The sequence below is a fragment of the Centroberyx affinis genome, unplaced genomic scaffold, assembly GCF_046629955.1.
Source record: "Centroberyx affinis isolate AG114_WGS23_722 - 3 ecotype Tasmania unplaced genomic scaffold, CSIRO-AGI_Caff_v1 ptg001200l_1, whole genome shotgun sequence".
Taxonomy (NCBI): domain Eukaryota; kingdom Metazoa; phylum Chordata; class Actinopteri; order Beryciformes; family Berycidae; genus Centroberyx; species Centroberyx affinis.
The window spans coordinates 112,743-170,157 of NW_027279722.1; the positions used below are offsets into that span (position 1 = coordinate 112,743).

Consider the following 57,415-nt stretch of genomic DNA (forward strand, 5'->3'; position numbering starts at 1 on the left):
TTGTCTCAGGTGAGCTGGTTATAGATGTGGAGCTTGGACTTTCATTTATGTGCTTGGATAAAGAATGGCGCAGTGAGGATTTCACCTGGTGAGTAGACTTAATCGAAAATAAATGCGAACAAATAAACAAAGAAATGTAAATACTTGTAGAAAAGACTACATCTTCAAATTGTTAATTGAAAATTGATAATTGATGGAAAATTGATAATTGATAATCCTCGGGTATTTGTCAACTATTCAGGCCCTGGTGTTCAGATCAACCAGAATCACAGCTTGTAATTATTAGAGCAACTTCGCAAACTAAGCTGATAAGAATACACTGTACATTCACACATTATACTAATATAATAATAATAATAATATAATACACTATGACAGACTTTCAATCCAAGAAAACAGCAACAGGAACAGCGACCTCAGAGAAGTGCGGTATGTTCAGCTAATTGAAGAGGAAATAAATGACAACTATCAAACATCTGATGAATTCTATTTTGATCTTAATTATGAGAATCAAGTCCAAAGATTTGTTCAGTTTACCATTTGATAAATCTTTCTAAAATAAGGTTGTTTCTAATCTTTATTGACATAGAGAATGTTCCTTTATTGGTCTAGATCAGCAGATAAAGCTCTGATCCAGAGTCTAAAGTCATTATAAACATCACAGCAATTACTACTACTACTAGTACTACTATTACTATTTTACTTCTACTACTACTAATGCTGCTGCTAATAATAATAGATGTTATAGTAACTTTTTTCTTCAGGGAAGTTTTGTTAAGAATGTATGCTCTTTTCAGCAGCACCCAGCTTCACACCCACGGTTATACACGTACACACACACACACACACACACACACACATGTGGTGGGCAGCAGTAGCCAGAGGTTAAATAAGCAGCATGTTAAACCCCCCCCCCCCTCCCTCCACAGCTGCTGTCAAGCTGCCCTTGAGCAAGGCACTGAACCTCCTGTTGCTCCAGCAGAGCTGCTCAGTGGCCACCAGTATCAGACTGTAGTTATACTGGGCAGAAACAAACATAGATGTTTGTTTCTGGCTGGTCCTGGCCGATCCGTTCTGCACATGCACATTGGACAGCTAGTTACGGCAACACCACTTGGACAAACTTGATAGTGCATGTATTTTTGTACTGAATTTACACACTGCCCGATCCGTTCCACGCATGCGGGGTCAAATAAGCTAGTCATACAAGATGAGCTATGTCTGATACTGTTCTGGCTCACCAGCTGCTGTGGCTAAGTTATCAAGTTGATTAGTTGGTTAGTTGATTTCTAAAGTTATTCGTTAGTTTACACCAGCCAAAGTCTTTCAACCCAAAGTGTAACCGCAAACCGTGACCGGTTACGTGAACTCGCTGGTGGCCGTCAAGTGTTTTAACCACCGTAAAATGTTCACACATGCGTGGTACAAATCAGGCAGGAATAAGCACGCGCAGAACGGATCGGGCAGCCGGCACGTCCTGTTAAATACAAAACCCCATAAAACATGCAGTATCAAGTTTGTCCAAGTGGAATTGCTGTATCTAGCTGTCCAAGATGGCGGACCCGCTCATGCACGCGCGCGCATGTGCAAAATGGATCGGGCAGCCGGTACGGATCGGGTACTGACACCTCTTTTGGTTGCGCAATGGATGACGCACTTCCTTTGTGCCGTAAATCGAGCCTTCGTTCTCCCGGGAGATCGTGCCCAGTGGCAGACAGAATTGCATAGTGAAAGCGAGGCTTATAGGGAACCAATCTAAACGCCGATGGTGCGATAATTCTATAGCCATCAACATTTACTTCATAATGATAAGTTAAAGCAAAAAAGTTGTCTATAGGGTTTTTAAAAATTACATTTTTGTCTGAAATCTACATCTGAACAGTAACTTACATCATACATCATACGAAGGTATGATTCATCAATAATTTTCTAATACTATAGAACAGTTGACACAAAGTGTGTGTGTGTGTGTGTGTGTGTATGTGTGTGTGTGTGTGTGTGTGTGTGTGTGTGTATGTGTGTGTGTGTGAGTCAGAGATTGAGGGAGAGATGTAATTTATGTTTTACTTATTTTGCCTTCTTGTGTTTCAAGGTTCTTAAAAACCAACAGATGTTCTCCTCCAGTTGAATTTCTGACATCTGAGTGACATCATGGCAGAGTCAGAGACTGCAGCATCTGGTGAGTCCAGTCAGACTTTATATCAGAAATTTGCACTAACTGTAAAGTGTTTAGATTTGTTTAGAATTATTGGCTTTGAAATACTGACAAAGTATAATAATCTCTTAATCAATGCACAGATCAATATACTCTGTAAATAATTAACTTTTGTTCACGTACTTACAGCTCTATGCTTTACTGCTGCAGTGACTCAGTTTCTCTTCTGGGATCAATAAAGTTAATCTCATTTTAATTTTTCCACCATTCCAGTTTGTCTTGTCATTCCAGTGTGTAAAGCCTTTAAAATTCCACTTGGAGGAGACAAAACATTACATTTCACTGGATGAACAACACAAGGTGCTGTGTTGTGGGAATTTGCTGCCATGTAACTTTCCACCACATTTAGCTGACTGTTTTGTCTTCTGTTTTGTCCTGATCTGCTCAGAAGCATCATGTACTATTACTTCTTGTATCTGCTACAATATGATCTGGATACAAAATGGTGGAAATGTTCTGAAGACCAAAGGAAACCTTGCTAGATAATAGTGGTGGATGAAGCAAATGGGGGACAACAGTAAACATTTTAAATGACATAATTGTTATTTTCATAAGCAGGTTGATTATAGATTATATGAGAAAGTTGTCAGTCTAAAGGAATTTATTTTAAATACTATGTTGCCCTTGGTTTGATTGTTTTTCTTTTTTTTTTTTTTAGAGGGAGAGGATGTGAGACCTCTGAAGCGCCGCAGCAGCTGTGAATTACTGCCACCTCTCAGTGAGTTAAACTGAACTGAATCTGAACTGTTTTGGTATTTCATAAGATCTAAATTTCCAACATTTCATAAAAGGTAGGAACAAACTGTATAAGATTTAATGAAGTAGTTTAGGAATTCCACAAATAACTTCATCACAAGTTCACATTTTCTTTCATTTAAAGATTAACAAGATCAAAGGTGAGTTTACAAGATCTAAATTAGGCTTTCTCCAAGTCCGCCTCTAAACAAAAAACTGGCTTTGGAATCCCTCATTGGTCATCAGCCCAAATACAGTTAGATTAGTTAAAATCTTGAAGAAATGGAAAAAAGCAGATCCAAGGCACTCTTCTCATACAAAAAAGTTAAAAAGCCTTTATTATAATGGCTGATGCATGACATAAACATTAAAAACCTAGACCATGTTTTTTTGGCAACAGGTTGAGAGGAGTGCCTTGGATCTGCTTTTTTTCCATTTCTTAATCCTGACCCCCCATTTCCAAAGAACCCTCTCCAAACTAGATTGAAGCCAAGGCAGAGTTCCTCCTCTGGGATTCTTAGATTAAAATCTAAAAATAAAGTCTCCTCTTGGTTGCCTTTTATAATTCAGTGTTTTTATTTTTGTTTTCATTTCAGTGTCTGAGCTGAGGATTGTGCTGCTGGGGAATAGCTGGTCTGAGAGGAGTGCAGTGGGGAACTTCATACTGGGAAAGACTGCGTTCAACAGTCAGGAAGCATCTGACCACTGTCTGAGAGAGAGTGGACGGTTGAAGGAGACAAAAATAGTGCTCATCAACACTCCAGATCTGCTGCTTCCCAACATCTCCCAAAACAAACTGGCAGTGGATGTAGAAACCTGTGTGAGACTTTCTGCCCCTGGACCTCATGTATTCCTGCTGGTTCTACAGCCTGAAGACTTCAATGAGAAACAGAGACTGGGTTTACACATAGTCCTTGAAACCTTCAGTAAGCGTTCATTTGATCATTCACTGGTATTGATATCAACACCCAGAGAGGAAAGTTCCCGTTTCATGGAAAACTATATGCACCGTCCAGCCTTACAAGACATGATCAGAAAATGTCGATACAGCTCCTTGAGGCAGAAGGACCTTGAACTCCCAGAGCTGTTAACACACCTGGACCGAATTGTGAAGAAGAACAAGGGAGAGCATGTGAACTGTGATGTACCTGAGGATGCAACTAGTGATCATCTGAAACAAAGAGAAGCAGCCCATGTCAACTTGGATTGCGTTAGAACTGTTGGTAAGTGCAGGAAAACATTTTGACAATGATGTGATGAGAAGTTTGTTAATTAACACAAAGTACTGTACAGTGATAGACTATTATTAAAATTCAGATTATTTTATTTTCCGCGAGGAACTTCATTTGTTCAGTGTACAGACAAGACAAATAGGACAATCACAAAAAAAACAAAAAAAACAATTGCCTCTATGCACTCTATGCATTGCCTCTTAGCACTGCCTCATAGCACCTATGTCCTGTTGGACCAGAACTTAGCTCTATAGCACTTACTCTCGTTGTTCTCTCCTAACTAGAACCTTGAACCTAGAAAATCTCATGTGTAAGTCGCTTTGGATAAAAGCGTCTGCCAAATGTGAAATTGTAAATTGTAAAACAATCATGACACAGTCATCAACATAATAGATAATCCTTGTCTGCAATCGTAATTAAAATACAAAAAAATCAAACAAAAAAACTTGAATAAAATACACAATACTACTACAATCCTAGTGGCAGTAATAGTGCGATCGTGCTAGAGCCTGGGTGGGCATGTGTGAAGATGCATATTGGTCAATCAGTTTCCCTGGGGAGGGCAGATGGGTAGTGGGGAGGGTCAGAATCACAGAACCTGAATGGATAGAACGGTCTTTCCACTGTTTTCTATGGTATTTTGGCTGGTACACCAAAAAAATGGCGTCTATGGTTGGTTTCTATGGTGACAACGGAAAGTGGTCATTAAGGCCATAAAGTGTGTCACACCGGCTGCCACACAGCGTGAGTGGGTTAGCTTTGTAATGTTACAAGACAAACGTTTAATGAATAAAATGCGACATACCAACAGTAGCGCGATTAAACCCAACCGGTCCAAAAAAAAACCCTGAGTAGCCCCCCCGCTGAGAGCAAAGAGACGGAGATAGCACAACGCCACTTTTCCACTGCTTGGTCCTTGTTGTGACTTGCTGTAAGTCGGTTTATACGGAAGCTAGTCCAACTGTACCAAGGAAGTTTTATGTAGGAACGGTACACATACAAATTCTGTGGTCAGAATTCAATATACGGATAGAAGTATGCACGAAACTAGATGTACCGCTTTTATGTTTCACGCTATTGACGGTATTATGGAATATTTAATGGAAAATAACACTCTTTACCAATGTAAGTTAATCACAAGCATTTAGGGAATTATCCAGCTAGATACCTGTAATATGATGTCAAGATACTGTAGGTTGAATGTTTCCTGCTTTAACTGAATTTCAATTCAATTTAATTCTCCTCAGTCACTTATATTGCAGTGAAATATCAGTTCATGTATCCAGTGCCAGATGTCATTCCATGTTGATATCTGTAGTATGGCTCTAGATCCTTGCTAGAAACTGCAAATGTGGCACTAAAACAAATGTGAACGCTCTTTTTTGAACAACCATGACTTTGATAATAATCAGATGACTGTAAAGGATTCATCATTAGTGATCAAACGATTGGTTTAACATTTGGCTGCTGGTCAGACTAAATGAGCAATTTTAAGAATCACTTTATGCTCTGGTAATTTGTGATGGGCATTTGTCATTTTTTTTGGACATTTTATAGACTAAATGATTAATCCAAAAAATTATCTATAGAATTATCTGTAATGAAAATAATCGTGTGTAGCCAATTTAGTGGTGAGATTATTTAAAAGAGTACCACAGAGAATCAGCATTCATATGTACTGTGCCCATTAATTTTGACGAAGGAATGAAGAAGGAATGTCTCATCCATGTCCCCAACAATATTTACCAAATTAATGTATGAATGAATGTGATAAATGGATAGAGAGTAATGATAATGTGCTCATTGTAACTGTGGAAATACATTTTTTTATGTTTTAATTTTTGTTGTTGTTTTATAGCTTCTGGACTCAGGATTGTGCTATTGGGAAAAAGTGAGGACAAAAAGACCACAGTTGGTAACTTCATCATGAGGAAAAAAACTTTTCATTTTCAGAGATTCTCCCCAACCAAGGAATGTGTGGCTGCCTGTGGGGAGTGGAAGGGAAAGTCTTTAACAGTAGTGAAAACCCCAGACATCTTCAGTCTACCTGTAGAAACAGTGAGAAAAGAGATGAGGAGCTGCATGGCTCTCTGCTGGCCTGGACCAAATGTACTGTTGCTGTTAGTGAAGCCTTCTGAATTCACAAAGGAGAACAGACTCAGACTGAAGTCCACCCTGAGTTTGTTTGGTCAAGAGGCCTTTAAATACTCAATGGTCATCAAAACACATGAGGGAAATGAAACAGTTTTCTCTCTAAATCAGCTTCTTAAAGAATGTGGAGGAAGGCACTACAGCATGTTAAAAGATGACCCTAAATTGTTAATGGAGAAGATTGAGAACATTGTGAGAGAAAACAATGAAACCTGTCTCACCTACACTGAAAGGACCACTACCATAACACTAAAGTCTGTGTCTGAACATGCCAAACCACCTTTAAACCTGGTTCTATGTGGGAGGAGAGCAGCAGGGAAGACCTCAGCAGCCAAGGCCATTTTGAACCAGAGGCTTGATCCAGTCTCCAAGTCTGCAGAGTGTGTGAAATATCAGGGAGAGGTGTGCAGACGTTGGGTTTCCCTGGTGGAGCTTCCTGCCTTGTCTGGAAAACCTCCGGAGGCAGTGATGAAGGAATCACTCTGCTGTCTGTCCCTCTGTGATCCTGAGGGCGTCCATGCCTTCGTCCTGGTCATACCTGTGGGTCCCCTCACTGATGAAGACAAGGGAGAGTTAGAGACCATCCAGAACACCTTCAGCTCTCGAGTCAATGACTCTACCGTGATTCTGTTCACTGTGGAGTCAGATCCTACCGCTGCAGCTGTCGTTAACTTTCTAAAAGAAAACGTGGATATCCAGCAGTTCTGTCAGAGCTGTGGAGGCCGATATGTTGTCCTCAACATCAAGGACAAGCAGCAGGTCCCTGAGGTGTTGGATGTTGTGGAAAAGATGAGAGCTGCAGGATCCAGATGTTTCACAATGGAGATGTTTACCAAGGCACAGATGGATAAGGTTGTAGAGCAGGAGAGCACTAATACAAGACTTACAGCTGAACTGCAGGATCTGAAAAAGAAGAGTGAGAAGACAGGTGATGATGGAAATCAGAGCACAGAATGTCTCAGGATGGTGCTGATAGGGAAGACTGGTAGTGGGAAGAGTGCCACTGGTAATACCATCTTGGGCAAAAAGCATTTTAATTCCAAATCCAGCCAGAGGTCTGTGACCAAGTTTTGCCAGAAAGCATCTGGACAGGTTGATGGCAGGCCAGTCGCTGTGGTCGACACCCCCGGCTTGTTCGACACAACTCTCTCCAACGATGAGGTTGAACAGGAGCTTCTGAAATGCATCAGCATGTTGGCTCCTGGACCTCATGTGTTCTTACTGGTGCTGCAGATTGGTCGCTTTACACAGGAGGAAAAAGACACTGTGAAACTGATCAAGAAATATTTTGGCAAGACTTCAGGAGGTTTCATCATTGTTACATTCACTAGAGGAGATGAAGTGGAAAATCAATCATTTGAGAGTTACATTGAAGAAGACTGTGATGACTTTGTCAAAACACTGATAGATGACTGTGGAGGGAGATACCATGTCTTCAATAACAAGGATCAGACAAACCGCACACAAGTCAGTGAGTTGTTGACCAAGGTTGAGGCAATTGTGAAGAAAAATGGTGGCGGCTGCTACACCACTGAGGTGTTCCAAGAGGCAGAGGCAGCCATAGAAAAAGAAGTGGAGAAGATTTTGAAGGAGAAGGAAGAAGAGATGCAGAGAGAGAAGGAGGAGCTTGAAAGAAAACATGAAGAAGTAATGCAAGCGATGAGAAGAAAAATGGAAGAACAGAGATCAGAAACTGAACAGGAGAGAGAACTGAGAGCAAAAGAACTCAAGGAAAAGGAGGAACACATTAACAAGGAGCGTGAGGAGAGAAAGAAAGAACAGGAAATCAGAAAAGAAGAAGACAGGAAGAGGAAAGAACAGGAGAAAATTCAACAACAAGAATGGGAACAAAAACTTGAAGCCTTAGAGATAAAAATTAAATCAAAGGAAAATGTTGACAGAAAGCTGGAGCAGAGTAGAGAAGACATGAGAAAAGAACGAGAGGCTTGGGAGAAGGAACGAACAGAATGGTGGGAAAAAAGATGTCAGGAAGATGAACAGAGAAGAGAGGAGGAGCAAACAAGATGTAAAAAGCTCCAAGAAGAGTACGAGCAGGAAAGAGGAAAAGATGAAAACAAAAGAAATGAAGAGGATCGAATCAGAAGACAACAGGAGGAAAAGGAGAGAAAGGAATTAGAGGAAAACTATAAGCAAAAAATGGAGAAAATGAAGAAGAAATATGAAGAGGAGGCCAGAAAGCAAGCTGAAGAATTAAATGATTTCAGAGAGAGATACACCAAGGACTTTGCAGCTCTGATGGAAAAGTATAATGAGGAAATGACGGATCTGAGGAGACTGTATGAGAAACAAATGCAAAAACAAGAGGAGCACAACAGAGAGTATGAACTCTTACACAATCTCTCAACCCACAAAGAAAAACATCTTAAAGAAGAAATGAAGGACTTCAAGAAAAAATATGACCAAGAAATGAAACACATGAAGCAGAAAGACAAATGCATCATCGCCTGATCATGCTGTCCAGGGCCTGACTCTTCAGTATTGCAGTCCAGTATGATGATAACATCGTTTACCATCATCTAAGTCCAGGCCTTGATTAGTATAACTGACATTTTTTTTTAAGTAAATATACTTTCACATCAGAAAAATACAAAAAGAATGAAGAAAGACATACATAATTTAAGGATACCTTGTTTGTTTCTTCCATTTCATTATGAGTCATGACATTTTTTTTTCATTTCATCTACAAAAAATTTTCTCTTTTTTGTATAGTTATTTACTTTTTACTTTTTTTTATAGTATTTTGGCAGTTTTTATCACATTGCATCAATGATTTATCACTGCAACTAAACTGCTTAAATGTGATGCATAAATTAACAAGTGTTCATTTTAATGATGTGAATCTAGTGATTCAGGCCAGCAGCTAAACCACTTGCTGACTGTGCTGATATTTTCAAAAATGGTTAAATTGTCATGTATGTCATTGTCATGTCATGTAATCACTGTTTAAACTTTAACGTTCGGCCTCTTCTTTGCCTCAATATGTTGCCTGTAAAGTTCTATCAGTCTATCAGTGTGAACAGACAGCAGGTTAGTGAAGCCTGGGAGATCTGCTTGTTGCATTTAAAATGATCTTTCTTTCCTTTTGCATACAAGGAGGAACATGAAGTTGAAATCTTACAGGATGTAGAGAAAACATCTAATTCACAAATGTTACAGTATATATTAAATATAAGCAAAAATATGTTAGAACTGTTAACATCAGAGAAATACAAAAGGTTGAGTAATGACATGAATGATGTAACAATGCATTGATTTTTTTTTTATTCTCACAAATTAAATGTCCTGTATTTGTTCATCGGTTCAAATTTTGTCATTGAGTTTGTTTGTTTTAGGGTTTTTTTTTGCCTTTATAATGCTTTTATAAATCCTTTGAGGTTTATTTTTTCTCATCTGTACAATCTGGAAATGTATTCTCTTGTTTCTTCTGTATTCATTGCTCTGTATGTTCAAATCAACTTCACTAAACTAAACCTGAAGTAATATATAATTATTCTGTGAATAAACCCATGAATAAATCCCTTATAAACCCATGATATTAACCTTACTTTTTATTTTTAATGGATAATTAATGTTAATGTAATGGAGAAATTAAGGACATTTCAGGGATAAAAAAAAAAGAAAGGGTTTTGTTTCGTAGTGCATTGAATTTGCTGAAGCTTGCATGTTTCCCCTTTCGTTGTGTGTGTGTGTGTGTGTGTGTGTGTGTGTGAGAGAGAGAGAGAGAGAGAGAGAGAGAGAGAGGTGTGTCTAGTTATGGATGACACTCATTTGTGCTGCTACTCAACATATGAAGAATTTCATTCTAAAACGCTAAATATCAAATTTGAATTTTCAATTTGCTGCCTGAAATTCATCAGTCAATATTTGGAAAACACAAATGATTCTGTCCTCAAAATGAAAATGAAGTATTATATATTTGTTGTATGTGACATTGTGTGTTTGTAAATGTTGTCATCATAATAATAGGAGCAAAATCCCATTAATGATGTGTCTTTTACTAGAATGTGAACTACTGCCACCATGAGGCCAAATGATAGAATTAAAATAGAGAGATGCATTTTCTTTGACAACCTTCTAATCTTTCCAGATGGAACAAAATCCTGACCACATGACCTGCTCTTCTCCCAGGGTTCAACAGTTTTTCAAAGAAACTTGAAAGTAAATCCAAAACACTGAACTGAATTCACTGCACACAGATTAGAGGAATTGAAGAGGGATGTTTTAATGTTTTTATCTGTTTCCATGTAATTAATCTTTCAACAGAAGAAAAAATATATTTTATCAACAAAATGCCCAAGATTTACAATGCACTTGTCAACCACACAATGCCTGGTCTCTACACACTGTATTCTCTAAACATACATGTGTAGATTAATATAGTGTAACACCGTACCAAGTCGGTACTGAAGAGATTTAAAGCCAGGAGCGCCACCCAGTGACGTCATCTGGTACTGCAACTAAACAATGTTCCAAAAGCACAGCAGGTTTATTTCTGACTGTTAGTTACACCTCACAGGAAGTAGCTGTTACTTTCCTCCTCCTGATGTACAGCACCATGTCCAACAATATAGTCAATATTTATTTTCTCAACACTTTTGGATGCACATTCTTCACAGTGATTCTACTGAGTTCTCACGTCACTACAGGTCTGTTACTGCGCAGATACTGCAGGATGTTTCCCTGTCTGCCGCCCAATGCATGCTGGGATATAGGCTCCAGCCTCTCCGCGGCCCTGAATAGGAATAAGTAGGTATGGAAAATAAATGAATAATAAAGTAAAATATAATATACAATGACATACAATAAAATGCGTTTTATTGACCCCTGATGGAGAGACTGGGTCATTACAGCAGCAAAGAATACAGGTGTAGATTGGAGACTAATAAACTACTGAGGGTATTTATTGATTTTTTTTTTTTAAAAACTTTACTACTACTAGCCTACTAGTTTTGTACTTTTTTTCTAAGGGTAGTGCGAGGGTACTAAGGGACATAAATAAAAATAAAATTAAAGATAGAGCGTCTCTACGATGCAGATATAATAATAACATAAATTAATAGGGGAATTTCACCATTTGCTAACAATTCTATTGAGCTAATAATGCACAATTACTGGAATTATCCTTCCTGGTATACTGAATTAGAGGGGACAGAGTTAACTGCAGAGGCCAGTGGCATCAGAGCCAAGATATCTCTAAAACTATATTTATAACAGAGTGTTAAAACCTTTAAACCTGGGACTGTAGCTGTCGCAGAAAAAAAATGTTTATGCTTTTGCATTTAGTCCTTTCAAATGCTGTCATCACTTCGAGGCTTTCAGATTTTATCCGGAGTCTGTAATGACATATAGGCCTACTATGCTGCTGACAGCTTCAACACGTAGAAGTGGGAAGAAGTAGAAGAGAAGATAAATTCCTAACATTAGAGTTCTTCTTTTTTAGTTAATTAATTAATATAAGCAATCCAAAATTTCTAACAGTGAAAAGTAACGCTGCTGCCAAGGCTAGAGAGAATTACTAGAGGAAAACTGCAGATAGTATGAATGTGTTGCGGCTTCCAAAAACAAACCTTTTTAGCCGCTGAGAGTATGAGGTTGGGTCCTGGGGTTCGCAGATTTGTGACGCGCAAGGAGGTTATGGTGACAGATACGCTGAGATCCAGATATGCTTTTGGTGTATTTATTGTAAAAAAAACCAGCACAGAGCTATCACAGCGCAGCAAGAATGAATGAGTAGCGGTCAACAAAAATTACGGCTACTCCCCAAGCCTGACTCTCTCTCATCTGTGTGACAGGTGAGTGAGCACCTTTACGCACACACTTCCGTACATGCACACGCCTACTCCCACGTGAACCACCACCTCTGCAACACACACACTCAAGCGCACCGGGAACCTCATCTCCACCCTGTATGTCTCCTACAGAATGTTTAAGTAAATAATCTCATCAATGCCCGTCATTAGCACATAGCCTATACGCACACGTTAGATTGATACAATATTGTGTCATGGCGTTCACTCGATTAAAAGATTTTCCATTCACAAAGTCGCCTCTTAATTTTTATTTTATTTTTCCTTTATTATTCCCGCGCTGCAGTGATGAAATATGGGTCCAGAATCCTATACGAAAGAATTTCAGTGTATTTAACACGCAACAGTAAATGACATTCATGATAACTACAGTCAACTAATAAGCTGCCTGTTATTTGATAGAAGCTCTCTTTCATAGCCAGATAAATAGCAGCCTACGGAAGCCTATACTGTATTCACCTGGGAAAAGAAATCAGCGATCTCATTAATTCGGAAAAACCGAGCTTATTTTTTTTCAGCTGATGCAATAGGCTTGCATAGAGTCCTGCCCTCTAACGAAAACAAGTTTTCCCGGTGAGTTCTTGTTACAGGTGTGGCGCTGAACTGCGCTACAGTTTCACTTTGGACGACGAATGGCGCAGTAAGAATTTCACCTGGTGAGTAGACATGTTTAGTGTACTTATATACATGTGAACAAATAGACAAAGACATGTACTGTAGGCTATATGTAATCGTAGGAAAGGTTCCATCCTCAAATTGATAATTGAAAAGTGATAATTGATCATCTTCAGGTGTGTGTTGTCTATTTGGGCCTGGTGATCAGATCAACCAGAATCACAGCTTGTAATAATCGGAGCAATTTAAGTTAAATGAATATACTGTAGATTCACACACAATATTCATACAACATTATGACACACTTTACATCCAGCAGCAGCGACATCAGAGAAGTGCAGCATGTTCAGCTAATTCAAGAGGAAATAAATGACAACTGTCAAACAGACTGACAGAAATCTGATTATTCTATTTTGATCTGAATTATGGGAATCAAGCCCAAATATTTGTTCAGTTTACCATTTGAGAACATTTTAGACAGATTTAACCAAGTTATTCATGTTTTATAAAACTCTGACTGTTCCAGTCTGAAGTGCAGACTAAAGTTGAACAGGGAAGAAAAACCAAATAAAAGATTAGGCTACAACAACAATAATAAGATTACCATTATTAATATTACTACTGCTAATACTTATAATAATAATAAGACTATTATTTATACTACTACTACTACTACTACTAATATTAATAATAATAAGATGACTATTAATAATACTGCTACTAATAACACTGCTATTAATACCCTTCCTCCACAGCTGCTGTCAAGCTGCCCTTGAGCAAGGCACTGAGCCTCCTGTTGCTCCAGTAGAGCTGCTCAGTGGCCACCAGTATCAGACTGTGGTTATACTGGGCAGAAACCAGTGGGAATGTGTGTAACTGTGTGAATGTGAAGCAGAGTGGAGCTGGAAAAGAGCATGCACACTCTCATAAATAAGTTAAAAAAAAAAAAAGATGTACAAATTGCAAAAGTTTGTGCCCCTTTGACTTTTTGCATATTTTGTTGAATTTAAAAATACAATTGTTACACTATTTTTGTCTGAGATCTATTCATAGTATTCCCATGATGTCACGTGTTTCATTGGCTGTGGCTGTCACCTGTTGACCGTGTGCTGATGCAACAGAATATAAGTAGCCTACAACCTAACTTTATTCAAATTTTACATCATGCCTTCACATAAATGTCTAAAACATTCTCTAAAAAAATAAGTCAAGTTTATTCGTATAGCCTTATCATACACCGACTATTCACTGATAGTCTCAAAGGAGTTCACAATGTCCACAATATGAAACAGACCAAATTTTGAAATTTCCTGATCTGGTGTGAAGCATCAGCAGCAGCTCCATCTGAACAGTTGATGACACAAAGCTCCGTGGCCTCTGCACACAGTAAACCTCCTCAGAGGTCAGAGGTCACAGAGCAGCAGCAAGTGAGGACTCACTGCACAAGAGACTTTTGGCAGTGTTTGGGTGTATTGCAAACTCACAAAATCATGATACACTCCATTGACATTGATATGGATGAACACTGTGTGTGTGTGTGTGTGTGTGTGTGTGTGTGTGTGTGTGTGTGTGTGAGTGTGAGAGAGAGAGAGAGAGAGAGAGAGAGAGAGACATTTATATTTTCATTTTTTCCCCGCTTCTTGTGTTTCAAAGTTCTTAAAAACCAACAGATGTTCTCCTCCAGTTGAATTTCTCTCTGGTTTCCAGTAGAGTGACATCATGGCAGAGTCAGAGCCTGCAGCATCTGGTGAGTCCAGTCAGACTTTAAATCAGAAATATGCACTAACTGTAAATTTGTTCAGAATTATTTTGTTCTATTTCCTCCATACAACTTGATAGAATGCTCATTTCTGTTAAGCTAATTATTTGTTTTTATTAAATATTCCTAGCTTTGAAATCATACCAACAAAGTATAATAAAAAAAATAATACACTGATCATTATCTTGCACATATACTCTGTAAATCTAACTTTTGTTCACTAACTTACAGCTCTATACTTTATTGCTGCGGTGACCCAGTTTTTCAATAAAGTTTCTCTTATCTTAATTTTTCCACCATTCCAGCTTGTCTTGTCATTCCAGTGTGTAAAGCCTTTATAATTCCACTTGGTGGAGACAAAACATTAAATTTCACTGTATGTACAACACAAGGTGGAGTGTTTTTGCTGCCATGTAATTTTCCATCACCTTTAGCTGACTGTTTTGTCTTCTGTTTTGTCCTGATCAGAAGCATCATGTACTATTCCTTGTTGTGACTGATACAATATGATCTGGATACAAAATGGTGGAAATATTCTGAAGACCAAAGGATAGATTGCTAGATAATAGTGGGAGGTGCAGCAAATGGGGGACATCAACAAGCATTTAAATTACATAATTATTTTCATAAGCAGGATAATTACACATTATATGAGAAACTTGTCAGTCTAAAGGAATTTTGTCTGAAATTGTATTTTTCTGCATTTTTACAGAACGAGAGGATGTGAATCCTCTGAAGCACAGCAGCAGCTATGAATTACTGCCGCCTCACAGTGAGTTAAACTGAACTGAATCTGAACTGTTTGGTGTTTCATGAAGTTTCCAAAATTTAGGTTTGCACAAACTATAATATTTAATAAAGTAATTAAGCTCCTAACTTATGTGGTAGGAACTCTACAAATAACTTTGTCATCACAAGTTCACATTTTCTTTCATTTAAAGATCAAGATCAAAGGTGAGTTACTAAGATGTAAATGGCTGACAGATTTTCTCCAAGTCCGCCTCTAAAGAAAAACTGGAAAAAACTGGCTTTGGATTCCCTTCCTGGTCAACCCAGTCGCCAGAATAAAATGTTGGCATTTTATGTTTCTGCAAACCACGGATACATAGAATCTCAATGTTTCTGAACCAAAAATAAGTTTCATATCAACATTTTTAGATACGTGTATATCAGCGTTATAGTGTTTTAACCGCTCGTGGTGCTTTTGAGGCACTTTTGGCGTTTTGAGGAAATAGAATGAGGGTAGGTTATAATAACCATTTTCTGGTTATGAAATAATATAAATTATATATTTTATTACACACCATGTATTTCGAGCATGTGGAACAATGAGATAAATTTCTCGTATATGCGCTTCACGGCCTATGTGTTAGGGGGGTTTTCGTGGACCCAAATGCAGACACGGACAGTTGGTGAACGGAAAAAGGAAAAAGGTTTATTGATGGTTTGGGTGGAGTGATGTAGTCGGACCAGGCTGGGCTGGCTGATGGACGGACGAGCAGAACGGGCAGGCAGGCTTGCAGACGAGCCGACAGGCTGGCTGGTAGAGACAGAAGAGTTGGCAGGCAAGCAGGTGAGCCGGCAGGCTAGCTGGAGTGGCATGGGCGGGTGGAGAGACACAGGGGAATCCTGGACACAGGAAAAAACAAGATCAGGCAAAAGGGTTTGAAGAGCACAAGAATAAACTTTGAATAAACAGGATACGGTGCGACCAAGAGAGTGACTACCACTGGTATGGTGGAACAAACTGGTGATGAGTGGATGTCAAGCCGGGGTTGAAATACAGGTGGTGACGAGTGATGGGATTCAGGTGTGCAGGAGCCCAGCAGCATGGAGAGAGGGAGCCATGCCCACGCCACACACCAACAGACAGACTTACACAGAGAGACAGACTGGGAGGCGGAGACACAAGGGAGGCAGGGAACATAGAGAAACACAAGGAAGACTAGAGTCACGGCAGGAGCCATGACACTATGGCCATAATTTATTTTTCTGTGACATGCACGCATATTTCCTTTACGAAATATGAACACAATATTCTTAACCCCCGATATGATTGGTTCTTGGTTCCTGTGATAGGAACGGGAAGCTGTGATGAGGTAAATTAATGTTGCACATTCTCTGCATAATGTTGCACAATTTACGTTGTTTACGAGTTTATGAGTTTATGTAAAGTGTCATTTACAAAAACCCAGGTGAAGATTCGTCACCTTAATAATGCACTTCAGTAATTTACAAATTTAAAGATAAATTAAAAGTAAATGGTGGTTAAATGTAATTTCTGGGAAATTACAACAGTGGAATTTAACGGTATTGCCAGTACTGTGTGAATGGTAGAATTAGTACGTTAAAAAGCAGAAAGGCATGTCTTGTGTGAACAACAGAAATTGCTACCTTTACGTAAAAATTAAAATGGCAATTTTATGGGTTTCATGTGTGGAAGAGGCTTTGGAGTCACTAGTTTCCATATTTAATTTGAAGATTCACAAGAAGGTGTGTTTGCAAATTCTAGATAGCTAACAGGTTTTCTCCAAGTCCACCTCTAAAAATCATGGCATGGGATTTCCTCCCTGGTCATCAGCCCAATTACAGCTGTATTAGGTTAAAATCTTGTTGGTTTTTCTTTTATAATTCATTGTTTTCATTTCAGTGTCTGAGCTGAGGGTTGTGCTGCTGGGGAACAGCTGGTCTGAGAGGAGTGCAGTGGGGAACTTCTTACTGGGAAAGACTGTGTTCAACACTCAGGAAGCATCTGACAGCTGTCTGAGAATCAGTGGACCATTGAAAGAGAGAAAAATATTGGTCATCAACACTCCAGATCTGCTGCTCCCCAACATCTCCCAAGACAAACTGACAAAGCATGTAAAAAGCTGTGTGAGAAACTCTGCTCCTGGACCTCATGTATTCCTGCTGGTTCTTCAGCCTGAAGACTTCACTGAGAAACAGAGACTGAGTTTACACAAAGTCCTTGAAAACTTCAGTGAGCGTTCATTTGATCATTCACTGGTATTGATATCAACACCCAGAGAGGAGAGTTCAGGTGTCATGGAAAACTATATGCAACATCCAGCCCTACAAGACATGATCAGAAAATGTAGATACAGGTACTTGAAGCAGAAACACCTTGAACGTCCAGAGCTGTTAACACGCCTGGGACAAATTGCAAAGGAGAACAACGGAGAGCATCTGAGCTGTGATGTATTTGAAGATGCAAATACTGGTTCAACTGATGATCATCTGAAACAAAGAGAAGCAGCACCTGTTAACTGGGATCCCGCTAGAACTGTTGGTAAGTGCAGGAAACATTTTGATGATGACGTGATGAAAACTTTATGAATTATTATTGTTCATTATTTTTGATGAATTTAGAATATCAAGATGAGTTATTTCAGTTGATGGTATCTTTTTACAGGTCTGGAATCCAAACACCAGCATGCAAACACCAGGTCTGCAGAAAAAAGCACTTTCCACCACTGTAAGTAAATTTATCACAAATGTTTTTCATATACTTAGAGATCTGTAAGATGAAGTTGATGTACTGTAACACTTCACAACTCTTCACAGTGATGAAACCGAACACAACACACAATCCATCACCAGTGGCAAGCACTGTGAAACAGTGTAAATACATTAATTACAGGAATTTATCATCCAGCTAGAAATTTGCAACATGTTGTTAAGATCATATATGAGAAATTGTGCCTCCTTTCAAGTAATTTCAAGCTTAAAGTAAACATCAGGATTTGCAGTGTCACAGTAATCAGACATTCACAATAACTTATATTTGATGAAATATCAGTTAGATGTTTATCAAATAACCATGTGAAACAAAGTCTTATTGAGACCTCACAAACTATAACAGTAGCGAGCCAGAACCCACAAATTTATTTCCAAAGGTAAAATGCTTAATTTTGGAGATTATTTTGAATGTTTTTATTTTTGTCATTGCTGTTTTACAGCATCTGGACTCAGGATTGTGCTGTTGGGGAAAAGCGAAGACAAAAAGAGAGCAGTTGGTAACTTCATCATACAGAGTGGAGCTTTTCATAAAAGTTCTGACCCCAAACAATGTGTGGTCGCATGTGGAGAGTGGAGGAGAAAGTCTTTAACAGTAGTGAAAACCCCAGACATCTTCAGTCTACCTGTGGAAACAGTGAGAAAAGAGATGAGGAACTGCACGGCTCTTTGCAACCCTGGACCAAATGTACTGTTGCTGTTAGTGAAGCCTTCTGCATTCACAGAGAAGAACAGACTCAGACTGAGGTCCATCCTGAGTTTGTTTGGTCAAGATGCCTTTAAATACTCAATGGTCATCACCACACATGAGGGAAATGAAAAAAGGTTCTCTGTAAATCAGCTCCTTGAAGAATGTGGAGGAAGGCACTGTAGCATAAAAGATGACCGTACATTGTTAATGGAGAAGATTGAGAACATTGTGATTGAAAACAATAAAACCTGCCTCACCTACACTGAAGGGACAGGGATCATGACCCCAAAGTCTGTGTCTGAACATGTCAAACCACCTTTAAACCTGGTTCTATGTGGGAGGAGAGGAGCAGGGAAGACTTCAGCAGCTGAGGCCATTTTGAACCAGACAATGCTTGATCCAGCCTCCAAGTCTGCAGAGTGTGTGAAATATCAGGGAGAGGTGTGCGGACGTTGGGTTTCCCTGGTGGAGCTTCCTGCCTTGAATGGAAACCCTCTGGAGGCAGTGATGAAGGAATCACTCAGCTGTCTCTCCCTCTGTGATCCTGAGGGCGTCCATGCCTTCGTCCTGGTCATACCTGTGGGTCCCCTCACTGATGAAGACAAGGGAGAGTTAGTGACCATCCAGAACACTTTCAGCTCTCGAGTCAATGACTTTACCATGATTCTGTTCACTGTGGAGTCAGATCCTACCACTCCAGCTGTAGTTAACTTTGTAAGTAGGGACGGAGACATCCAGCGGCTCCGTCAGAGCTGTGGAGGCCGATATGTTGTCTTCAATATTAAGGACAAGCAGCAGGTCCCTGAGGTGTTGGATGCTGTGGAACAAATGAGACTTTCCAAGCGTGAATCATGCTGCTACACAACAGAAATGTTTGCCCATGCCCAAATAGATAAAGTCATACAACAAGAGAAACGCATCACCACACAACAGGTTGAACTTGAGGAGTTGAAAAAAAAGAACATGGTCACTCGTAAGTACTTCATTAACATAATTAATTTTTATTGGCTTTTCTTTGTCATAAATCAGGTTAGTATTTGCCATGGAGGGTCAAGAGTATGCAGTTTTTCATTCCAACCAAAACTACACTGGGCCTGTGTTTGGAAGCAGATACTAACCTACTACATATACTGCATACTGTACACTCAAGTGACAATTCAGTATACTAAGACCAGCGGACTGTTGAGATTGCAGTATACTCAAACAATACATCACATGACCAGGTCATGCTATAAAACAGCACAGATTAAAATCAAAATTAGCATACTTTTATCCAATAATATACTATATAATTTCGAATTTTCTAAATCATTTAATCATTTTCAATTCTATGAGCCTTATTTATTTTGGCTGTATTAGCCTACCTTGTCAGCACCGAATACATTGGGGATCATTACTGTCAGTTTCTGGTTAAATATTTGTCTTGTTTTGCATAGTGCTGTTACACATTCCCCCAACCCGCCCCCCTTTATTAATTTAGCATCAAAACAAATCATCTGGCTAACCCATTCATCAGCTACTAACTCACTACAGTTACAGATAAATCCCCCTTAATTTATAACTGTGGCGCTTATCACTTAACACGCTGTGGTCACTGTAACTGTAGCGGCTAAGCCTAAACTTAAAGCCACTGAGGGGCTGCATAGACGGGCTAATAATTGACGCGCACGCCTTAACACCGCTTAGTAGTGTCTAGGAAAATAACAGAGTCCAACTTCTGTTGCTTGCTTTGATGGGATTTTTTATTGCTCACCGTTGTGGTCTTCAACATGTTAAAGGCAAGAATCCATAACCGACGTGTGCATAAATCTCCATGATAAAGCCAACATTTCACCAATACAACAAACAAAGCGTTCATATGCCGTGGCTTGGCGGTCAAAAAACTGTATGTGCTCCTCCGTCCAGCAACACCTGTTACCTGAACAAAGGTTCCTACCTATATAGTGACCCATAGCACAATGGTGACCCCTACTGGACCAATTTGGTGTCTTTCATATAAAGAAACACTGGAAATGGCTCCTACACACCGGCCCCTAATTGTAATGACTAACAGACATAACAATTCTAACAAGTACAAATTAAGGAGCCATAATCAAAATAATGCAAAGATGAGTACAATTTTACCACACTCTAGTCTCGCATATTCCACATACACAGAATATTTGGGATGACCTGCTAACCTGCAGCCTCATGTAGCAGGCAAAGTTTAGTCACAGGCCGTTCAACGACATTAGACCTTGTCTGCAGACGCACTGAACGCACAAGTCCTTTCTTATCATGGAAAGCCTCCAAGACTCTTCCAAGTGGCCAGGAGCCTCGTGGGGCAGTCGGATCCATTATGACCACAATATCTCCAGGCTGTAGATTTCTCCGTTTTTGGTTCCATTTTTGCCTCTCCTGCAGCAAAGGTAGGTATTCCCGTACCCATCGTTTCCAAAAAAGGTCAGAAATATACTGAACTTGTTTCCATCTTCGTTTTACGTACAGGTCATGTGGCTCAAACAATCCAGGTGGTAAGGATGGTCTTCCTTTCATAAGCAGGATATGGTTGGGAGTAAGTGGCTCCAGATCATTTGGATCTTCAGAGAGTTTGGTGATAGGCCGATCATTTAAAATGGCTTCAGCTTCGCACATAACTGTATGAAGTCCATCGTCATCCAGTGTCTGTTGTTGAAGAACTGAACTTAGAATCCTTCTCACCATGCGGATTACACGCTCCCAAACACCACCATGATGTGACCCTGCTGGAGGATTGAAACTCCACTTGACTCCATTTTGCTGCAAAACTCCTTGAATCCGTGTATGGTTCCATGATGCGAGTGCCTCCTTTAGTTCTCTCTCTGCTCCTTTGAAGTTGGTCCCATTGTCAGATTGAATGTGAACAACTTGACCTCTCCTACAGATGAAACGGCGCAAAGCATTGATGCATGCATCTGTATCCAAAGAGTTAGCCACTTCCAGATGGACTGCTCTGCTTGCCAGACAGGTGAATATCACTCCATAGCGCTTGACTGTGCCTCGTCCTTTCCTCACTACAATCGGTCCAAAATAGTCGACTCCCACATTGGTAAATGGTGGATAATCAGGAAGAATCCTTTCCTTTGGCAAATCTGCCATCTTTTGCTCCATCATTCTTCCATTATACCTCCTACAAAAGCAACATTCTGTTATCATTCTCCTCACAGCTGAGTTGGCACTTGTGACCCAGTACTTCCGCCTCAGCGTGGACAGCGTGTGGTTGCGACCACTATGGCCAAGCTGTTTGTGAATGTGCTTGAGGATGAGAGTGGCTACATGTTGATCTTTGGAGAGGATGAGTGGATGTTTAGTTTCCTCTGGCAAGGAGCCTTTAGTCAACCGCCCTCCAACTCTCAGGAGCCCATTATCCAAATATGGATCCAACCTGTAGATAATACTCTGTCTGCTCACTGTAGCTTTCCCAGATGACAACGTAGCAATCTCTTCTGCAAATCTTTGCTGCTGACAGTACCGAATGATAGCAAGCTCGGCCTCCAAAAGATCATTTGTAGACAAAGCCTGTCCTCCTGGCCTGTCTTTAACCCCTTGCTTGTCTTGCCGCATGACACTATTGTCTAGTCTCTGCCTGCTGGCATCAGACGCCTCCGACTCCCTCCTCCTGTGACTCCTTTCCAAAAGAGTATTTTTCAGCTTAAGGAACCAGGCAACTGCAACCTTGAGCTTCATCCAATTTGAGAAGTAGGCCATTAGCCGACTAGTGGCATCAGGTGAGCCCTCCACATTAACAACATTCACCATGGCTTCCTTCTTGACCTCCAAGTCATCTGCTTCCATCGCAGTCTCTACCACATTTGCTGGCCAGTCCCCTTCTGGTTTACACAAAAACTTTGGACCCTCAATCCACCTGTTGTCATGAACAAAGTCTCCAACCCTCACTCCTCTGGATGCATCATCCGCTGGGTTTTGCTTGGAGCTGACATACCGCCATTGTGAAGTTGTGGTGGCTCCTCTAATAGCCGCGACCCTGTTTGCCACAAAGGTATGGAAACGCTTGTCCTCGTTCCTTATGTACTTCAGCACAGAAGTGCTATCTGTCCAAAAGACTGACTCTTGTAACTGGAGCTTCAGCTCTGCCTTCAGCATCAGGTCGATGCGAACAGCAAGGACAGCAGCAGTCAGCTCTAAGCGAGGAATAGTAACAGTCTTTAAAGGTGTAACTCTGGCCTTGCCCATCAGGAATGCAACATGGATGTCATTTCCGTCATTCTGCATCCTGAGATAAGTGACGGCTCCATATCCTGCTTCACTAGCATCCGAAAAGTGATGAAGCTGAACATGTCTGGGATGTCCAAAGCCCTTAGGTTTAATGCACCTTTCAACCTTAAACTCCGACAGCATATCCAGCTCTTCCATCCACCTTGTCCACTGATGCAAGATGTCCTGGGGTATGGTCTCATCCCATCCAAAGTTTCTTCTGCAAAGCTCTTGCAGCATGATCTTGGCAGGCAGCACAACTGGTGCAAGAAAACCCAGAGGGTAATACACAGAACTAGACACAGACAGCATTCCACGTCTGGTGCAAGACTTTTGATGGACCTCCATTTTGAACTTAAATGCATCAGTCTCAACACACCACTGCAAACCAAGAGCTCTCTCTACAGGAAGTTTGTCTCTATCCAGATTCAGTGCATTCAAATCTTTAGCTCTGCGTTCCTCAGGAAGAGTTTGCAACATGGTGCGATTGTTGCTGATCCACTTTGTCAGAGTGAAACCTCCCTTCTGACAGAGAGCAATTAGATTTTTGACCATGAGGGCAGCTTCCCCATCCGAGACCATGCTCTTCAAACAATCGTCAACGTAAAAGTTCTCCTTGACTGTTTGAATCACTTCAGCTGGAAAGTCGGATTGATTGTCACCTGCCGTTTTCCTCAGAGCGAAGCTAGCACAACTCGGAGAGGACACAGCACCGAACAGATGGACAGTCATACGAAACTCTGCCACTTCCTTGGTCAGATCTCCCTCTGGCCACCACAAAAAGCGCAGAAAGTCTCTGTCCTCCTCTGCAACCTTGACCTGATGGAACATTGCTTGTATGTCGCCCATGACTGCCACAGGTTCCTGTCTGAATCTAAGGAGGACTCCAAGCAATGTACTTGTAAGGTTGGGACCTTGCAAGAGCTGATGGTTTAATGATGTACCCTTGAATGCCGCACCACAGTCAAATACCACCCGCAGAGTCCTCTTCCTTGGATGATATACACCATGGTGAGGAATATACCACACCTTTCCACTGCCACGATCCAGCTGCTGTGTAGGTACTTGCTCTGCATAGCCCTTACTAATCACCTCGTTGAGACACGTTTTGTACTCCTCATACAACTGTTCACTGTTCAGGAACTTCCTCTTCAGGCCAAGTAACCTTTGCTTCACCACAGAGAAGTTGTTGGGCAGAGATACATTGTCCTTCTTAAAGGGCAATTTCAGGCTGTAATGACCCTCTTCAAGTGTTGCAGAATTTTCCACAAGCTCCATGAACTTGATGTCCTCTCTTGATAGCCCTTTCTCCTCCGTAGCTCTCTCGTTGAAATCATGGTTGTACTGCATATTCAGCATTTCTTCCAACCTACACACAGAAATCCTGTTGACAACTGCTGCAGGGAACTCAGCTTCCAAGCTGCTGTCATTTCCTTGCAAAGGACCATTAATGACCCATCCCAATGCTGTTCTTATAGCATATGGGCCCTCCCCACGGCTGTTAATGACCTCCCAAGGTTCCAACATCTTGGGAGCGTTGCTTCCAATCAACAGGTCAACGTTAGCCTTTATGCTGGGAATTTGTACCTTTGACAGGTATGAGCATTTTGCCAAATCTCCTTCAGTCACAATGTTGTCTGTACTTACAGGCATTTTCTTCTGGGTGAGGACTTCTGGGAGCTTATAGAAGAGGTTGGTCTCCAAACCAGACACTTCCAAGCCTGACAACGAATATGCTGGCACAACCTTTTCCTGTCCCATGGTTTGTAGGAGAAAGCGGGTTTGTCTACCAGCAAGATTGAGCCTTTGCATGAGATGCTCCGAACAGAAAGTGGCTGAACTGCCAGGATCCAAAAATGCATAGGTGTGTATTATCTGGTCTCCTTTGATGGACTTGACTTGGACTGGTAGGATAGAGAGAAGACAGCGATCCTTCCCGGCCCCTGTATGACCACAGGTTTTATGAGATGCTGTGATATTACAGGCTACCAGCTCCTTGGAATGTTCTGTGTCTGTGTTGGCTCTGTCCCTGTTGTCAATATGAAGCACACTGGGATGGTTTTGACCACAAATCCTGCAGGTCAAACGCTTATCGCAGTCTCGACTCCTGTGCCCAGCACATAAGCAGCCGAAGCAAAGCTCTTTCTCCTTTAGAAAGCCTATTTTATCTCTGTGCTTCTTCCTTTTAAAATGTTGACATTCTTCCAATGAGTGACCTTGAGCACAGCAAACACAAGTTGACTTCACTGTAGAGCCATGTGCTGGTAAGTCTCTTGAGTTCTCAACTGATTGCACAGGTGCAATGGTGGTGGCGAAGCTGTTTCCTTTAAATTTATTTCCTGGCTGTGACTTCAGCCTATTGACAACCTTTGAACCAGTTGTTCCAGATGGTATATCCCGAATGTCGCCAAATAAAGGGTCTGATAGGATTCTGACATGTTTTTCGATGAATGCAACCAGATCTTTGAACAGAGCTCTGCGTTTAGATGTTTCCAGTATACCATGTGCAATGGTTCTCCATCGCTCTCTCAGTTTAAATGGCAAGTTAGACATGACTGCTCTCATGTTGCTTGGCATGTCCAATTCTTGCATGTACTGCAGATTCTCCATGACGTTACAGCATGACCGCAGAAAAAGAGAGTAGGCTTGTAATGCATTCACGTCTTCTGACTTTATTGAAGGCCAAGCCAAAGCCTTTTCCATGTATGCAGTGGCAATTTTGTATTCATTGCCAAAGTGTTCTTGCAATAGCTGTTTTGCTTGATCATAGCCATGATCAGGAGCCATATGCTGGCAGCTACGCACCAGCTCCCTTGGCTGCCCTCTAGTGAACTGCTCCAGGTAATATAAACAATCACCTCTGCTGACCTTTTCCTCCACTCCTTGCTCAAATGCTCGTTTAAAGGAAATGTATTGAAGAGGATCCCCATCAAATAATGGAATATCTCTTGCTGGCAATAACATTAAACGTTGCTGTTGGACAAGGGCTGATGTTATTTCATTTTGCCTTTGCATTATGGTGCAAATGTTTCCAAGATGCCTTTCATCCACTGGCTGAGCATTGAATAGGGAGGGTTCCAAAAGCTGTGACAGTGCATCCACTTGCGACTTGTGATGGCAACTCTGCATTTCTGAATCAGTCCACTCCTTTGGTCCAGCTGTGCATTGCTGACTAGCCCCCTGAGGCAGCTCAACAGTTGGTGGTGGGTTACTTGCTGGAAGTGACCAATCCTTACTTTGCTGTGTTTTGCTCTGATTTACAGGCTTGTACTCCTTTGCCATCGGGTTGAGACTGTTTGAAGTTGCTGCCCTTTTTTCTTTGTCCAGGTATGAATTCATTGCATTTGATGATGCTTTGGAAAACCTTTGAACGTCAGAGGCCTGTAGAACTGCTAATTTAGCAGTGGATGCAGCTAGCATGGATTCTAGCTCAAGTTGTTCTCTTCTCCTTTTCAGCTGTTGCTCTTGTTCCTCCAAAGCATGCTTTTCCTTTAAAGCTGCTGCACGAACAAGCAATGCAACTCTGTCCGCCTCTGCTTTGATTCTTGCAGAGGAAGTAGTGCTAGAATTTCCGCTACGTGAACTCTTTCTGCTTGAGGGTTTGCTGGCAACATTTGACACACTGTCCTCTGGATTAATACCATCATCATCATTGTCACCCTTAAATGCATGTTCAGCACATGATACCCATCTTTCCACATCAGAAATAAATTCATTATTAGATATCATTTTTGCTTTGAACCATATGTCATGCTTTTCTTTTTCATCAACAGGTAACATACCCATCAAAGAACCATGAATACCTTTTGCTTCATCACACAAATTGACAAGATCATCAAGAGCACATTGTACCTCTGATTTTTTACCTCTTTTTTGCATAAGCCCTTGCATATTTTCTCTTAACTTACTAGCCTTATTTAGCTTAGCTTTCCTAGCATTTTGCAACCTTTCCAGCTTTTCTGCAAACGCTTTAGCAGTTAATTTTACAACACGTTTTTCTTTGTCCTTTTGTGTATCAGCGTCATTGGTGATACTGTTCGATTCCGCTGATTGCGCAATAGCCTCAACGGGCCTGTCCATAGTTTCACGTGCATCCATAATGTTTTTTCCCCAAGCACGCTTGATCGTTACCAAGTTAATAAAGTCAATTGTCCTCCCTTTTCGACCACCAATGCATTGGATTTACGCCACTATACGTAGCGAACATTGTGTGCACACAAACATGAATGGCCATTCATTGCAATTTGTAGCGCTACACATACCTCCCGTTGGGCGCCGTGATGATCCCGGTGAACGACTCCTCTGCCGGCATTTGAAGAGCCGCTCCCGATGTCCTACTGGCGGATGGCCTTGATCCGAAGGATGAAACGTGCTGAACGCTCCCAACGGCAGCAGGCATCGGCGTCCTCTCGCCGATAGCTGGATGTAGCAGCCGGGCTCAGATGGGTAGAATAACCGGCGTTTGGATGTCCGGTTTCCAGCGTCCACTCAGCTGGAAACTGCAGCGGTCGAACTGACATCTATTGCCGCACGCGATGAAGCTCTTCCAGCGTCACTAAGCATAGTTTTTTGACTTCCAAGCCACGGCATATGAACGCTTTGTTTGTTGTATTGGTGAAATGTTGGCTTTATCATGGAGATTTATGCACACGTCGGTTATGGATTCTTGCCTTTAACATGTTGAAGACCACAACGGTGAGCAATAAAAAATCCCATCAAAGCAAGCAACAGAAGTTGGACTCTGTTATTTTCCTAGACACTACTAAGCGGTGTTAAGGCGTGCGCGTCAATTATTAGCCCGTCTATGCAGCCCCTCAGTGGCTTTAAGTTTAGGCTTAGCCGCTACATTCAAGTCAAAAAACTGTATGTGCTCCTCCGTCCAGCAACACCTGTTACCTGAACAAAGGTTCCTACCTATATAGTGACCCATAGCACAATGGTGACCCCTACTGGACCAATTTGGTGTCTTTCATATAAAGAAACACTGGAAATGGCTCCTACAGTAACCGAACAAAGACAAATCTGCATGGTGGAGGTGCATATGCTCCACATATGCATGAATTTTGCATGAATTTGTCTCATTAGTAAATAATTTGTGTCTAACTAACTAGCCAGTCAAATGGCTGGCTGCATGTTATTTGATGTGATGGATCAGAGGCGTTTAGTGGATCAGGGCCTGAGTATGTTAAGAATGATTAGGATTTGAACACAGGGCTGATGATTTCACTGATTAGTTCCTCTCTGGTTGAAGGTTTGTTGATCAGTGAAACTACCTGGTGTAGTGTTTGGTTGGAATTAAAACCTGCAGACTCTTGGCCCTCCATGACACATGTTTGCCCACCACGGTTCTACACAGTTATATACCCTTGAGCTGATACTGTTCCAACTGTCAAAATTTGATGATCAGGTCTTTTGATTTTGCAGGTGATGATGAGAAACAGAGTGAAGAGTGTCTCAGGATGGTGCTGATAGGGAAGACTGGAACTGGAAAGAGCAGTTCAGGAAACACTATTCTGGGCAGAAATGCATTTAAAGCCAAATCCAGCCAAACATCTATCACCAAACGTTGTCAGAAAGCAGAGAGTAAAGTGGATGGTCGTCCTGTCGTTGTGGTTGACACCCCCGGCCTGTTTGACACAAACTTGTCCCATGAAGAGATTAATGAGGAGATGGTGAAATGCATCAGTCTTTTGTCCCCGGGACCACATGTCTTCCTGTTGGTGTTAGAGATTGGCAGACTCACATCAGAGGAGAAGGAGACATTAAAACTAATCAAGAAAGGCTTCGGGAAGAATTCTGAAAACTTCACCATCATTCTTTTCACAAGGGGAGATTCACTGGAGCGTGACAAGCAGTCTATTGAGAACTACATTGAAGAGGAATGTGATGATTCATTTAAGAATCTGATTGCTGACTGTCGAGGAAGATACCATGTGTTTAATAACTATAAGGACAACTGCATGCAAGTCACTGAGCTGTTGACCAAGGTTGAGACAATGGTGAAGAACAATGGCGGTGGCTGCTACACAACTGAAATGTTCCAAGAGGCAGAGGCAGCCATACAAAAGGAAGTGGAGAAGATTTTGAAGGAGAAGGAAGAAGAGATGCAGAGAGAGAAAGAGGAGCTTAAAAGAAAACATGAGGAAGAAATGCAAGTGATGAGAAGAAAAATGGAAGAACAGAGATCCGAAACTGAACAAGAGAGAGAAATGAGAGCCAAACAACTAAAGGAAAAGGAAGACTATATTATCAAACAGCGTGAGGAGAGAAAGAAAGAACAGGAAATGAGACAAGAAGAAGAAAGGAAGAAGAAGAAACAGGAGGAAATTCAACAACAGGAATGGGAACACAAACTTGGAACATTGGAGAAAAAAATAAAATCAGAATCAAAGGAAAAGGAAAACACTGACAAAATGCTGGAGCAGAGTAGAGAAGAGATGAGTAAAGAACGAGAGGCTTGGGAGAAACAACGAAAAGAATGGTGGGAAAAAAGATATCAGGAAGATGAACAGAGAAGAGAGGAGGAGCAAACAAGATTGAAAAAGCTCCAAGAAGAGTACGAGCAGGAAAGAGAAAAAGATGAAAACAAAAGAAAAGAAGAGGATCGAATCAGAAGAGAACAGGAGGAAAAGGAGAGAAAAGAATTAGAGGAAAACTATAAGAAAAACCTGGAGAATATGAAGAAGAAATATGAAGAGGAGGCCAGAAAGCAAGCTGAAGAATTCAATGAATTCAGAGACAAATACATCAAGGACTTTGCAGCTCTGATGGAAAAGCATGATGATGAACTGAAGAATCTGAGGCAAGAGCATAAGAAACAAACTGAGGAGCAAGACGAGAAGTATGGCCTCTTAAAGGATCTTTCAGCCCAGAAAGAACAAAACCTGAAGGAAGAAGTGGACACATTGGAGAAACAACATAAACTTTCAACCCAGAAAGAACAAGACCTGAAGGAAGAAGTGGATACATTGGAGAAACAACATAAACTTTCAACCCAACGTGAAGAAAGTCTGAAAGTTGAGGTGGATAAATTGCTGGAAAAACATGAACCCTCAACCCAAAACACAGCAGATCTTAATAAAGAAGTGGATAAATCACAGAAACAACCCATACCTTCAACTCAAACTGAAGAAACTCTGCAGGAAAAAATTGATAAATTGGAGAATTTACATCAAAAAGAAATAGAAGCCTTGAAAGACAAATACAAAACCAAATGCATCATCCTCTGATAATGTTGCCCAGTTCCTGACTTCTCTGCATTGTAGTTCATCATGATGTTAACACTGTGACATGATTCAACATCATCAATGTCCAGGCTGTGATCAGTAGAGCTGACACCGTCTGTTTTGAATTGACATGTTTTAGGGTTCTCTAGCTCTCCACTCCCTCCCCCAGTTTTTTCAAGTTTTTATCTCTTTGCTTAACTGTTTTATCATTGTGCAGCTAAAGTGAACTACGCATGAGTGTGACAGATCAATCACGGATGGGAACTTGAGTTTACAATTCGCTCTTAAATCACACTTTAGATGTACAGTATACAAATTTACTTTGAACTCGACCTGGACCATAGATCAGTGACTTTTGAACAATGAGCGTCTGTAAAAGAATGGTATTGTTGCATTGTATTAAATGTTTTAAGTGTTTTTGTATTAAGGCTACACATGAATGATGTATCTAACCATCACACAGCATGGTTTCAGTATAATAATGTTTAGCATTTGGTTATGATTTTAAATTTTTAAAAAGCTGAAATTACATAGTTTTTTGGCACTATAATGTATTCAATTATGCGCACTTGTGATTCCTACCAATATCTTCATTTAGGTTACATTATCGTTGTATGTAATCAATGCCTAATATATGAATAGCTAAATAAGACATAATGTATTCAGCTGGCAACAGCATAACATGGCAGACGAACTTTACTAGACTTGACTTGACCAAACACCAGAGACTTGATTTGGACTTGCTTTAAGTGACTTGTGAGCACCGCTGGCATAAATTAACAAAGACAGTTTATTTTTTAATCATTAATCTAGTGATTCAAACTAGTAGCCAAACCACTTGCTGAATGTGTGCTTTTATTTTCATAAATAGTTAAATTGTCATGTAGCGCACCTTGAGATTTCACTGTATTTTGCAGTGTGCTATATAAATAAAAGTCATTATTATTTTTATAAAGTTATATCTGACCATTTCAATTCGCGGGCTTACATCACTGAAAATAATAATTGTTTAAGCTGTAATGTTCGGCCAATTCTTAGGTGTAAAGTTCAGTCTGTCAGTGTAAACAGACAGCAGATAAAGCCTGGAAGATCTGCTTGTTGCATTTAAATGATCTTTGTTTCTTTTTGATGTTAAAATATTACAAGTTAGACCAAGTTTAAAAACAAAATCCTTTAACGGACATCCACCTGTTTTCCCTCTAACATCCCATTCACAACATTTCAGTAAGTACTAGATCTAAACAAAATATATTAAAATTGTTCACGTCAGAGAAATACAAAAGACTGGGAAAAAAATGACTTATGAATGCATTGATTGTCTTTACAAATATGAATACAAATATGAATGATATTTCCAATTGATTATATTAAATAAAATTAAGACACAGAAATCAACTTAACAGTGAATTTCATTACTTAAATGAGTGTTTGTCCTTTGGTGTTTATCATTTTATAAGATTAATATTTGTCATCCTGAGGTTTAACTTTCATTTGCTTTGACTGATGGTGCAGAAAGAAATGTATCAGTAATGTGAATAGATCAAGATAATTTATAATGCAACCCTCTGAAAGGGTTTGGGCCATAACTCTCTCTGTGCCATGCATCAGGTGAGTGTGTGAATTAATTAGCAGCAGCTGTTAATGAGGTTTAGGTTGGTAGCTGCTGGGTCCTGTGGAAGAAAACTCAAATGTATTCAATCTGCAGGTTGGGAGCCAAGGAACTCAACATCTGGATGATTACACAGTTTTATAGTGTTGAATATTCATGATTATGTTAATACAGATAGAATATAATAAAGCTATTGGTCAAAAAGTATAAGCTTATATGAACAAGATTGAACAACCAATGATAATTATAGTTGTAGCACTTTAAGGAGATGAAGAGGTGAGCAGCTTCTTCTAAAGACAAGTTGTTTTGTCAGTGTTTCTATGAGATTTGGGCAATTACAGATTCCAGACTCACAATTCTAATTCATAATCTTATAATGGTGAAGCAGATTCAGTATTCTTGAGTTTTAGGCACTTAAGGTGTGAATATGGGTCAAAGGTTACATGTTATAGCCTAAAGCATATAGGAATGTTGCTTAGTATAAGTACTTTTCCATTTCTTCCTCAACAGTCCTTCACCTTATACCCAGTTATGGCACAGATGAAGACTGAACTACAAGACTACATCTTAGAGTAGAGAGAGAGAGAGATGTAGAAGAAAGTTGATAGGTTTATAAAGTGACATGTGCAGATATGTACAGCAGATAGTTCACATTGGGAGTTATTACTTCCCTTTGAAACACATCCGGTCGTGTCTTAGCTTATATTAGCTTTAGTGAAATGCTCCTGATAGCTTGACAGAGCCAGACCACATCAGGATTTGGATTCTCACATGAACCGCTTTATTCAACTATACTTGTCAACCACACAATGCCTGGTCTCTACGCACTATATTCTCTAAACATACATGTGTAGATTAATATAGTGTAACACGTACAAAGTCGTTACTGAAGAGACTTAAAGCTGCTCGTCGGGAGACAGACTGGGAGCAGAGCTCAGTACCTGCTGCTGTGACTCAGTCTCAGTAAAGCCAGGAGCGCCACCTAGTGACGTCATCTGGTACTGCAACTAAACAATGTTCCAAAAGCACAGCAGGTTTATTTTTGACTGTTACACCTTACAGGAAGTAGCTGTTACTTTCCTCCTCCTGATGTACAGCACCATGTCCAACAATATAGTCAATATTTTCTGAACACTTTTGGATGCACATTCTTCACAGTGATTCTACTGAGTTCTCACGTGACTACAGGTCTGTTACTGCGCAGATACTGCAGGATGTTTCCCTGCCTGCCGCCCAATGCATGCTGGGATATAGGCTCCAGCCTCCCCGTGGCCCTGAATAGGAATAAGTAGGTATGGAAAATAAATGAATAATAAAGTAAAATATGATATACAATGATATATAATAAAATGAGTTTTATTGACCCCTGATGGTGAAACTGGGTCATTACAGCAGCAAAGAATGCAGGTGTAGATTGGAGAATAAAGAGTAAAACGTTTTTTTTTTCTTTTTCTTTTTAACTACTACTTCTAGTACTTTTTACTTATTTTTTACTAAGAGTACTGAGGGACATGTGAGGGTACTAAGGGACATAAATAAGAAAATATATTAAAGATAGAGCGCCTCTATGATGCTGATATAATAATAGTAATAATATAATCAGTAGGGAAATTTCACCATTTGCTAACAACTTATGTTAGGCTAATTATGCACATAGTTACTGGAATTATCCTTACTGGTATCCAGAGTTAGAGGTGACAGAGTGAACTGCAGGAGCCAGTGGCATCAGAGCCAAGCTATCTGTAAAACTATATATTCATAAAATTAATAGATTGTTAAAACCTTTAAAGCTGGGACTGAAGCTGTCCCAGATTTTTTTTTTATCACTTCAGAAGCTGAATAAAGTGTTTTCCATCCCTGAGTGTGTCTGCTGCTCAGACTCCTGGGAGTCAAACAGCCTCATGGCTCCTACAGTCTGGAGTCAGAAGCTGCTGCTCAGCTCCATGTCACAGCTCAACACACACTCTGTACACTGAGAAACTGAGGAAACACACAGCAGACAGGTTGGACTTTAACTGCACAGGAGAAGGAATGGATTTCTAATGTGAACACACATCTGTCTGATGGATGAAGGCTGAAACATTCATCATCAATCACACTACAGTCTCACAAACATTTTCCTGCTCAGTAAAGACTCTCAGCTGCTTGATACAGTTTGACATATTATCACCAATAAAATCACACTGGTTCACTAACATGGGAAAATACTACAATAAATACACATTCAGAATATGTTGTGAGATATTTTTCAAAACATACACACATTGGTCAAAAAATAGTTTCCACGTGCCTACATGACATTCATTCAAAATATATTTTTGACACGGAACTATGAAACATTTTCCTCCAATGTTCTGTTCTGTATCCAAAATAGATTTTGTAGCTATTAAGAATGAATGTCACTCACATGCACACATACATTTCGACCATTTGAAACATCAAGACATATTGTGAAGGAAATGTGAAACGTGTTTTTTTATGAGTTGAATCTTCTTTACTTTCACTTTCATTTGATGGCGCACTGATGGCGACTGATGGCGCAGTAAGAATTTCAGCTGGTGAGTAAACTCAACCGAAAATACGAACAAATAAAACGAAATGTATCAGTAGCCTAATAGACCGAGATAATTGATAATAGAACCGTAGGAGGCTACAAATTGAAATTTGATTATTGATAATCAATTGTGGACTGTTCAGACCGGGTGATCAGATGGACCAGAATCGCAGCTTGTAGCTATCAGAGTAACATCACAAACTAAGTTTAAAAGTATATACTGTTAGATTCACACATTATGCTAATATAAATACACTTTACTGTAACAGATCTACAATCAGTAACGACAAAAGCGGACGTGCGCCATGTTCCGCTTTCAAACAATCTGAGAGAAATCTGATGGTTTTATTTTAATGTGAATTATGAGATTAAAGATTCATTCAGTTTATCCTTTGAGAAATCGCTTTAAAATGAAGTCGTTTCACATCTAGTCTGACGTCATTCATGTCTTTATTTTAATCACATATTACAATGTATGCATCAACTGTGAAGCCATTTCAGGTTTCAGCGGTGAGGCTTGAACCAGAACTATTTAATAACCTGACATTGGCTTGATGACTATTAAAGCAACAAATGTCTTGACACCAGCTGCAGTATATTACAGAGCTGATAGTAATTATACTTTAGGCTAAACTTATTTTTTTCTATAGGGAAGGTTTGCTGAGAACACATGTTCTATTCCACCACACCTAGCTGCACACTCAGGTACACACACACACACACACACACACACACACACACACACGGAAGCAGCAAGGTGGTGCTGAAAAATGGAAAACATGCTCATTAACTAAACCTGACAAATAAGTTAAGAAAATATATGTATTTATCAATTTACATCTTTTTGTTCACACCATGACTTTTGAAAGGTTTTGTTGTGCTGCAGAATAACTTAAAGCTGCACTAGGCAACATTATTATGTAAAAACTCCAGCTGTCTTCTCAGTGTAAACCAGGAAGTGATGCTGCAGCAGAGCAGAGTGTCTCATCCCCACTAACTGAGACTCTGTAGAGGCTCCTGGTGGCTCAGTGGTCTGAGGCTGTACCATGTGACTGTGATGTTGTGGGTTTGAATCCAGACCAGGACCTTTGTCACATGTGGTCTCCTTAGATCTCCCAGTGTTTCCTGTCTCTCTCTACTTTGATCTGTCCAATAATGGTGAAAATACCCCCAAAAAAGTAATCTTTAAAAAAAAAAAACATACGCTTGTTTGTTGATTTAAATTCTGGTATCTAAATTGAAGAGGGAAATCCAAACGTGTCTCGTACTCAGGTGACTTTTAGGAGGACTGTCCCTTTTACCACATACTCATCATCTAGATTGCAAGCATGGCAATTCTGTCTGAACTCTTTATAAAACCCAGAATTATAACTTAACCTTATTTAAATTATAATTGTCTTTCTATTATTACCTTTGATTTGAAACAGGTGATGACACAAAGCTCCCTGTCCTCTACACACAGTAAACCTCCTCACAGATCAGAAACCACAGTGCAGCAACAAGTGAGGATTCACTGCCTTGCCCAAGAGACTTTTGGCAGTGTTGGGGTGTATTTCAAAGTCGAAAATTCAAGATACATCGCCTTAACATTAATGGGGACTATGTGTGTGAGTCAGAGAGGGAGGGAGAGAGAGAGTTTATAGTTTCCTTATTTTGCCTTGTTGCCTTCTTGTGTTTCCAGGTTCTTAAAAACCAACAGATGTTCTCCTGCAGTTGAATTTCTCTCTGGTTTCCAGTAGAGTGACATCATGGCAGAGTCAGAGCCTGCAGCATCTGGTGAGTCCAGTCAGACTTTATATCAGAAAAACTGTAAATTATTTTGTTCTACTTCATCCATATAACTTGATAAAATATTGATTTCTGTTTAGCTTAAGACAAAGGCTTTTTTTGTTTTGATGGGGGGTTTTTTTTATATTCAAAATATTTGGCTTTAAAATCATACCAACACTGTAATAATTCCTAAATGAATGCACCGGTCATTATAATGCACATATACTCTGTAAATCTTTTACTTTTATTCACTAACTTACAGCTCTGTGTTTTCTTGCTGCAGTGGCCCAGTTTCTACTCTGGGATCTGAAATAAAGTTCATTTTATCTTAATTTTTGTCATTCCAGTGTGTAAAGCCTTTATAATTCCACTTGGTGGCGACAAAACATTAAATTTCACTGGATGCACAACACAAGGTGGTGTGTTCTGTGAATTTGCTGCCATGTAACTTTCCACCACCTTTAGCTGTGCAGTCTTCTCCACGTGACTGACTGTTTACATCCAACACTGCCTCTCTGAAACCTCCACCTCCGCCCATAGTGGCAGCTCAGAGTTCTGTTCCCCCCGCTAGCTCCCCCCTCTGGCCTCATCTGTCATTTACCCTCTCACCAAGAATTTACCCCATACAGACCATTATCTGGCACAGGGCCACCCATCCACACGGCCTGTAAACCACAGTGTGCTAACTCCGCTAGCTAAATCAGATGTATATGCAACTCACCATGTGCACTAACAAAACAATATCCACTACCAAACACAGCTGCTCTTCTTCGCCTCTACATCGACCCACTGTCCCTCGTACCCGCTCCCCCTGCTGGGCGGGTGCAAAATTGCATTCTCCTGACCCTGTACCGTCTCATGGTGGATGGTCCACAAGACCCATTCCTATTATAAACAGGGATACAACCTTCCCCATCCCTGCTCGGACAACTTACCGAGTAAACAAAGTGTTTTCAGCCCACACTCCGCATCTCCGCACCAGTAGAGTGGACCCGCGGAACCTCAGACAATTGCAACGTGCATCCCCTTCGCCAACCGACTCCGACTCTGACTCTATTAAGATGGCCCTGGTCAATGCCAGATCACTATCCAACAAGTCGTTCATATTGAACGATCTCTTTACTTCCCGTGGATTGGATTTTCTATTTGTGACTGAGACTTGGCTACGAGTTGGGGAGTCAAGCCCCCTCTCCGAACTCTCCCCCATCGACTGTAACTTTTTTAGTTCTCCTAGGACTGCTGGCCGGGGTGGGGGCCTGGCGTCTATATTTAAAAGCCGCTTCCACTGTCGTCTTTTGACCGCCGACTCTTATTCCAGTTTCGAACTACAGTTACTTGTAGTTGAACTATCAAACCCGGTACTTCTTGCCGTGGTGTATAGACCGCCTAAATCAAGCGAGAACTTTATACAAGAGTTCTCTGATTTGCTGGCCTCGATCATGCCTAAATGGGATAGAATCTTAATTCTTGGTGATTTTAATATTCACGTTTGCTGCCCTGCTAGACCTTTGGTAAGGGATTTTGAAAACCTTGTTGACTCGTTTAATCTTGTTCAAAATGTCAGCGGCCCCACGCACCAGCATGGCCACACACTTGATCTTGTTTTTACCTATGGCTTCCCCGTCTGTAATGTTGAACTATGTGACCAAGTATATTGCTTATCCGATCACAAGCCCATTGTGTTTGATGCCATTCTCCCCTGCCAAAGTTCACGCAAACCTCGTCTCCCTGGTCGTTGCTCTCACTATATTAACTGTTTGACTGCCAGCCAGTTTTCAAACTCCTATGTAGCTGATCCTAACTCCTGCACCATTGAGGTGGCTCCCCCTCACCTGAGTGTTGATGAGTTGGTCGCTTTATTTAACTCCACTTGTTTAAGCACCCTTGACTCTGTTGCCCCCCTTAAATCCAGGCAGCCTAAACCCAAATCTCAGCCCTGGCTAAATGATGCTACCCGTGCCATAAGGCAGGACTGTAGAAGAGCGGAGCGTAAATGGAAAAAGGATAAGCTTAAAGTATCTTATGATATTCTGAGAGACTGTCTAACCAAATTCCAAGATACTGTCAAAACTGTCAGAGCGAATTATTTTTCTAATATCATTGCCAAAAACTGTCACAGGCCGAAAGTTCTTTTTGACACTATTAATGCAGTACTTAATCCTCCGTTAACCGCCAGCCTTGATGAGTCCCCAACAACCTGTGAAAAATTTCTTAAATTCTTTGTTAATAAGGTAGCTGATATTAGATCACGCATCTCACCTTCCACAAATGATCCTTCTGTCCCCCCAGTGTCCACTGCTGTCTTATGTCAGTTTGAGCCTGTGTCCCTCACTTGTTTACTGGAAATAGTTACCCATATGAAACCCACAACCTGCTCCCTTGATACTGTTCCCTCACGCCTCCTTAAAGAGGCTTTCGACAGTTTAGGCCCTAGCATTCTGTCAATTATCAACAGATGTCTTGGCTCAGGTTATGTTCCATCTTATTTTAAACACGCTGTGGTTCAGCCTCTCATCAAAAAGTTACATCTCGACCCCACAGTTCTCACTAATTTTAGACCAATTTCTAAATTACCCTTCCTTTCAAAAGTTCTTGAAAAGGTTGTTCTTAGCCAACTACAATCCTTCCTCGACGACAATGCATCCCTAGAAGTGCTCCAGTCTGGGTTCAGAGCACGTCATAGCACAGAATCCGCTCTGTTAAAAGTTACTAATGACGTACTCGTAATTGTTGATTCTGGGGACTGTGCTATTTTAATACTGCTGGACCTCAGCGCTGCTTTCGACACGGTGGACCACAAAATTCTTCTTTCACGTCTCAAATATGGGGTCGGCATTCAGGGAACAGCCTTAAATTGGTTCATGTCATACCTACAAAATAGAACCTTTTCAGCTGAGATTGGCAATCTCTCATCCTCCTCTGCCCCCCTCACCTGCGGGGTCCCCCAAGGGTCAATTCTAGGTCCCATTCTATTCTCTGTGTATCTGCTCCCCCTGGGTTCCATTATCCGGAAACACGGCATCTCCTTCCATCTTTACGCTGACGATACCCAGCTGTACCTCCCACTAAAACCAAATAGAACACGCTCCCTGAAACCCCTGTTCGACTGCCTTGAAGAGATCAAATCCTGGATGTCCAAAAATGGTCTTATGTTAAATGACAATAAAACTGAGATAGTTCTATTCTGCCCCCCCGAAAACAGCAATGACATCTGTACATCCCTTGGACCACTATCTTCCTTCACTAAACCACACGTAAAAAACCTTGGTGTGTTGTTCGACTCTGCCCTCAAATTTGACAGGCAGATCAACTCTGTTGTAAAGGGAAGCTTCTTCCAACTCAGACAGCTAGCAAAAATCAAGTCCTTTCTCTCTGCCCATGATCTGGAGAAAGTCATTCATGCTCTCATTTCTTCACGGCTGGACTACTGCAACTCACTGTATACAGGAGCTGCTAGCTCCTCCCTCTCCCGGCTGCAGCTAGTCCAGAATGCCGCCGCTAGATTCCTGACTGGTACCCGTAAGCGGGACCACATCACACCTATACTGGCCTCCCTTCATTGGCTTCCAGTCAAATTCAGAATTGATTTTAAAGTTTCATTATTTGTTTTTAAAGCCCTGAATGGACTGGCACCACCCTACATCTCTGACCTGTGCCCCCATTCCACTTCTAGATCACTTAGATCTAGTGTTGTAGTACTTGAGATCGGTCTTGGTCTCGAGACCGGTCTTAAGACCACATTTTGCTGGTCTCGGTCTCGTCTCGGACTCGACTGCATTTTTACTCGGTCTTGACTCGGTCTCGGACAAAGAGGACTCGGAATTTTATTTCAAGACCAGTCGAGACCACAAGTGCAGTAACATCATTACCTGCCGGTGCATTGTCTGATTTATTTATTTTTTTACTGTGATTGGACATAAAACTTTCCCCTTCAAATTGCAACGGATAACTTGGCTTATTTTAAGTTTGAAAGTTTATTAATCATTAAACGCTGCCACCCTCACCCCCCTCTGAGCTGCACCAAGAAAGAGAATGCAGAATACAGGGGGAGAGAGCACCATGTGTGGCTGAGGAGGAGAGAATGAGAATAATACAATTTGCCTACAGAAATCACAGAGAGTTTTGCAAAACAGTTCTAAGAACAAGCACCGATTCTATACAGGCTCATGGCGCGTTCAATTCAATGCGGTGCATTAAAGCATTGCGACACAGTTATCGGTTAAATTATAATTTCACTAATGTTAGGCTTAAATTCCACAAGGTAATAACGTTACCGTTAAAGTCTGTAGTGTAGCAGAAGACGTGTTATCAGGTTACTGTTTATTCCGTTACTAACAGGCGAGTAAATTGTGGAATTTTAAGTTTCACTTTCGTCTGCACAGCGGGGCTCTGGCAGATTGAGTAGGGGAGAGCAGGGCAAGTTGTCACATTGGTCAAAGTCAAAACACTATAACATAAAAACAATTTGTAGCCTATACATGACAGTAAGTTTATGTTTCTTCTCATTTCAGGAATCAAAATAATTATACATTGTGACATAAAAGCAAGGGTCAGCTATAACCTGATAATAATTTTGAATTAGTTTTAGTGAAGCTATCTGCTCAAGGTGTTTTAACACTTCTGTTTCATTCTGCCCACTGTCTTGAGCCTTTCCAAAGGTCAGTGAAATCGAATTGCAATGTTTCAAAGGATTACCTTCTGTCACTGAGTACATACTGTACATCCATTTGTATTTTACTTAAATTCCTAAATAATGCTTTCTTTCTTTTTGAATTTTAGCAGAGAAATGGTGTAAATGTTGAGCCATCACTCTGATTACATGGTCTTGAAAATGGACTCGCATTGGTCTGGTCTCGGTCTCGACTCGGTCTCGCCCCCCTTCGGTCTTGGTCTTGACTCGGTCTCACCCCCTCAAAGTCTTGGTCTTGACTCGCACTTGATACGCTCTGGTCTTGGTCTTGACTCGGTCTCGGTTTAGGTGGTCTCGACTACAACACTACTTAGATCCTCTGACCAGATGCTTCTCACTGTCCCGCGAACCCGGTTGAAGCAAAAGGGTGACCGTGCTTTTTCGGCTGCTGCCCCAAAACTATGGAATAGCCTGCCCTTCGTTGTTAGGTCCGCCACTTCCTTGGACACTTTTAAGGCGAGACTAAAGACTTACCTTTTCTCCCTGGCCTTTGAATCTTATCAAAATCACTTTGTGTATCATGCACACCTTTTCTATCTTCTGTTCTGGGTTATTGTCTGTCTGTCATTTTCATTTATTTTTATTTTTTATTTTTTTGGCTGTTTTAACTCATATGCTGTTACCGCACATGCTTTGAATTCTTTTATAATGTTCTACGTATCATGCACGTCTTTATCTTCTGTTCTCTATATTATTGTCTGTCTGTTATATATTTTTATGCTGTTTTTACTCACATGCTGTACAGCACTTTGGTCAACTCTGGTTGTTTTTAAATGTGCTTTACAAATAAATTGACTTGACTTGACTTGACTTTAGCTGACTGTCTTGTCTTCTGTTTTGTCCTGATCTGCTCAGAAGCATCATATAAACATTGAACAAAAAGTTCGGAAATTTGTGTTTGGTAGATTATTTCTCTGTTGTAACAATGCTTCTTGGCAATACATTTTATACCGTTGGAAAGCCTGTTTATTTCCCTTTTAAATGGTACCTCATTTGTGGGATGAGCAGCACAGCTGAGTATGTGGGTTGCGCTCATGAAAAATTTGCCAAATCTTCTCTGCCAATGCCAAACAGCTTATTCTGCTGTTGCTATTGACTCTTGTTTTGAGCTTCCGGTATCCCCAGGTGCTGACAATCAGGTACCTGATTGGCAGCACCTGTGAGCATGGGCCGTGCTACAGTGGTCAATTGGTGTCTGCTCCAAGAATCGGCATGCCATGTTTGTCTGATCTCGATAAGGCCTGTGCGATAGGGCGACTTCAAGCTGGTGTTCCACAAAAGCAAGTTGTGGCATTATTTGGAGTGAGCCATAGTACCATCTCCAAACTGAAGGCCAAGTTCCATGAAACGGGGGATGTCAGAGACAGACCGCGAAGTGGGCGTCCCAAGAAGACGACACCCCAAGAAGACCGGTTCCTCACCCTTTCAGCACTTAGGAACCGTAGGCTGTCTTCTACAGATTGCTGTCGTCAAGGTTTGCAGGACGATATGGCACACGGCTCTCGGCCCAGACGATCCGGAACAGACCGCACGCAGCCGATCTCCGGGCTCATGGGGCTGCCAGGAGGCCTGCCATGACTGCCCTCACCGTCAGGCCCGTTTGCGCTGGTGTCGGCAACACCTGCACTGGAACCTGAACATGTGGAGGAACGTTATGTTCAGCGATGAGTCCAGATTCTGCCTACGGAAGTTGGATCGTAGGGTCAAAGTGTGGAGAAGACGGGGAGAACGCTATGCTGATTGCTGCACCGATAGAGTAACACCTTTTGGTGGAGGCGGTGTGATGGTGTGGGGCGGCATCTCCATCACTGGAAAAACGAGGCTTGTCATCATTGGAGGCGATCTCAATGCAGAGAGATATCGAGATGAGATTCCGCAACCAGTGGCGATCCCATATCTCCACAGTCTGGGACTGAACTCCATCCTCCAAGATGACAACGCTCGCCCCCACAGAGCGGGGTTTATCAGAGACTACCTCCAGAATTTGGGAGTAGAGAGAATGGAATGGCCTGCCAACAGTCCTGACCTCAACCCAACTGAACACTTATGGGATCAGCTTGGGCATGCTGTTCGTGCTAGAGTGACCAACACAACCACGTTGGCTGACTTGCGACAAATCCTGGTTGAGGAGTGGAATGCCATCCCACAGCAGTGTGTGACCAGGCTGGTGACCAGCATGAGGAGGAGGTGCCAGGCTGTTGTGGCTGTGTATGGTTCTTCCACACGCTACTGAGACTCCTGACTGTTTGTTAAATGAATAAATTGTAACATTGCCAATATGTCTTGTTTTTTCCTTGTTACTGATAGACTTCAATCATCCAATCCACCAAACAACACCAAACAAGAGTCAATAGCAACAGCAGAATAAGCTGTTTGGCATTGGCAGAGAAGATTTGGCAAATTTTACATGAGCGCAACCCACATACTCAGCTGTGCTGCTCATCCCACAAATGCATGTTCCTTACAAATGAGGCACCATTTAAAAGGGAAATAAACAGGCTTTCCAACGGTATAAAATGTATTGCCAAGAAGCATTGTTACAACAGAGAAATAATCTACCAAACACAAATTTCCTAACTTTTTGTTCGATGTTTATATATGTATATGTGTGTGTATATATATATATATGTATATATGTATGTGTATATATAAACATATATATATATATATATATATATATGTTTATATTATATATATATATATATATATATATATATACCATATATATACCATATATATATATATATTATATGGTCGAAATATTATGAAGACCAAACGAATGCTTGCAAGATAATAGCTGTTAATGCAATGCAAATAACACAATTTTTATTTTGTTATTTTAGTTAAGCAGGTTTATTACACATAATATGAAACTTGTCAATTTAAATGGAATATTAAATTGGCCCAGATTTTAATGTCTGATGTTGTATTTTTCTGTTTTCTTACAGAGGGAGAGGCTGGGCTCCCGCTGAAGCGCAGCAGCAGCTATGAATTCCTGCCACCTCTCAGTGAGTTAAACTGAACTGAATCTGAACTGTTTGGTATTTCATAAGATCTAAATTAATTTCCAACATTTCATAAAAGGTGGGAACAAACTATAAGATTTAATGAAGTAGTTTAGGAATTCTACAAATATCTTCATCACAAGTTCATTTTCTTTCATTTAAAGATGAACAAGATCAAAGGTGAGTTTATAAGATCTAAATGTGGTTTTCTCCAAGTCTGCCTCTAAACAAAAACCTGGCTTTGGATTCCCTTCCTTGTCATCAGCCCAAATACAGTTAGATTAGTTAAAATCTTGAAGAAATGGAAAAAACCAGATCCAAGGTACTCTTCTCATACAGACTGCTAAAAGCCTTTATTATAATGGCTGATGCATGACATAAACATTAAAAACCTGGACCATGTTTTTTTGGCACCAGGTTGAGAAGAGTGCCTTGGATCTGCTTTTTTCCATTTCTTAATCCTGACCCCCCATTTCCAAAGAACCCTCTCCAAACTAGATTGAAGCCAAGGCAGCGTTCCTCCTCTGGGTTTCTTAGGTTAAAATCTTGTTGGGTTTATTGTGCCTTAGGCTAAGTCTCCTCTTGGTTGCCTTTTATAATTCAGTGTTTTCATTTTTGTTTTCATTTCAGTGTCTGAGCTGAGAGTTGTGCTTCTGGGGAACAGCTGGTCTGAGAGGAGTGCAGTGGGGAACTTCATACTGGGAAGGACTGCGTTCAACACTCAGGAAACACCTGCCTGCTGTCTGAGAGAGAGTGGACGGTTGAAGGAGAGAAAAACAGTGGTCATCAACACTCCAGATCTGCTGCTTCCCAACATCTCCCAAAACAAACTGACAGAGGATGTAGAAAGCTGTGTGAGACTCTCTGCTCCTGGACCTCATGCATTCCTGCTGGTTCTACAGCCTGAAGAATTCACTGAGGAACAGAGACTGAGGTTACACGCAATCTTTGAAATCTTCAGTGAGCGTTCATTTGATCATTCACTGGTATTGATATCAACACCCAGAGAGGAGAGTCCAGGTGTCATGGAAAACTATATGCACCGTCCAGCCTTACAAGACATGATCAGAAAATGTAGAAACAGGTACTTGAGGCAGAAGCACCTTGAACTCTCAGAACTGTTAACACGCCTGGACCAAATTGTTAAGAGCAACAATGGAGAGCATGTGAGTTGTGATGTATTTCAGGATGCAACTACTGGTTTAACTGGTGATCATCTGAAACAAAGAGAAGCAGCACCTGTTAACTTGGATCCTGCTAGCGCTGTTGGTAAGTGCAGGAAAACGCTTTGAAGATATGATGAGAACTTTGTTAATTAACACAAATGACTCTATGGTGATATACTGACTATAATCCTTTAAGCTATGGATGGTATCATTGTTACAGGACTGAAATCATTCTAAGTAAATCAGTGTAAGTGAATGAATAAAGTGTTTATTAGCCAGCTAGATATCTGTAACATGATGTCAAGATATTGTAGCTTAAATGTTTCCTCCTTTAAATTAGTTTCAATTCCAACTATCCAGTGCCAGATGTCATTCCATGTTGATATCTGTAGAATGGCACTAGAACCTTGCTAGAAACTGCAAAACGTGGCACTATCCTCCTTTAAATTAGTTTCAATTCCAACTATCCAGTGCCAGATGTCATTCCATGTTGATATCTGTAGAATGGCACTAGAACCTTGCTAGAAACTGCAAAACGTGGCACTAAAATAGATGTGAACGCTCATTTTTTAACAACCAGGATCTTGAAGACAGTCAGCTGACTGAAAAGGATCCATCATTAACCAAGTGCAGCCAACTTAGTGCTGTGTTAATTTAAGAGTTTTTACCACACAGAATCAGCATTTATACAGTATATTTAACTGTACAGGGCCCATTAATTTCTCATCAATGTCCCCAACTTTTTTTATATGAATGTATGAATGAATGAAATAAATGGATAGAGGGTGATGAGAGTGGGCTCGCTGGGATCTTGGAAATGAATTTTTTAATGATTCTGTTTTTGCTGTTTTACAGCATCTGCACTCAGGATCGTCCTGTTTGGAAAAAGTGAGGACAAAAAGATAACACTTGGCAACTTCATCATGGGAGAAAAAGTTTTTCAATATCAGAGATTCTTCTCAACCAAGGAATGTGTGACCGCCTGTAGAGAGTGGAAGGGAAAATCTTTAACAGTAGTGAAAACCCCAGACATCTTCAGTCTACCTGTGGACACAGTGAGAAAAGAGATGAGGAACTGCATGACTCTCTGCTTCCCTGGACCAAATGTACTGTTGCTGTTAGTGAAGCCTTCTGAATTCACAGAGGAGAACAGACTCACACTGAAGTTCATCCTGAGTTTGTTTGGTCAAGAGGCCTTTAAATACTCAATGCTCATCATAACACATAATGAGGAGGGAGAGAATTCCCCAGTGAGTCAAGTCATCAGAGATTGCAGACAAAGGCAGCACAGAATCAACCTTGATAAAAAAGATCTTCCAGAAAACAACCTTCAAGAATTGATGGAAAAGATAGAGAATATGCTGAGTGAAAACAGGGGAGGATATCTCACCTGTACTGAAGAGGCTGATCCCGTGACAGTGTCCGAATGTTCCCACCCCACTCTGAACCTGGTGTTGTGTGGGAGAAGTGGAGCTGGGAAGACTTCAGCAGCCAACGCCATTCTGGGAGAAAGAAAGTTTGGTCCACCTGCCAACTCATCAGTGTGTGTGAAACATCAGGGAGAGGTGTGCAGACGTCGGGTTTCCCTGGTGGAGCTTCCTGCCTTGTATGGAAACCCTCCGGAGGAAGTGATGAAGGAATCATTCAGGTGTGTCTCCCTCTGTGATCCTGAGGGCGTCCATGCCTTCGTCCTGGTCATACCTGTGGGTCCCCTGACTGATGAAGACAAGGGAGAGTTAGTGACCATCAAGAAAATATTCAGCTCTCAAATCAATGACTTTACCATGATTCTGTTCACTGTGGAGTCAGATCCTACCGCTTCAGCTATTGCTAACTTTCTAAAGGAAAACGAGGATATCCAGCAGCTCTGTCAGAGCTGTGGAGGCCGATTTGTTGTCCTCAACATCAAGGACAAGCAGCAGGTCCCTGAGGTGTTGGATGCTGTGGAAAAAATGAGAGCTGCAGGATCCAGATGCTTCACAATGGAGATGTTTACCAAGGCACAGATGGATAAGGTTATAGAGCAGGAGAGCACTAATACAAGACTTACAGCTGAACTGCAGGATCTGAAAAAGAAGAGTGAGAAGACAGGTGATGATGAAAATCAGAGCACAGAGTGTCTCAGGATGGTGCTGATAGGGAAGACTGGCAGTGGGAAGAGTGCCACTGGAAATACCATCTTGGGCAAAAAGCATTTTAATTCCAAATCCAGCCAGAAGTCTGTGACCAAGTTTTGCCAGAAAGCATCTCGAGAGATTGATGGCAGGCCTGTCGTTGTGGTCGACACCCCCGGCTTGTTCGACACAACTCTCTCCAACGATGAGGTTGAACAGGAGCTTGTGAAATGCATCAGCATGTTGGCTCCTGGACCTCATGTGTTCTTACTGGTGCTGCAGATTGGTCGCTTTACACAGGAGGAAAAAGACACTGTGAAACTCATCAAAAAATATTTTGGCAAGACATCAGGAGGTTTCATCATTGTTACATTCACTAGAGGAGATGAAGTGGAAAATCAATCATTTAAGAGTTACATTGAAGAAGACTGTGATGACTTTGTGAAAAAACTGATACATGACTGTGGAGGGAGATACCATGTCTTCAATAACAAGGATCAGACAAATCGCACACAGGTCAGTGAGTTGTTGACCAAGGTTGAGGCAATTGTGAAGAAAAATGGTGGTGGCTGCTACACAACTGAGATGTTCCAAGAGGCAGAGGCAGCCATACAAAAAGAAATGGAGAAGATTTTGAAGGAGAAGGAAGAAGAGATGCAGAGAGAGAAGGAGGAGCTTGAAAGAAAACATGAAGAAGAAATGCAAGCGATGAGAAGAAGAATGGAAGAACAGAAATCTGAAACTGAACGAGAGAGAGAACTGAGAGCAAAAGAACTGAAGGAAAAGGAGGAACACATTAACAAGGAGCGTGAGGAGAGAAAGAAAGAACAAGAACTGAGAGAAGAAGAAGACAGAGAGAGGAAGAAACAAGAGAAAATTCAAAGAGAGGAATGGGAACAAAAACTTGAAGACTTGGAGATCAAAATAAAATCAGAATCAAAGGAAAATGTTGACAGAAAGCTGCAGCAGAGTAGAGAAGAGATGACAAAAGAACGAGAGGCTTGGGAGAAGGAACGAAAAGAATGGTGGGAAAAAAGATATCGGGAAGATCAACAGAGAAGAGAAGAGGAGCAAACAAGACTTAAAAATCTCCAAGAAGAGTACAAGCAGGAAAGAGAAAAAGATGAAAACAAAAGAAAAGAAGAGGATCGAATCAGAAGAGAACAGGAGGAAAAGGAGAGAAAAGAATTAGAGGAAGACTATAAGAAAAAACTGGAGAATATGAAGAAGAAATATGAAGAGGAGGCCAGAAAGCAAGCTGAAGAATTCAATGATTTCAGAGAAAGATACACCAAGGACTTTGCAGCACTGATGGAAAAGCATGATGAGGAAATGCAGGACCTGAGGAGACAGCATAACAAAGAAATGCAAGAGAAAGAGGAGAAGCACACCAAAGAGTATGGTATGTTACACAATCTCTCAACCCACAAACAAAAAAATCTGAAAGAAGAAATGAAAGACTTGCAGAATAAACATGATGAAGAAGTGAATAAGATGAAACAGAAATACAAATACAGCATGAGATGCATCATAGCCTGATCATGCTGCCTGACTCCTCAGTATTGCAGTTCAGTATGATGATAACACTGTAACATCGTTTACCATCATCAATGTCCAGGCCTTGATTAGTATAACTGACATTGTTTCAGGTGAGATGTTTTAGGGTTTTATCCACTGTACCACTCTGCATCCCCCCCCCCCCACACACACACACACACATTTTTTTTTAAGTAAATATACTTTTCACATCAGAAAAATACAAAAACAATGAAGAAAGACATAAATGATTTAAGGATACCTTGTTTGTTTCTTCCATTTCATTATGAGTTAATTATGAGTCATGAAATATTTTTTTATTTCATCTACAAATTTTTTTAATGTTTCTCTTTTTTTTTATAGTTATTTACTTTAAATACTTTTTTTAATAGTATTTTGGCCGTTTTTATCACATCGCTTCAATGTTTTATCGCTGCAATTAAACTAAACTGCTTAAATGTGATGCATAAATTAACAAGTGTTCATTTTAATCATGTGAATCTAGTGATTCAGGCCAGCAGCTAGACTGTGCTGTGCTGTGCTGATATTTTCAAAAATGGTTAAACTGTCATGTATGTTATTGTCATGTTATGTAATCACTGTTTAAACTTTAACGTTCGGCCTCTTCTTTGCCTCAATATGTTGCCTGTAAAGTTCTATCAGTCTATCAGTGTGAACAGACAGCAGGTTAGTGAAGCCTGGGAGATCTGCTTGTTGCATTTAAAATGATCTTTCTTTCCTTTTGCATACAAGGAGGAACATGAAGTTGAAATGTTACAGGATGTAGAGAAAACAATGAAGGACCAAGTTAAATAAAATGTTTTCCCCCTAACATCTAATTCACAAATATTACAGTATATATTAAATATAAGCAAAATATATTAGAACTGTTAACATCAGAGAAATACAAAAGGTTGAATGACATGAATTATGTAACAATACATAGATATTTTTATTTTTATGTATGATATCAAAATAAATGTATTTTTTTATGTATTACATTAAATCAAATTAAGACACATTCAGTTGAACAGTGAGTCTCACAAATTAAATGTCCTGTATCTGTTCATCAGTGCAACTTTTTGTCATTGAGTTTGTTTATAATGCTTTTATAAATCCTTTGAGGTTTATTTTTTCTCATCTACACAATATGGAAATGTATTCTCTTGTTTCTTCTGTGTTTGTTCTGAATGTGCAAATAAACTTCACTAAACTAAACCTGAAGTAAGCTGAATAAAGTGTTTTCCATAAGTGAGTGTGTCTGCTGCTCAGACTCCTGGGAGTCAAACAGCCTCATGGCTCCTACAGTCTGGAGTTAGAAGTATAAGGTCATATGAACAAGACTGAACAACCAATGATAATTATAGTTCACTTTAAGGAGATAAGAGGTGAGCACCCTCTTCTAAAGACAATAAGTTATTATTTTGTCAGTATTTTCTATGGGATTTGGGCATTTGCACATTCCAGACTCACAGCTCTGTGAGAAACACACAAGATGTTACTGTAGAGTTTAATCTTATAAAGGTGAAGCAGATTCAGTATTCTTGAGTTTTAGGCACTTAAGGTGTAAATATGGGTCAAAGGTTACATGTTATAGAGCATATAGGAATGTTACTTAGTACAGGTACTTTTCCATTTCTTCCTCAACAGTCCTTTACCTTATACCCAGTTATGGAACAGATGATGTAATTACATCTTAGAAGAAAGTTGATAGGTTTATAAAGTGATATGTGATCAAGGATATTTTCCCTACTTGTCCACTCTCTTACTCAGGTGCAGATGGACGGACAGATCACCTCATGGTCGTCTTGTCCACATGAAAAAGCTTAAAGTCTGCTGAGAATGTTCTGACCATTGTCTATGAACCTATAATCACAATAACCTTACATTTTGATTAATTTACATTAATTCACCCCTTAATTCATGCAAAATCTCCTTAAATTAAGGGTTTAAGTTTTTAATGGAGGAGATCCCATTGAATTTAATGAAAAATTCGGGGAGATAGGAACTTTTCCATGAATTTCCACTTAATAACCCAAACAGAAGGCATGAAAAATCCCTTAATTACTAGTGTCTCTGTGAATCAACCCATGAATAAATCCCTTATATATTTTTATAAGGACATTTCGGGGATAAAAAAAAATGGGAGTTTTGTTTCGTAGTGCATTGAATTTGTTGAATCTTCTTGAATCTTGAATTTCCCCTTCCGCTGTGTGTGTGTACAAACACGTACAAAGTCGTTACTGAAGAGACTTCAAGCTGCTCGTCGGGAGGCAGACTGGGAGCAGAGCTCAGTACCTGCTGCTGTGACTCAGTCTCAGTAAAGCCAGGAGCGCCACCCAGTGACGTCATCTGGTACTGCAACTAAACAATGTTCCAAAAGCACAGCAGGTTTATTTTTGACTGTTACACCTTACAGGAAGTAGCTGTTACTTTCCTCCTCCTGATGTACAGCACCATGTCCAACAATATAGTCAATATTTTCTGAACACTTTTGGATGCACATTCTTCACAGTGATTCTACTGAGTTCTCACGTGACTACAGGTCTGTTACTGCGCAGATACTGCAGGATGTTTCCCTGACTGCCGCCCAATGCATGCTGGGATATAGGCTCCAGCCTCCCCGTGGCCCTGAATAGGAATAAGTAGGTATGGAAAATAAATGAATAATAAAGTAAAATATGATATACAATGATATATAATAAAATGAGTTTTATTGACCCCTGATGGTGAAACTGGGTCATTACAGCAGCAAAGAATACAGGTGTAGATTGGAGAATAAAGAGTAAAACGTTTTTTTTTTCTTTTTCTTTTTAACTACTACTTCTAGTACTTTTTACTTATTTTTTACTAAGAGTACTGAGGGACATGTGAGGGTACTAAGGGACATAAATAAGAAAATATATTAAAGATAGAGCGCCTCTATGATGCTAATATAATAATAATAGTAATAATATAATCCGTTGGAAAATTTCACCATTTGCTAACAACTTATGTTAGGCTAATTATGCACATAGTTACTGGAATTATCCTTACTGGTATCCAGAGTTAGAGGTGACAGAGTGAACTGCAGGAGCCAGTGGCATCAGAGCCAAGATATCAGTAAAACTATATATTCATAAAATTAATAGATTGTTAAAACCTTTAAAGCTGGGACTGAAGCTGTCCCAGATTTTTTTTTTATCACTTCAGAAGCTGAATAAAGTGTTTTCCATCCCTGAGTGTGTCTGCTGCTCAGACTCCTGGGAGTCAAACAGCCTCATGGCTCCTACAGTCTGGAGTCAGAAGCTGCTGCTCAGCTCCATGTCACAGCTCAACACACACTCTGTACACTGAGAAACTGAGGAAACACACAGCAGACAGGTTGGACTTTAACTGCACAGGAGAAGGAATGGATTTCTAATGTGAACACACATCTGTCTGATGGATGAAGGCTGAAACATTCATCATCAATCACACTACAGTCTCACAAACATTTTCCTGCTCAGTAAAGACTCTCAGCTGCTTGATACAGTTTGACATATTATCACCAATAAAATCACACTGGTTCACTAACATGGGAAAATACTACAATAAATACACATATACTTCAGAATATGTTGTGAGATATTTTTCAAAACATACACACATTGGCCAAAAAATAGTTTCCACGTGCCTACATGACATTCATTCAAAATATATTTTTGACACGGAACTATGAAACATTTTCCTCCAATGTTCTGATCTGTATCCAAAATAGATTTTGTAGCTATTAAGAATGAATGTCACTCACATGCACACATACATTTCGACAATTTTGTATATCTGAAACATCCGGACATATTGTGAAGGAAATGTGAAACGTGTTTTTTTTTTATCGTCTGAGTTGAATCTTCTTTACTTTCACTTTTATTTGCTTGGACTGATGGCGCAGTAAGAATTTCAGCTGGTGAGTAAACTCAACCGAAAATACGAACAAATAAAACGAAATGTATCAGTAGCCTAATCGACCGAGATAATTGATAATAGAACCGTAGGAGGCTACAAATTGAAAATTGATTATTGATAATCAATTGTGGACTGTTCAGACCGGGTGATCAGATGGACCAGAATCGCAGCTTGTAACTATCAGAGTAACTTCACAAACGAAGTTTAAAAGTATATACTGTTAGATTCACACATTATGCTAATATAAATACACTTTACTGTAACAGATCTACAATCAGTAACGACAACAGCGGACGTGCGCCATGTTCTGAGAGAAATCTTATTTTAATGTGAATTATGAGATCAAAGTTTCATTCAGTTTATCCTGTAAGAAATCGCTTTAAAATTAAGTCGTTTCTTATCTAGTCTGACGTCATTCATGTCTTTATTTTAATCACATATTACAATATAAGTTATGCATCAGCTGTGAAGCCATTTCAGGTTTCAGCAGTGAGGCTTGAACCAGAACTGTTTAATAACCTGACATTGGCTTGATGACTATTAAAGCAACAAATGTCTTGACACCAGCTGCAGTATATTACAGAGCTGATAGTAATTATACTTTAGGCTAAACTTATTTTTTTTCTACAGGGAAGGTTTGCTGAGAACACATGCTCTATTCCACCACACCTAGCTGCACACTCAGGTACACACACACACACACACACACACACGGGAGCAGCAAGGTGGTGCTGAAAAATGGAAAACATGCTCAGTTAACTAAACCTGACAAATAAGTTTAGAAAATATATGTATTTATCAATTAAAATGTTTTAGTTAACACCATGACTATTGAAAGGTTTTGTTGTGCTGCAGAATAATTTAAAGCTGCACTAGGCAACATTATTATGTAAAAACTCCAGCCGTCTTCTCAGTGTAAAGCAGGAAGTGATGCTGCAGCAGAGCAGAGCGTCTCATCCCCACTAACTGAGACTCTGTAGAGGCGTCCTGCTGGCTCAGTGGTCTGAGGCTGTATCATGTCACTGTGATGTTGTGGGTTTGAATCCAGACCAGGACCTTTGTCACATGTGGTCTCCTTAGATCTTCCTGTCTCTCTCTACTTTGATCTGTCCAATGGTGAAAATACCCTAAAAAGAAAAGTAATCTTTAAAAACGTACGTGTCTCGTACACAGGAGACTTTTAGGAGGACTGTCCCTTTTACCACATACTCATCACCTAGTTTACAAGCATGGCAATTCTGTCTGAACTCTTTTTTCCAGAATTGTCTTTCTAGTATTATTACTTTTGATTTGAAACAGGTGATGACACAAAGCTCACAGTAAACCTCCTCACAGATCAGAAGCCACAGTGCAGCAACACTGAGGATTCACTGCCTTGTCCAATAGACCTTTGGCAGTGTTGGGGTGTATTTCAAAGTCGGAAATTCAAGATACATCACCTTAACATTAATGGGGATTAAGTGTGTGAGTCAGAGAGGGAGAAAGAAAGAGAGAGAGAGTTTGTAGTTTCCTTATTTTGCCTTCTTGTGTTTCCAGGTTCTTAAAAACCAACAGATGTTCTCCTCCAGTTGAATTTCTCTCTGGTTTCCAGTAGGGTGACATCATGGCAGAGTCAGAGCCTGCAGCATCTGGTGAGTCCAGTCAGACTTTATATCAGAAAAACTGTAAATTATTTTGTTCTACTTCCATATAACTTGATAAAATATTGATTTCTGTTTAGCTTAAGACAAAGGCTTTTTTTTGTTTTTGTTTTGATGGTTTTTGGGTTTTTTATATTCAAAATGTCTGGCGTTAAAATCATACCGACACTGTAAAATAATTCCTAAATGATCATTATAATGCACATATACTCTGTAAATCCTTTACTTTTATTCACTAACTTACAGCTCTGTGTTTTATTGCTGCAGTGACCCTGTTTCTACTCAATAAAGTTCATCTTATCTTAATTTATCTTATCTTAATTTTTTGTCTTGTCATTCCAGTGTGTAAAGCCTTTAGAATTCCACTTGGTGGAGACAAAACATTAAATTTCACTGGATGCACAACACAAGGTGGTGTGTTCTGTGAATTTGCTGCCATGTGACTTTCCACCACCTTTAGCTGACTGTTTTGTCTTCTGTTTTGTCCTGATCTGCTCAGAAGCATCATGTACTATTCCTTGTCTGCTACAATATGATCTGGATATAAAATGGTGGAAATATTCTGAAGACAAAAGGAAAGCTTGCTAGATAATAGCTGTAAATGCAATGTAAATGACATAATTGTTATTTTGTTACTTTCTTAAGCAGGTTTATTACACATTATATGAAACTTGTCAATTTAAAGGGAATAATAAATTGGCCCTGATATCAATGTTTGATGTTGTATTTTTCTGTTTTCTCACAGAGGGAGAGGCTGGGCTCCCGCTGAAGCGCAGCAGCAGCTATGAATTCCTGCCACCTGACAGTGAGTTAAACTGAACTGAATCTGAACCATTTTGGCATTTCATAAGATCTACGTTTCCAACATTTCATAATAGGTGGACACAAACTGTAACATTTAATGAAATAATCCAGGTCCTAAGTTTTGAGGTAGAAACTCTATCAATAACACTGAGCCCCTTTCACACATGCAGCCTGTTCCGTAAATTTAACGGCACAGTGTCAAAATGCTGGTAAATCAGTTTGGCCAATTTCACCGCTCAAGACATTATAACATTACTGCTAAAGCTCCATATCGACCTTATGTGTGAACAATGCCATAACATTACTGGCATGAGCAGCACAACGTTAGGACACTCTGACCCAGGATGCTCTGTTGTCGAACTGTAGGAGGGAAATACAAACCACTACATTAGGGGCTGTAGCTTTACTTTTTTGATGTAAATGTCGAATTGGACAGATGTGGAAATAAGAGAGATCCTTGGAGTCCAGGAGGACGAAGAGATTTCATCTTGCGTCTTCACCCGCCATGTTTTCAAACTGCAGTGACTCCGGCAGTTAAACGTAATTTCTGGGAAATTACAACAGTGGAATTTAACGGTGTAGTGGCGATTTGTCCTCAACTAAATAATAATAACAAAAAAAAGGAAACAAACTTGAAATCAAACGGCCACTGAGGCACCTAAGGAACGAATCTTACGCAGGGAAAATAAGTCCATTGTCCAGGCCACCATAATATTTCGTGCGGTTTATTTTACCATTTCAGCAAGCAAACAGACAAAGAACAACGGCGTCTGCCGCCTCTCTTGCCCTGGTAAAAAACCATAAACCCTTCCCGGTGCCTGCTGGTCCTATACCTGCCCCCCATATATGTAGATTCACCTGGTGTGCCCAAGCTGCCCAGTACCTTCAAAATAAAAGCATTAACAAGTACTAAAATAATGATACTAATATTATAATCAAACTAACTCAACCATATTCTTCAAAACAAAACAACAACAAAATAAATGAATGTTTAATTATTAAATATTACAAAAACAACGAATAGCTCCAACACTCCGGCCCCTAATTGTGAAAAGTATAAACCCACAATTACTGTATTTCTATAAGGGAGCTATTCTCTCTACCTGTACCCTAACTGTACTACATAAATTCTTCTGTCTTCTGTCTTCTTCCCGATAGCTACCTAGGAGAGAAACAGACAGAAGGAAAACAGGTTAGAAAGAGAAAAAGAAAGAATAAATGTCCATGATCCTACACTGTGGCCTCCAGGAGCAAGCAGATCTTTGTTACAGGTCTCTCCAAGACACTGGTCTTAGTTTGGAGGCACACAGAGCGGACCAATCCTTTGGAGTCGGACTTGGTACTCAGAACTCGGCCCATCATCCAGGATCCTCTAGGAGCTGTAGTATCAGCAATGATGACAATATCTCCTGGAGAAAAGCTTCTTTTTGGCCTAGCCCATTTTTGTCTTTCCTGCATCACAAGTAAGTATTCAGATGTCCATCTTTTCCAAAAGAGTTCTGCCATATACTGTACTTGCCTCCATCTTCTTCTGATATACAGGTCATTCTGCTCAAAGAGTCCTGGTGGGAAGATGGGTTTTCCTTTTAACAGAAGAATATGGTTTGGCGTGAGGGCCTCGAGGTCATTGGGCTCATCAGAGACCTTTGTGATGGGTCTGTCGTTTAGTATTGCCTCTACCTCACAAAACAGCGTCTGCAGGCCTTCATCATCCAATACCTGCTGTCCAAGAACAGAGGAGAGTATGCTTCTTACTGAGCGAATCAGACGCTCCCAAATGCCACCTTGATGTGAGGCCGCTGGCGTGTTAAAGCTCCACTTAATCCCATCTTGAATCAAGGCACCCTGGATTTTCACATCATTCAAAGCAGCAAGGCTTCGCTTTAACTCTTTGTTTGCTCCAACGAAATTCGTGCCATTGTCAGACCTTAAACTTGACACAGGACCTCTTCTACAAATAAATCTCCGCACAGCATTAATGCAAGAGTCCGTATCAAGGGAATGTGCCACTTCCAGATGTACAGCACGACTGGTCAGACAGGTGAAAAGCACTCCATACCTTTTTAGAAGGCTTCTTCCTCTTTTAACCTCCATGGGGCCAAAATAATCAACTCCCACATCTGTGAAAGGAGCCTTGTCTGGCATAACCCTCTCCTCAGGTAAGTCTGCCATCTTCTGCTCTCCAAGTTTTCCTCTGTAACGTCTACACACCATGCATTCTGTAATTGTCTTTCTTGCAGCAGAGTTGGCATTAATTATCCAATATCTCTGGCGAAGTCTGTACAACATGTGGTTTCTACCAGCATGTCCTAGTTGTTGATGGATATGACGTAAAATAAGCTGGGAAACATGCAGGTCTTTTGAAAGGATAACAGGATGCTTGGTTTCTGATGGTAATG

General features: G+C 40.4%; 3 protein-coding genes across 3 annotated transcripts; all 3 read left to right on the forward strand.

The window, feature by feature from the left end:
• Positions 1-2,151: 2,151 nt before the first annotated feature.
• Positions 2,152-8,802, forward strand: LOC139648422 (GTPase IMAP family member 8-like). The gene is made up of 4 exons (XM_071524538.1): positions 2,152-2,179; positions 2,874-2,933; positions 3,547-4,155; positions 6,584-8,802. Exons 1-4 carry the CDS (start codon positions 2,152-2,154, stop codon positions 8,800-8,802), a joined length of 2,916 nt encoding a protein of 971 aa, XP_071380639.1.
• A 5,693-nt stretch (positions 8,803-14,495) lies between these two features.
• Positions 14,496-31,530, forward strand: LOC139648432 (GTPase IMAP family member 8-like). The gene is made up of 5 exons (XM_071524550.1): positions 14,496-14,513; positions 15,256-15,307; positions 17,186-17,824; positions 19,017-19,715; positions 28,400-31,530. The coding sequence occupies exons 1-5, from the start codon at positions 14,496-14,498 to the stop codon at positions 30,202-30,204; spliced, it is 3,213 nt and encodes a 1,070-aa protein (XP_071380651.1). The 3' UTR covers positions 30,205-31,530.
• A 13,298-nt stretch (positions 31,531-44,828) lies between these two features.
• LOC139648433 (GTPase IMAP family member 8-like) lies at positions 44,829-49,834 on the forward strand. The gene is made up of 2 exons (XM_071524552.1): positions 44,829-45,098; positions 45,851-49,834. The coding sequence occupies exons 1-2, from the start codon at positions 44,855-44,857 to the stop codon at positions 48,646-48,648; spliced, it is 3,042 nt and encodes a 1,013-aa protein (XP_071380653.1). The 5' UTR covers positions 44,829-44,854; the 3' UTR covers positions 48,649-49,834.
• The last annotated feature ends 7,581 nt before the right edge of the window (positions 49,835-57,415 follow it).

Coding starts and splice junctions, on each gene's coding strand:
- LOC139648432 (XM_071524550.1), top strand. Junction 15,308..17,185: donor TGAATTACTGCCGCCTCACA/GTGAGTTAAACT, acceptor TTTTCATTTCAG/TGTCTGAGCTGAGGGTTGTG. Junction 19,716..28,399: donor AAAAAAGAACATGGTCACTC/GTAAGTACTTCA, acceptor TTGATTTTGCAG/GTGATGATGAGAAACAGAGT.
- LOC139648422 (XM_071524538.1), top strand. CDS start 2,152: ATGGCAGAGTCAGAGACTGCAGCATCTG. Junction 2,180..2,873: donor GTCAGAGACTGCAGCATCTG/GTGAGTCCAGTC, acceptor TTTTTTTTTTAG/AGGGAGAGGATGTGAGACCT. Junction 4,156..6,583: donor AGCAGCCCATGTCAACTTGG/ATTGCGTTAGAA, acceptor CTACCATAACAC/TAAAGTCTGTGTCTGAACAT.
- LOC139648433 (XM_071524552.1), top strand. CDS start 44,855: ATGGAAAACTATATGCACCGTCCAGCCTTACAAGACATGATCAGAAAA. Junction 45,099..45,850: donor GGATCCTGCTAGCGCTGTTG/GTAAGTGCAGGA, acceptor GCTGTTTTACAG/CATCTGCACTCAGGATCGTC.